Source organism: Camelus ferus, chromosome 21 (assembly GCF_009834535.1).
Source record: "Camelus ferus isolate YT-003-E chromosome 21, BCGSAC_Cfer_1.0, whole genome shotgun sequence".
NCBI classification, from domain to species: Eukaryota; Metazoa; Chordata; class Mammalia; order Artiodactyla; family Camelidae; genus Camelus; species Camelus ferus.
In genome coordinates, this window is record NC_045716.1 from 8,132,179 (window position 1) to 8,198,390 (window position 66,212).

At 46.7% G+C, this 66,212-nt stretch overlaps 1 protein-coding gene and 1 non-coding gene across 2 annotated transcripts; both read left to right on the top strand.

The window, feature by feature from the left end:
- Window positions 1–6,423: 6,423 nt before the first annotated feature.
- Window positions 6,424–6,495, top strand: TRNAG-ACC. Its single transcript has one exon. It is a non-coding gene; the product is annotated as a tRNA-Gly (tRNA).
- Window positions 6,496–27,134: 20,639 nt separating this feature from the next.
- Window positions 27,135–56,674, top strand: KIAA0040 (KIAA0040 ortholog). The gene is made up of 3 exons (XM_032463684.1): window positions 27,135–27,251; window positions 27,533–27,723; window positions 56,152–56,674. Exon 3 carries the CDS (start codon window positions 56,284–56,286, stop codon window positions 56,581–56,583), a length of 300 nt encoding a protein of 99 aa, XP_032319575.1. The 5' UTR covers window positions 27,135–27,251; window positions 27,533–27,723; window positions 56,152–56,283; the 3' UTR covers window positions 56,584–56,674.
- The last annotated feature ends 9,538 nt before the right edge of the window (window positions 56,675–66,212 follow it).

Sequence of the window (66,212 nt, forward strand, 5' to 3'; positions counted from 1 at the left end):
CACATGACCCCTTGAAATATAACCTCGCTGTGAGTTTCTCACCATCTTAGAGGGGGGACTGGGGAACTGCAAGCCACTCCCCCTGGAGCCTGAGGTCTTGCTCTCCTAGGTGTGCCAGCCCCTCGGAAATTTTGCCAGCCTCCCCCCAAACCGAGAGGCACTGTCAAGGAGAGGAGCAGGGGTTCCCAGTCTTTGAGAGGCTCTCTGGCCAACCCCCACTTCCCAGAAAGAAAAACCTCTCCATCTCTTTTCTCTCACCTCTTTCCCTTCAAAAGTCCTAGTGCTGAGTCACCAACACGGGTCCCCATTTCCCCTCTCCCACACTCCCATGCCCCCCACCCCCTGCAAGCATCCCTAATGCAGCATCAGACAGCACTGTCACCACCCAGAGGTGTGTCCTCACCCCGCCTAAGAGAAGAAATCACATGTCTCCCAAGACTATATTATTTGAAATTCTTGGAGAAAAGTCTTGGGAATATAGGTCACTGTAACCAAATGAAACAAGTCAGCCAGTCAACCTTATTTCCAGGCCCTGCATCCCTGACTCTGCCCTGCAGGCCTCAGTCACAGGCCGTCTACCCCTACCCCACCCCACCCCCAGCCCCCGCTCCCTTCTCCTCCCCCCTCTCTCCCTCCCCCGGAGCCCATTCACTGAGCCCCGCAGACTTCCTCAGGAAGGAATTCCTGTGCAGAGTCAAGACGTGTATAATACAAGGCACGCTAATGAGCTGGGGAGGTGGGTGGACTCATTTGCTTCTCTGAGACAGTGCGAGTCAGCATATCAGATTTTTCCCAGAGCCTGAAGTGTCAGCCGACAACTGAAAGAAAAATGGGATGCTCACAGCTCCGTTCGCCTCCCCGACTGCTACCCAACCACAGGACCCGAAAATCAGGGCCCCGCACGCCTGCCAGAGACCATGGGGGTCAGCTCGGGCCAGCGTGTCCTTATGGGACCTCTCTCCCAGCAAAGAACAGAGTGACACCTCTGGGTCTAGTGACGGCTGAACTGGCAGACTTGTAATGAAACTCTGCTAATGCTTTTCAAGCCATCAGGCCCCACCAACCCTGCCCTCTGACTCTCAGAGCTGCAGCAATCTCCTCCCTTCTTAGATTTACTAAAAGCCTCCTTGCAGTTCCTCTCAGTCACTCCCTCCTCCGGAGGCTGCCAATCTCCCAGTAAGGAGGCCGGCACCTGCCAGTCTGGCAGGAACACCCACACCCGTGGACCCAGGATCGGGGAGGGGGGTGGGGAATGAATGAATTTAAAGGTGCTCTAGAAAGGAAGACACTTTAGACAAATGTTATTCAGAGGTCAGTGGGGTCACTAGGCTTCTTAGACTATACATCTGGTTGGCTCAAACCCCTATTTTATAGCCTAGGGGAAAATCTTCTGCCTGCCTTGAGATTTCTGCAAATGGCAAGGGAACCTATACTCTGCTCTCACCTCTGCCTCCCATTTCCTGCCCTCACTGAATTCTTATTCTCAGCTCTCCATAATTCTGCACCTCCTTCACACAACCCCATCCTCTCACCTAAAAGCAATCATTTTTACAAGCATTGAACGTTAGCTGAATTCTTATTGATGGTTTGAAGGTCATGAGGGATGGGTTACATTTTCTCACCACACTGCAAACAACCTAACATCTGATACTAGATGTCCCATTTCTTGAACATTCTCTAGGGATTTCTCAGTGGCCATGCCTTCATATGAAGCGCCACGGCTCCTCTCTCCCTCGCTCCCCCAGGAATTCTACCCACTCCTGGCTCAGAGCACAGGCTCCCTCCCTTGCTTTGCATATCCAAAGCTAATCGAGCTGTACAATGGAACCAAAGCCATTTGTCTCCTTTAGAAAGGCCTGCTTTTGAAGACACTTGCTCAAAATGGTGATCCTTTTCTTCTGTTTTTCCAATAAAACAATAATTATAATTCATTAGGAAGCAAAGGAAATTTCTTTCATTTCACTCTGTAAGCTCACTCCGTCATTTGTAGCATTCTCTGCTTGCTGTCTTTTAGGTCCTGAGCTTCTGATTCCATTCATAGCTAAAGAAATGGACTTCCCTACCCTGGATTCCCCCCACTGCACCCCACAACAGGATCAGCTCTCTGGCTTTTATAAGACTTAACCAATTATAACTGCTCCCAATGCCTCTGCCACCAGGTGGTCTAAACTGAGGGGTTAACCTGGGCTTAGGAACCTTTCAAGAAGCTAAGCATAACCGCACAAAATCTGTGAAACCCTAAAACTGTATGCAACTATGTGCGTTTTTCTGACGAGGGGGTTCATAACTTTAATAAGATATCCCCCCACCAAAGGTTTTAGCCACTTATCAGGTAGCCAGAGAACTGGACAGAGCTCTGTATCAACAGTGCAGCCTCCGGTGCTGAGGTAGCCTTAAACCAGGTCACTATTTAATTGGCTGTTTGGGAAAGAGGAGAAATCATTATTCTTAAGAAAGTAAGTTTTCAAAAATAGCTGCTGTGAGAGTTGTAAAAAAAAAATCAACAGGAGTTAGGAACAGGGAAAATGAAAATACAAATTCTTGTTTTTTTATAGAGAGTTTTTTAAAATGTGATTCAGTAAGCGAGTGCCTAACAGCTAATGCCTTTTCACAGACATCAATAAAGTGATTCTGAAATGTAGACATTTACTCCTCTATTTCACATTCTGAAGAGTCTGGTTTTATAATCTTAAAATACTAACCATAAAAACAAAAAGATGAATCAGATACATAGATTTATTGTACTCACTGGAGAAAAACGTAGCTCAGATAAAACAATTGCAACAAATGAACCCAAAGTTAAAGATGGATGGAAGCCTAGAGCCAATTAAAACTAAATGGAAAAGAGATTTAAGTCTGAAAATTGAAGATAAGGGTTGGCAATTATCCTACCATCTAACCAAACACACCACTGCTACTGTTCTGGATGACTTGATGTATTTTTAATTATCATATCAAGCATTTGACTGTAGTTAGAAAAAATGAAATTGACCCCAAAAAAAAAAAAGCCCATCTCTTTTCTCCATAATTCAGCAAGAGAAGCATCCCCCTCTGCCCACAAAGTGTCCCTACACAGAGCCAGAGTGGTACAGTGCCACTCAAATTATACCATAAATTATAGAGAAACAACGCTCACCATGTCCTGATCTGTGTTTACCTCATATCAATTCTCGACTGAAAGTGGAAATGTTTAGTTTTGCCTCATTTACATTGTTAATAGTCTTACCCTAGATTACGAGAAAACAGATGAGAGAGAAGGCCCTTAGAATGTGGCAAATGGCTTGAAAGTCTTAGCATAACTTGCCCAGTGAAAGACAGTATTACACTTAGGTCCCAGGCAAGAGGGTCCCTGACCTGGACCTAAGTATTAGAGGGTCTCCCATACCTTACAGCACACACGTGCGTGCACACACACACACACACACTGAAGATCATGTGAACAACTCTGTCACTCGGGATCTGGTGCTCACAGCTGGCTCAGAGCCACCCACAACCCCAAAGATCCACTCTTGCTTCTAGCACCCGTCAGGCCCCAAGAGGATACTTCACATCTCTTGCCTATGTCCTCAAAACAGAAGGCAGCTGTGTCTGGATGCCAGGAAGGTTTATGGGTTTTGTCCTGCAGACTTTGAACCACAGGGAGAATTTGAGCGACAGAAGCACTTAGGTGTAAGAGGAGAGACAAATTAACTTGTCAGATCCTTCTTCTCAGCATCAATGCAATACTTCTTGCATACCAAGTGGTTGTTTCCTAGTAAGTGCCAGGTGTCTGTTTTCTTCCTTCTCTTTGTATTCTAATTTAAGGTTCCAGAAGTATTCACAAATGATCGCAGTATTTACAACAGATGCAGGTGGCAGCTGAGGAACATTATGCAATATTAAATGAACCACGTTACCCTTAAATTTGTGCAATGAGTGAAGCATGGTATCAATATTTTCATCGGTAACTGGAAGAATATTGAATGTTAAACTGCAAATGGTTTCATTTTTGTAAAAATACTTTAAAATATTTAATTAAATTTCAAGAAAAATCAAATTAAAATTCAGTTTTATTTAAAATACTTACATTCAATACTTCTTCAAGGAAGACAGAGTAGACATACTTAGATACATCTATTTCTTACATTAAAAACCTTGGCTGTTATACATAAAATAAAGATAAGAAGTCTCTGAAAGGTAGAGAGACAAAGGCAGACTGACTGGAGACTTCAAAACCCAAAGGATAACAGAGTGATGTGTTCCTTGGGCTTTCTTTTTGCCTCATGAGTCCTACCTAGGCTTAGAGCTGAACAACTCAACAACTCAGAAACACCAACAGGCAGACTACGCAAGCCCCGACAAAAAGCCTTCTCTCTCTAGTCAAAGGAATGGGACAGGGGCAGCCTCGCAGACAGAACAGCTTTTCAGACAGTAACAAATCTACTCCAGCCACACACCGCAGAAAATATCTGTGGCCCCACTCCCACGCATGCCAGCGAAGTTCAAGTGGGAACCTAGACATCCTCCTCATAAGACTATAATTAGGCACCTTAACACCCCCAGGTGGCGTCAGAACAGGTCATGTAGGCTGTTCAGACTTTCATTCTCACTGGCCAGTAATGAGCTCCCCTGAACCCATGGTATCAGTAGAGACCACTGAGAGCCCAGACTTCCACACCATCCAGTAGTAACAAGAAGCCTCTCTCCCTTGCTGCTCTCTGCGGTGCTGTCAGAGGCGGCCTTGGGGAAAGCCAGGACTTTCACCACTGCCCAGTGGTAACAAGGTCACTCTAACTGCAGAGTCAGTGGATAACATATACAAAGCTGGAATCTCACCTCCTCCTGGCAGTAACAGGGAGCAGCTCTCTCCAGAGTCATTCGTCAACAGAGGAAAAGTGGGAAACATGGATTTCTACCTCCACTTTCCAGTAATGAAGTGATGCCTCCTCTTCCCCTGCCAGAGTGGTACCAGAAAAGCCAACAAAAATAGGTTTAAGTAAAATCCAGAGCCTCAGAACACAATATGAAAATTTTCAATTGAAAAATCAGGCATTATACCAACAACCAGAAAGATCTCAAACTGATGAAAAAAGGCAATTAATAGATGCCAACATTGAAATCAAAGAGATATTAGAATGATCCGACAGTTTAAAGAAGCCATGATAAAAGTGTTTCAATAAACAATTGAGAAAATATATAAAACAAAATATATAAAACAAAGAAAGTCTAAGCAAAGAAATAAATGTGCTGACAAAAAAATACGAGACATAAAAAGGAACCAAATGGAAACTGTAGAACTGAAGAACAATAACCAAAATAAAAGGCTCAGTGGATGGATTCAACAGTGAGCTGGACGATGGAACAACAGGAATTGCTTAATTTGAACAGAGAAAACAGACTGGAAAAAAAAAAAAGTGAATGGGGTCTCAGGGACTTTGGGGACTATAACCAAAGTTCTAACATTCACATCAATAGAGCTGTAGAGGAGGAAGCAGATGGGGCTGAAGAACTACTTAGAGAAATAATGCCTGAAAACTCCCCAAATTTGGCAAGAGACATAAATGTACAGATTAAAGAATCCTAGCAAACCCCATACAGGATACACTCAAAGAAATCCACGCCCAGATACATCATAATTAAACTCCTGAAAACTAAAGACAAAGAAAAAACTCTTGAAAAAAGCCAGAGAAAAACATCTTGCCTAGAAGGGGAAAAACAATTTGAATGACAGTGGGCTTCTCATCATAAACCATGGAAGTCAGAAGAGTTTTTATCAAGTAAAAATATTTTACAATATTTTTCAAGTGCTAAAAGAAAAGAGCTGTCAGCCCCAAATCCTATATCCAGCAAAAATATCTAGGATAAAAGAGAAATCAAGATAGTCTCAAATGAAGAAAAGCTAAGAGAATTTGTCACCAGAAGAACTACCCTAAGGAAATAGCTAAAGGAAGCTCTCTAAACAGAAAAGGAACAATAAAAGAAAGGAAGAGCTATCATGCAAAAATATAGGTAAATACAACAGACTTTCCTTCTCTTGAGTTTCTATAGTATGCTTGATGGTTGAAGCAAAAATGACAACACTGGCTGGTATAGTTCTTAATGTATATAGAGGAAAAATTTAAAACAATTATTTTATAAATGTAGAAGGAATAAAAGGAAGTTAAAGCTTCTATATGTCACTCAAACTGGTAAATTGACCACACCAATAGACTGCCATACGTTATGTATATAAAATGTAATTTCTAGAACAATCATTTAAATAGCTATACAAAGAGATACACTCAAAAACACTATAGATATTTATCTAAAAAGTATTTAAATAACCCACAGGAAGACAGGAAAAAGAAAACAAAGAAATGAAAAAAAAAAAGGGTGAGAAAACAAAAAAGAAAATGGCATGTTTCAACCTCATCAATAATTACATTAAATGTAAATGATCAGGGGGAGGGTATAGCTCAATGGTAGAGTGCATGCTTACCATGCATGAGGTCCTGGGTTCAATCCCCACTACCTCCATTAAAAATAAATAAGTAAACCTAATTACCTCTCCCCAAAGAAAAAATTTTTAAAAGAAATTAAAGAATATTTTTTTTTAATTTTAAACATAAATGATCAAAATACACCAATCAAAAGACGGAGATTGGAAGAGTGGATTAAAAACATGACCCAACTGTATACTGTCTCCAAGCAAGTCACTTTAAATATGACAGTATAAACAGAGGAAAGTAAAAGGATGGAAGGAGATATATAATGCAAACATTAATCAAAGGGAAAGAGGAGTGACTATATTAACATCAGATAAAGTAGACTTCAAAGCAAAGAAAATTACCAGACCCAGAGGGGGATGTTATATAATGATAAAAGGGTCAATCTACCAGGAAGACATAGCAATCCTAAATGTGTATGCACCAAACAACTGAGCTCCAAAATATGTGAAGCAAAAACTGATAGAACTGAGAAAAGAAACAGACAAATCCACAGGTATCATTGGAGATTTCAGTACTCCTCCCTTAACAATTGTTAGCATAACTAGACATAAAATCATCAAGGATATAGAAGAATTCAATATCATTGACCAGCAATATAATCAACATTTATAAAACACTCCACTTAACAACAGCAGGATACACATCCTTTTCAACTACCCACAAAACATATACCAAGATAGACCTGGGCCATAAAATAAACCTCAACAAATGTGTAGGAAGTTAAATTATACAGTGTGTATTTTCTGAGCACAATGGAATCAAATTAGAAATCAATAACAAAAAGATAAGAACATTTCCAAACACTTGGAAATTAAACAACACATTTCCAAATAATCCATGGGTCAAAGAAGAAGTCTGAAGGAAATTTTTTAAAATATTGAAATGAAAGAAAATGAAAATACAACATATCAAAATTTGTGGGACATAAGTAAAGCAATTTTAACACTAAATGGATGTGTTAGAAATGAGAAAAAGTCTCAAATCAATAATCCAAGCCCCCGTCTCAAGAACCTAGAAATCGAAAAGCAAAATAAACCCAAAGTAAGTAGAAAGAAGGAAATAATAATGGTATAAGCAGAAATCAATGAAATTGAAAACAAAGAAAAATCAGTGAACCAAGAAGTAAATTCTCTGAAAAGACCAATAAAATTGGTAGTACCCTAGCAAGACTGACAGAGAAAGAGAGAGAGAGAGAGAGAAGACACAAATCACCAATATCAGGAATGAAATGGGACGTACTGATACGGACACAGCAGATGTCAAAAGGATAACAAATGAATACTACAAACAACTCTGCACACCTACATTTGACAAGTGAATCAGCTCCTTGAAAAACAAAAACTACCACCATTCACACAATATGAAATAGATCATTTGAATAGCCCTACAGCCCTACAACTATTAAGGAAGTTGAATTTTTCACTTAAGAACTTCCCAAAAAGAAATCTACAGGACCATACAGTTTCACTGGAGACGTCTACCAAACATTTAACGGAGAATTAACGCCAATTCTACACAATCTCTTCCAAAACACAGAAGAGGAGGGAACATTTCCCCTAAGATCTGGAACAAGGCAAGGATGTCTGCTCTCACCACTTTACTCAGCATAGTGCTGGAAGCTCCATCCAGTGCAATAATGCATAGGAAATAAAAGGCATACAGATTAGAAAATATTAAAATATGAAAAAAATGTCCCTATTTGTGGATGACATGATTATCTGCCTAGACTATCACAAGGAATCTATAAAAATAATAGTAATTTTTAAAAACTCATAGAACAAATAAGTGAATTTAGAAAGGTCACGGGAGTCAAGACAAGAATGTAAAAATCCATTGTTTCATATAGACTAGCATTGAATACACAGACATCTTAATTAAAAATACAATACCACTTATATCCACACATAAAAAGCAAATGGGTGTAAATCTATCAAAACATGTATAGGACTTGCATGCTGAAAACTACACATTGCTGATTAAGAAAATCAAAGAAGATCTAAATAAACAGACATATCATGGTTATGGATTATAAGACTCAAATTAGTAAAGATGTCAATTTTCCCCAAATTTTATATGGGCTTAACACAACTCCTGTCAAAATCCCAGCAAGATTTTTTGTAGATATGGACAAGATTATTCTAAAATTTATATAGAAAGGCAAAGGAACTTGAATAGCTAAAACCATTTTGAAATAAAGTAATAAAGTAGAAGGAATCAAGCTCTCCTATTCCAGGACTTAATGTGCAGCTACAGTTATTAAGACTGTGTGGTATTGGTGGAGAGACAGACACATAGCTCAATGGACAGAATAGAGAGCCTAGATGTGGCCCACACAAATATGCCCAACTGGTTTTTGACAAACGGGCAAAAGCATTTCAACAGAGGAAATACGGCCTTTTCAGTAAATGATGCTGGAGCAATTCGATATCCACAAACCAACAAACAAAAAAAGAACTTTGACCTGAATCTCACACCTTACATAAAACGTAACTCAAAATGGATTATGGACTGACATGTAAAACACAAAACTAAAAACTTTTAGAAAAAAATGGGAGAAAATTTTTAGGATCCAGTGCTAGGCAGAGAATTCTCAGACTTGACACCAGAAGCACCATCCAAAATAGGAAAAATGATAAATTTCCAAGGACTAAGACGTGAGTGGGAGAGAGAAAGAAGTGTGTGGCTATAAAAGGGCAACACGAGGGATTCTCGTGGTGAAGGCAATGTTCTTTATCTCAGCTATCAATTTCAATACCCTCTTGTGAAACTGCTGTAATTTTATAAGATAACATCATTGGAGGAAACTGGGTAAAGGGTACCTGGGATCTCTCTGTATTATTTCTTATAACTGCATGTGAATCTATAATTATCTGAAAATAAAAAATTTTAATTTAAAAGTTCCATTCATTAGTTATCATTTGTGTTCTTTTAATTTTAATATATCATTGTAAAATGTTTTAGGAAAAAACATTTTCAGTAACATACATGAAAAATAATGTCAAATTTTCCCTTTTTAACATTTACTTCCATGTATAACTTGGATGAACATACACTCAAATGTCATTTTGATGACATCATTCCCCTGTTTAACAAATCTTTCTGTGGATTTCCAAAGCCTAAAGCATAAAAACTCCTTAGCTTGGCATTCAAGGCCATCCCTATTCCAGACCCTTGTCCACCAATCCAGACTCATCCTTCACTCCTGCTCACTGACACATACTCTCTCTCCAATTCTTGATTACTTGAAGTTTTTTAATGTGCCTTGCTGCCTCATGCCTCTTTGCCTCTTCACCCTGCCCCCAAACACCTTCATAGCTTTCAAGACTCCACTCAACCCACCTCTTCTAGGATTTCTTGCCTGTTCCTCCCCTTAAGAGCCCATACCAGAGAGAATCCCCCATCCCTCTGCAGTGGCACCGTAACCTGTACATCTCTCTTGGTACCTGACACTCAGCTGCTGATGTGTCTTTCCCACCTTGCTCTGTGACCACCTTGAGGATGGGGATGTGTAGTGTCTACCTTTGCAGTTCCTGTGCTTCAGAGTGCCGAGCGCGCAGCAGGTGGTCAAAATGTCTGTGGAAAGGCTGACTAGCCAGCTCGCATGACTCCTGCATTCTGTTGGTTTCCTTGTTCTCCCCTTTTCTCATCCTTCTCCCTCCAAATAATTCATTCCTTACTGCCCTGAAGTCCTTTCGACTTTGTTCACAGGATAGTCAGCTGCGTGCATCCTTGCCTAAGAGTTCCTCAAGGACAGGCAGTGTGCATTTTTCAGACACAGCTTAGACACATCAAAAAGCTCAAAGTTTTTTTTTGTTTGTTTTTGGTTTTTTTGAGGAGGTACTGGGGATTGAACCCAGGACCTTGTGCATGCTAAGCACACACTCTACCACTTGAGCTAAACCCTCCCCCAAAAAGCTCAAAGTTGATTGATAAACAAGCTCTTCAACTGACTGACTGAACAAATGAATGAATGATTTTGAAATACCTTATAAATTACACAACTTAGCTTATTTTTTTACTCCACTCTAGGATCTTTTAGAAAGAGAGAGAGAAGACAGAAAAATACACAAAAACTATGTAACTCACAAGGAAGAGCCCTATGTAGCTGCAGCACAGATGGGAAGGAATGGCTACGTGGTTGGAATCATGAACATCACTGCACAGTTTTTAATTTTGGGGTTGGGTCCTTTGAATTGCTCTTTGAGACTGATGGAAGGAGGGAGGGCGGGAAATCATCACATCATTCCCACCCGTCTAGAGAAGAATCTCAGTGTGAGTCCTATTTCTTGAATATAGGGAAAAAAGAGATACAAAGACATGTCAGATCATCAAATGGCACATTTCAGTTTCATGCACAGTCCCAGCCTTAAGGAGTTTACAATCTACTTTCCACTGTAATCATACCAAACATTTGCCTTTGAAGTAGATTGATGTAATGAGGAAATAATGTACGGGAAAGAGTGTGGGCTGTAGCTTCCAACGAGCCTTGTCCAGGCCTGGCTTGACCGTTTGCTAGTTATAGGAGCCTGCCACCTAATCTGTTTCCTTGGCAGTAAAATGCGCTGTCAGACCACCTACACACGGGACAGGTGTGAGAATTAAATAAGATAATATATGTAAATTGTGGAGCATATTGCCTGGCACACAGTAGGCCAATAAATTGCAACTGACTGTCCCTTTCCCCATCAAAGGCACCAATCTCTGGATTATGAACTTCAAAATACCTTCAGGTGAAAAATTTTTCTCATTTAAACTATATTAGAAGCCAAAGTTATAATACCAGGAGAATACCTAAGAAAAGCATGAGCTGTGTTAAAAATGTTATGTGAGAAACCCTGCAGGGCTCTCAGTAAATACTTGTTGACTGACAAATGTATTGTCAGATCATAAAATCACAAAGATGGAAAGAGATAACAGCATAAAAAGGTAATTTGGAACCAGCACAGGATAATGATTATACTTCAATAAGTATTTTATTTTTATAAGCAACAGTAAAGGAAACTGGAAATCATTTGGAAAAAAAAATCAGGTTTTCTTTTACAGCCACAAGTTTATATGAACACCTGAGGCACAGTATCCAAAGTGCTGGCATCTCGCTGGCAAAATCGCTAAATTGGAAGCAGAAGTGTTCCAGGTATTGAGGGGAGTCTGTATTCGTGACATCTGTGGCCACCTCCTCCCACGTGACCCAGGGAACAGGAGACCCAGATGTCCCACACACCCGTGACTGAAGAAGCACCCATTCAAACCTGTCCTGGGGCGTCATGGTTCACGTAACAAGAGTTTATTGAGCTTTGCTGTGTTCCAGGTACCATGCTGGGCTAAGGGACACCAAGAGAGGAAGATCGTGATCCCTGTCCTCAGGAGGAGAGGTACACACGTAAATGATTGCGAGTAGAGACTGACTGGCTATACAAGTACACATGGAGGCACAAAGAAAGGAGTGGTCCATTTAACCTGAAGGATTACAGAAGTATTTCTCAGAGGTGGTAACAATCGAGCTAGACCTTAAAAGATAAGACACTCTACATGGCAACAGAGGGTAAAGGCGGTCCAGGCAGGGGAACCCCTGGGACAAAGGCCCAAAGTCTAAACAAAGAGGTGAACTCAGGAAGCTGTAAACAGTTCCATGAGAACCAGGGCATTTTTTAAGTCATACATAATGTATGTAAAACAGTATTTTACATACATTGTACATACATTTCTTCCTACTCTTGTGAAATTGGCAGCAAATAATTATTCCCATTTTGTTGATGCATGTACCATGAATTTACGCTCCGTATTCCATGAACTCATCAGTTGACCTAATTTTTTTAAATTTATTTTATTGTCTTTTTTTAAATGAAGGTACTGGGGATTGAACTCAGGACCTCGTGCATGCTAAGCATGCACTCTACCACTGAGCTATTACCATCCCCTCAACCTAATATTTTTTAATTAAACACTTGGAGTTATTGGTTATAGGTTATTAAATGGCCCTCAGTCATCTATGCCTTGCTCCTCAGAGGGTCTTGAATTTATAGGAGATAAGCTACTCACAGCAATGAAGGTCCTGGGAGGGATGGGAAGGCAGAGAGACTGAAGGATGGAGGGACACAAATTCCCAGTGTGGGCATCTCAATGGTGCAACAAAACAACCCAACATACTGGAAAAGTAAACATTTTAGAATTGTCAGAAATGTGCTAGAACTGTGAGTAGTACATGAATCAGCTGTGTACACTGTGAAACCTAATACTTGGGTTCTTTATTTCACAATATAAGAATTTCAAAAATTTCCATCAAGGAAAAAAAAAAAAAGAAAAGAAAGACAAGACATGCCAATTTGTGGAGAGACCCACAGTATCCTAGGGTTTTTTGCCACTACAGATCATCCTACTTATGCTACAGAAGTAGGCAGAATGTCCACAGCAGGCATCACTACATGATCTCAGTATTTTTTCCCACTGAACCTGAGCTAAGGAGATAAGGGGAGGTCAAAGGATAGTGCTAAAGCATCCCCGGTGCTGGTAAAAATAATGCTTTTAGGAACCATTGCAATGGCTCTATGGTTGCATTAAAATAACCACTTCAAAATATCACTACCCAATTTTATGTTCCAGGTCTGCCACGAAAGGGTTATGTAACCTTTTCAAAGGTCACATGATTTCTTTAGGCTTCTAATTCCTCTCCTGTAAAATGAAGACCTGGACCAGATAACCTTCAAAGTCCCATTCGGACAGTTCACAATTCTGACTTTCCTTTCTACCCCATCTGGTTATCCCAACCCTATCTGTACTAACAACCACTTGCCCTGGGCAGCTGCGGAAGTCTAACCCCTAGTCCCCGACAGGCATACAGGTGGAACCTTGACCCAAGTAGCACAGCTCAGCTGAAGTGCCCCGTGGGCCCCTCTGATCAGTGTCTCTGCCCCCCACCTCGGGCAAACGTGCACTAGAAGTCAGCCAGCAAGAAAACGATTGCTGCCCTTAAGGTGGTAACTTAAAAATCAATATTTGCCTTGCCCTCTGTGGTTTCATTTCCTGCCCGGAAATGGAGCTCGGCGCTGCACATGGGGCCTGAGATGACAAACACTTCAGAGATAGGTTCTGCATCTAGCATGGTTTCCTTCGCTCTTTGTGAGATATCGCTAAACACTACAGAACTTTTTTCTTTTGTGGGGTCAGGCAGAAAGCTTGCTTTGAATGAACTTTACCTTGGATTTCCTACTTCTGGATGAAGTTAGGTGGAACCCACCCCCCGCCAAACCAAAGTGCTTTCTACAAGGAACCCTTAGGGTAGGTAGGAAAAGAGGAGGCACCCAAGGGTCCCAGCAGCCAGTAGGCAACAGGTGTTAGAAATGCAGCTGCACTGGGCACCCTGCCAGGAGGACCACGGAGTTCCCCTGGGCAGAGCCCACCCCCAGCTCAGCAGCACTGGCTCACAGCCTGCTACTGGGGCAGTAAACTCCATCTGCATTATTTCTAAGGTTATATAAGGCAGGGTTTCAAAGGATGAATTATAAAGCCAAAGACCTGGGTTCAAGTTCCATCCCTGACCCTTACCACCTCTTGTGACTTAAGCTCTCTTAGCTTCAGCTTCCTCACCCATAAAATGATGCTACCAGTAGAATCTAATCATGAGGGTCATTGTGAGCATTAAATAAGACAGTGAATGAAAAGTAATGAGCTGTAATCACTAGCACTAGTGCTTTGCTGAGCTGTACTCGAACCAAGACCAAAGGAAAAATTAGTACCACTGAACCTGTCTTTGTTTAAAATCTTGATATATTGTTCACCATGAATTCTTTGCATTTTTTAATTTAAAAATGCATTAAAGCATTACTTATCGTGATTACTCACTTAAGAACTCAGTAAATGTTGGTTGCTGTTGTTTTACCATCATCAGGCAATGACTGTATGACAAAAATTAGCACTTAATTATCTAATTTCTTGTATTAGCCAATGCTGTAGGTGCTTATGCCCTGTTTTCTCACCTAATTTGTATACTTCTTAAGGGCAGAAATTATGATCTATGTCTTTTATCACTATAACGGCTGAGTAATAAGAGATTCAAGTAAGCGCATGTCCAGTGACTGCTTTTAGCCTAACATAGACAATTTCCAGTCCACTGTCCTCTAATTGTTTCATGTGTTTGAAGGTTTTGTTTCTTGATCCTTGAGGGCATGTCTGACACAAAGATGGGCGACAGAATCAAAGAACTGGCAGGGACCTTTGAGTTCATCTAATCCCATCTGCTCACTTTACAAAGAAATCATCTGATGCCCAAAGAGCCTGAATGATGTGGCCAGACCTCTCAGTGACAGTGCTGGGTTGAGAACTCAGATCTCCTGGACTCTTTCCACTCCAGTACTCTGTTAATTTTCTTTTATCTCTCCATGTCCATCAGTATCAAGCACAGAATTCTGCATGTAAGAAAAACTCAATAAACGATGTAGATGGCTGACTTCTGGAACTTGAGTAATCTTTGCTTACAGCGGGAGTAAGGAGTCACTGTCCAGAAACGTGTATGTTATTTATCAACTGTCCACATCTCGTGGCTCAGTGTGGCAAGGTGGTTATGAGAACGTTGGATTTGGAGTTAGATAGCTCTGTGTCAAGTCCTGACTTCTTTACTTCCTAGCTATGTGACCTTGGATGAAATTAAGCTTCTTAATTGAATTTTCCTCATCCAAACTGTGAACATAATACTAGTACTTATCACATGGAATTGTGAAAAATTACACAAAACAAAAACATGTCAAGAGTATGGCAGACTGCCTAACGCATAGTAAAAGCTCAACAATATTAGCTATTATCACTATTATGATATTAGGATATTATGATACTATTATGAAAGTAAGGCCCTCAGCGGTAGGTGGGCTACAAGGGCATAGAGATGGAATTATATGCATGGTTGTGTAATATGCCCACATTTTAATGTAATAGTGGATAAAGACTGGGAATGGGGAGCTAAATTATCAATCCAGCGCCTATGATTATGCTATATCTATTCCATGAAGCCTCGTGAATAACTCTGACCTCCAGTGTATTCTGGGGGATCTCAGTTCCATATAACCATGACAGGGACCCCACACGTACACACACACCAGCTGCCTAGCTCCTGAAACTTTACAGATTTCCAAAAGCAACAGGAGCCCTGGCCAGTAGACTATAAAAAGGGACCTGTCATAGAGTCAAGAATGCCTAACTATAATCCCATTTTTAGTTCCATTTCGAGACAAAACAAACTATATTAGCAAGGATGCCCAATCGATCAGCAGAAGGCCAGACACACATAATAAGACACTCCATGACTTGGAATGGTGCCAGCACAAGCCTGCCACCATGAACAACACATGGAGTAACCCAGGGAAACCAGTCCCACAACTGAGTTCACACGATACTGCACCTACTTTCATTCTCTTTTGCCCTCTGCACAAAGCAGGACTCTGAAACCAAATTTCTATGACTTCACAGGAAGACGTGAGGTGGAAGTCTGTGTGAAAAGTATCCTAGTTTTTAATACTCAGAACTTGGGTGAAAGAAACAGCCTTGGCTATCCCAAATTTCCAATCAAAGACCCTAATATTTTGCATTTTTTCAGCATCTTTATACCCAAATCCACAAACCCCCTCTGCATGTCTGATATTAGCATCTCAGAGAAGCAGCTAAGAGTTTGTTGAAGCCATAGAACTTTAAAGAGCAGTTAATATTCAAAGCACTTTTGAATTTTGAAAGATGAGGGGAAATACAAATAAAATTGTTTTTCATCCTGGGTCACATCCTCTGCTGGCAACCTGAAAGTTCTCTTAAAATTCAAGGTTTCCCAAAAGCAATGTGGTATCCTAAATTTAATCCTAAAATAGGAAAAAAAAAAAAAAAGGACATTAGTGGATGAAATGGTGAAATCTGAAAAGTCCACAGTTCAATTATTAGTATAATACCAATGCTAACTTCCGAATGCACCATGGTGACATTAGATGTCAACACCAGGGGAAACTGAGTGAAAGATACATAAGATCTCTGTATTTACCTTTTTAACTTTTCTATAAATCTAAAATAATTCCAGAGTTTATTCAAAAATTTATTTTTAAAAATCTTAAAATTATTCTGGAGCTTATTCAAAAAAAAAAAAGTAAGTCAAGACTTCTTTGCCAAAGAAACTTTGTTTGGTGGATGAGAAGGGTGGGGATTATTTTTCTCTCTCTTCAGTGAAAATTATATTAAAAGGACAAAAATCTCTAGTCTTTCACTAGACGGTGAAACCAAAAGACGGTGGCCAACTCCTTTCCTCCTCAAGATAACATGTTGGGAGGGCAAGGAGAACTGGGATGTGGGCTCTGCAGTCTGGAAAATGGAGACAATGATCTCTCTCTCAGAAGCATCTCTATGGGGAATCAAGGACACAGTGGAGCCAGCGCACTCGGCATGTGTCAAGGGCTGGGTAGATGGCATGTTCCTTTGCTCCTACTCAGGACATTCCCACCAGCAGCTCCCAGCAGCCCCTCAGGGAAACCTTACAGGTGGTCCCTCTGGGCAAAAGGATGGCTCCTCTATCTTGGCAGGCAGAGCTCCCCATTTTCTTGGCCTCAGAGGACCTGCTGGATGGCTTAGCACCTGGACAGTGAGCTGTGGCCTCTCAGCCCCACTTCCAGAAGCAGCTGGTATTCTCCAGAGCTCCTGTCAAGCTGTCTGTGCAGGGAGGAGGTGGGGGCGGGGGGGCAGCTCTGTCCTTGCATCACTTTTTTAAAGAACAGCCCAACCATCACTCTGTGGGGATCGAGAGACCACTTACTTAACTGATTTACTTTTCAGTAGGAGTGAGAAGGGGACAAATGAGTCATGAGCTGAGGCTGGGGGCCCAGCCTTTGCCCCACAGACTGGCACTGTATAACACCGCAAGGGGGGTCATTTCTAGAGCAAATTTTGCTCCCCTTGGCTTGGCCCAACTTTTAGAATGTCCACCCTGACTCACTGTCTTTTGCTTCAAGGAAACTCTCAAATTAACTAGACCTTGTCATTGTGTGACGGTGGAGAACCCATACGTTCTCCCTGGGGTTGTCTGGTCTTGCAGATAGAGGCTATTTGGTGAAAGTCCCAAGTTCTTATGTCCTCGCTCCATGGGTTTTTAATTTTCTTGAGTAATCTCTGTTCCAAATCTTCTGCCTTATTAATCTTGGAAACTACCCAAATGTCCCAGAAACTGAAAATGTTTTAGTATGTATTGTCTCCCTGACAGCCTCAACTACCTAAGGTGGCCACGCGCTCTGCCAGCCCATGGGCTTTCTTTAGAAGTGACCAGGGTACCCGTCAGGTATGTGGGTACCATCAAGGACATCTCACATTTTTTTGTTCAGTTAGCACCTGAATCCCCTTCCTATGTTCAGGGAGTCCCTCTCTCTGGGAGGCAGAGCTGGTCTCCCTCTAGGGAGCTGGAAATAGATATTTAGATTAGATAGATATTCGCTTACTAGCCTCCCTTGCAGTGGGAGGGCTGGCCATGAACTAGACTCCACCAATCAAAAACACCTAGTCCAGACTTGGATTTGGAAACTAGTCATACAAGAAAGCAGGAGTCACACAGAATTCATCCTGGCAACGGGAACAGCTCCACCCAGCTTACAGACACAGCAGTGGCGGCAGACTGACGGCAGTTTCCAGCCCTGACTGTCAGTGTGCGTGGAGGCAAGCTGCGGTGTCTGTGTTCAGCAGAAGCTGCACTGGGTCTTCATCAGACCAGCTCTCCAGCACCATTTGGATATTTGCCCTGGCTGTAGAGCCCTGGAGCCTGGTCCTTTGACCTTCCTGGAAATTCTATGAGCCTGAGCCCACTTCACAGGTCAGCCACCAGCATGCTGTTCTTTAAAAATGACAGAGATGCCTGCCCCTAGAGAGCTTGACAGGAGCTCTGGAGAATACCAGCTGCTTCTAGAAGTGGGGCTGAGAGGCCACAGCTCACTGTCCAGGTGCTAAGCCATCCAGCAGGTCCTCTGAGGCCAAGAAAACAGGGAGCCTGCCTGCCAAGATAGAGGAGCCATCCTTCTGCCCAGAGGGACCACCTGTAAGGTTTCCCTGAGGGGCTGCTGGGAGCTGCTGGTGGGAATGTCCTGAGAAGGAGAGAAGGAACATGTCATCTACCCAGCCCTTGACACATGCCGAGTGCGCTGGCTCCATGGTGTCCTTGATTCCCCATGGAGATGCTTGAGAGAGAGATCATTGTCTCCATTTTCCAGACCTCTGCAAAGTAGAAAACAATCCATTAGCAGATATCTTGAATTTTCCAAAGGTGCTTCATACCCATCATTATACTTGAGTTCTGAATATATCATTACCCCTATTTTAGAGATGAGGACACCAAGGGTCCGAAAGGCTGAGTCTTGCTCAAGGTCACAAATCAAGGAGGAAAAACCCAGGTTTCCTACCTCTTAGCCCAGTGTCTTTTCCTCTGCCTCTAACTCTCCTATAAACAGATCATAACAAAGAGGAGGCCGTCTCTGAAAGGGAAGCATATTCCCCGCAGATCATCTAAAAACCAAGATACCCACACCCTAAATTTTGGACAGTAGTTGTCGGCTAAGAGAGGAGAGGCTCAGAAAAGAAGACAGATCACCAAATCCTCTGGCCCTGAACAGGCTTCAGTTTGAGTCCCCAACACGGAGAGAATTCCCTTGGCCAGTGACCAACCCAGAGTCCTTCCCATTCCTTCCCGGGACTTAGACTCATAACAACAGCAACAGCAGGAAAAGGGCTTCATGAACATAAAAATAAACAAACTTTCTATTTTTAGCAGGGCTGCAGCTGTGAGAGCTTCATTATTTGCTTTTTAGCTGCAGCACTCTGAGGGAGGAGAGGCAAGGCTGGAGGGAGTAGGGGACGGGGACAACTAGGGACAGTCGCCCTGGGAGCCAAATTTTCCGTTGCTGAACCGAATTACACACAGGCCACAGAAACCCACGTCCAGCCTGGAAGTCTGAGGAGTCTGTAGGTCTGGAAAAACTGGAGAGAGTCAACCAGGAAGCCAGCCTGGGACCGGGCTCTTTTCTGGCCATATATAGAAGTAAATCATCTTTTGCGCACATGGTTTTTAGAGCGACCAAAGACTGTGTTGTCCACTGACTCCATCGGAGGAGTGGAAGGTAATCTTGTAGGTAGAGACCTTTTCCCTCATCACTTAGGTTCTAGTTGGAACCTGTGTGAACGTGGCAGGAACTCAGAAGCAGGCTTTTCTTGGTTTAAACCCAGCCAGGGTCCAGCATTCTCAGTGAGCCTGCAGCGTTTTCTCCCATCCCTGCCCTCGCTGACAGCAGGCAATATCAGGAACTGGAGAAAGGACAACTCTAATGCTGCAGGGAGGGAAGAACTGAAGCTGCAGTCCCTCCTTTCTGTTTGCCTGGAACGGGACTAGACGTTGTGAGAAGGGAGCTCCCAGGCCACCACTGAAGAGGAGCAGAAAGGTCCTTTCTTTTTTTTTTTTTTTTCAACATTTTTTATTGATTTATAATCATTTTATCAATGTCACAGCGCCTAATCTGATTGCACAAGTACCTCTTGAGCTGTGCTAATACCGTCAGCCGTTTAATAACCTTCTCCCATGTCATCTTTAATTAATTACGTTCTTTTCCCCTCTTGTGGCCCTTTTCATGTATAGTCCCAACTATATTTTCAGTCCTTTGTCAGGAGACAGAATTGCAGACCCCAAAGCGGTACTGAGGAAGGAAAGAAAGAAAGACAATGCTTCAGGCACTTACAAGGCAGTAAGTGCACGGCCAGGGCACCGTGCTCTGTCGCGCTGGGAGAAAGCCTCTGCAGCATCCCGGATGTGGCCTTCTGGCCGACGGTCCTCATTTACCGGCAGATGTTTAGCAAGCACCGCACTGTACCGTCCCTGTCCACACACAGCTTGCAGTCCAGTGTGGGGAACAAATACACAAGCAATGTCATTACGGCAGGGCAGGCTCTAAGACAGGTAAGCACAGAGTCCCGTGGGAACACAGAGGACTGGCTTCTACCTCAGTCTTGGAGCGTCAAGCTCTTTTCAGAGGAGACAGTGGCTGAGCTGGCACCCAGGCAGGTAGAGACTGGTAGGGGGGAGGGTTTCTCCTCAAACACTCCCCATGTAAAAGTAGCTCTCAAATAATACCATGACAAGAGGACATAGCAGGGCTGAAATATATAAGAACTTAACCTCAGCACTCAAAGATAGTCAGTTTCTACCTCCCAATAACATTTATCTGGTTATCCAACAACAACACTAAGCAAACAAACTGTTCTTGAATTATAAGACAGTATCATAATCTATCCGAGTGTGAACTTTGACAGGTAACAATGTGAGGTCTGGCAGAGATCACACAGGCTACTGAATCCTCTCACCAGGTGCAGGAATCCCTTCTACAGTGTCCCTGCCAGGTGGTCACCCAGCCTCTGCTTGGATGACTCCAGTAATGCGGAGCTCTCCACGGATCAAGGCAACTAGCTACTTAGTTTTAAAGGCCAGAACTGGTATAGTGCCCTCTACCAGGCTGGAGTTAAGTCTACCAGTCTTTTCACAGTCCTATAAACTCTACAAAAGGCCATCAGATAAACTTTCTTTGAGAGTGGTCAGTTCATTTTTCAAAATCTGCCGTGATTCCAACTACTAACATACAAATTCTAATCTCCTTCTAAAAGACTAAAATAGCCCATATCAAAATGTGAAATTAGTTATCTTTGGTCACCAGGTTTATGGATGATACTTTGTTTTTCTCCTTCATATTTTTGAGTCTTTCTCTAGTTTTTTGCTCTAGAGAACGAGCGTGAGATTAAGAAAGGATAATCAAATAAGTAATGTCCTTTACAAAAAAGTTCTACCATGTTTATCCCTCCATGCTGTACCCAACTTAGAAACCTTTCACTCTCTTTCCTCGTCTTCAAAATCTTCTGCACCTCCTACACTGTGACCAACCTACCTCTATCAGAAAAGTTTCCTCGAGTACTCTGGTCCTGACTGCCTTTAAATCCAAGTTATGAAATTGAGTGCTTCATTCATTATAAACAGTATTCTACTATCTGTTAATCATTTCATGGATCAGTTGCACATTAAATTGTAAATTCTTTAAGGGCCATATCATAGTGACTACCTGGCACGCTGCAGAGGTTACTGGAGCTTCTCCATGAATATTTGCTAGTGGTAGATGGATGGAAGAAATTCCACTGGGGTATACTGATTAGCTCAGTTGATTAGAGCACAGTTCTAATGGTTAGAGCACAACTCTAATTTAAAGTTTTGTATGTCATCTGATCCTATGTTTCTCAAACTAGGGTGCCCACAACTATAGAGGTAAATGGAAAAGTATGTTAAGTGTATATGAAGCTGTAATATATTAAATAATGTCTTCCTAAAGCAAAAATGTCCTGCTTTTTAGGAATACTCTGGTGGAAAAGTGTGAGAAGCACCAGGTGATTCCAAGTGCTGGAATCTCCTCCAAGGCTGACATCCAGATACTGCTTGAGATCACCTTTGCTTCTGGATACTTTCAGACACCAGTAGGTCTATATCCCACCACGAGACGTTCCTGGAATGTATTGTTCATCCTGCATACAATAACATAGAGACCACTGGCTTAAGAGCCAGAACACCTTAGTTCTGGTCCAATTATGCAACCACTATGGGCAACCAGCCTCTTCAAGCCCCAGCCTCTCAACTACTCTGCCCTTCTAACAAACGTTGGGTTAAATTAAATAATACACTTGAAATGTCTTTGTAAACTGAGATTTATGTGCAAGCTCCAGGTGTTATTACTGTTGTCCTTGTCACCCCCAAATCAGCTAATTTGAGTGCATCCCACAGGCACAGAGGCTGCTTCCCAAACCTGTCCAGTTGACTAAGCTCCACTGCTAGGGAGCTCTGAATTCAGAAAGTTCTAGGTGGAAACCTGACTCTAGCGTAAGCTCCACCAGACTGGAGTCTCATCCATTTTTATGTATCTCATGTTTTCATGGTACCTGGAATATATATGTGCTGAATGAATGTGTTTCTAACTATTTATTGGAATCTCTGCCTTCTACCATTTACCTGATCTTTGAAAAATTTTTTAAACTTTCCAAATCTCAGTCTCCTCATCTATTAGATAGATATAATAGTATCTCGTGGTGTTAGAAATTTAAAGGTAATATGCAAAAGCCGCCTGGCACATAGAAAGCAATCAGTCAATGGCAGTTAAAACAAAGGGAGAGGGTGAGTGTACTTGTGCAACTTAGTAAATGAAGGCTAGCTCATTATTTTATGGTTTTGTCAGCCCTTCCTTTTACCTGTCATGAAAGAGGCAGCCTAGGGAAAGGAAGTTTGCAGCAACATTGATGTTCTGAGTCACTGAACTAGTTAAGGAAGCAAATTTCAAAGGCACATTACTTTGTGGGCCCTCAGGGCAAAGGGAATAAACAATTCCAGCCTTCACAACAACTTCTTCCAGAATGAACATGCCAGGCAGGGTGGGCTGGGGTTTTCCAGATGTCTCTCTGACCAAGTGACAAGCAATGTTTTACCTCGTCTGAGGAAATGCTATATAAAACCCGCACAATGGGCTCACTCAAGAAATCAATCCATAAACCAAGAGCAGAAGACAAGGGGAACCACAAAGAGGCGAGAAGAGAATTCTGTGGGGCTCTCTTGACCCACCCCGAGACCTCCGCCAGAAAATGGAACTCCGTGTCCCTTTGTTTACATGTGCGCTAAGCCAGGACAGCGCTGGAAAAAAACTGCTTTCAAGACACAACGATGTGGGGGTGGGGAGTGGGGGGTTAGTGCTGTGTGACAGAAACAGAAAATGAAAACTGAGCCCCTTCATGCTCCAGAGGTATAAACAAAGGGCCTTCCAAGCCAGCACCAACCTCTCACCAGCCCCGCTGCTGGGAGCGGGGCTCCGTCTCTAGAACTTACTTACAGGAGCACTAGAGAGAGCACAGAGCACTTGGAGCGGACCGACACGGGTTTGGGGGGAGACATGGGGCTTACCAGAGGAGGCACTTCAGAGTTTCCTAAGCTTCCCCCAAGGCCAAGATTTGGAGCTCCAGTCATAAAAGTAACATTTTCCCTGGCATGCCTGATGTAGCACTGAAGACATGCTGGATGGGGCATGAAAAAGAGCTCCCGGGAAAAGTGTACTGTCACTGCTCTTTTTAGAGGAGCTTTTGCAATTAGAGTAATTTATGTCAGAATTAGACAGTTTAGGGAACAGAAATCTAATTGCAAGAGATAAATATAATAACTGGTATGAAACGGGCTCACAAAAATCTGTTTAGAAATCCAAAGCCAAAATGAAAAAGCAATGCATTTGAAAAAGGCAGTAAGGGGTGGGCAAGTGTGAGAAGTGGGCAGAGGTGGGGCGGGGAGGAAGCACTTTCTTAGAATGGCTGTAATTTAGCTGGAAAACTCGCTGGTTTGGGGGTAACCTGCTAAAACTGAACATGCATGAGACTAAAAATAAAAGACAGTATCAGCTGAAAATACTTGGCTAAGGTAAAAAGAACAAGGTTTTGCTACCTTCATGAGGCCAAGGCCACAGAGACAGTAGAATTAGGGAGATAGGCTTGGTGATGCCCATTGGCTCAAATCCAGGCCAGGACTCTTGTCTACAAAGACCACATGTACACACACGCCTGCTGGGCGCCCTGAACTTCCGACCACATGAAGTATATCTCAGCTTCCTGCAGTGCTCCTTTATGGCTCTGCCATCCACGTGTCTGTCCAAACCCTTCTGGAATCCATTTATGGTGCCAGCTTGCGCCACCTCCAGGAGAGAATCCATCCCATAAATTCATTACCTGCCGCACGGTGTAGTATTTCCGCTGACTTGTCCTGAATTTGCCTCCCTCGTGGTTCCAAGGCGCTGCTACGTTTCAAGATCCAGTGAACAAGCCTGTACTCATCTTATCCGCACCACTTATAGGCTGAGCATCTCCTTCTAACAGTCTGCACCCTGTCAACAGCCCTTCTGCCTTCCAGGAGGCTCCTAAAGCACCCAGGCTGCCACTGAGGGACTTTCTGTAGCCCGTGTACACTTCTAGACCCTCTCCCAAGTGTCGCAGGCAAGAATATACCACAGTTTAAGGCGACGGTAAGATAATGTTCTCAATTTAATATTTTCCATCCCTGAAGAATATGCCCACTTGGGGACAGCACTGTCCTGGGTGCCAACACATTATATTCGACACAGCTTCTAGACTTAGGGAGTTTGCAAACTGATGGAAAAGTGTCTGCAGGCAGCACAAGGTGGACAGATGCTGGCCAAGAGTGTGGGTCAACTTGTCTGAAATGGGGCATTTTCAAGAAAGAAAAGCAAGTGTGGTTAGTCCTGGCCTTCATAACAGGCTATGATTCTATATTAAATACCCCCTTGATTCTCACAGCACCCTGAGAGGGAAGTAACACATTTGCCCCCAACATATTGATGTGAAACCAAAGCTTAGCAGGTGCTAGAGTGAGCAGGGTGTAGTCACACAAATCTCCAGTCTCAGTTCACAGATCTGCTTATTTTGGCTATTTTTTTTAATTAGATGTTAATGCTCTGTTTCACTCCATTTAGAGCCCACTAACCTCCTGACCACTCCTAAGTGTCTTTACCAAAAACATGAAAAATAATGAGGATAAAGCACCGCAGGTGCCTAGGGCCATCCATGATGTCATCAGCATTGGGATTTCACTGCCAAGAGAATAAAATAGTAGATGGGAGCGCTAACCTGCTTTCTCGTAAGGGATGCATCATCCACCCAGAGTGAGAATGCCCTGGCTGGATGCCCACTCCTTTACTTCTGCCATCATTGCTTCTTCCTATTAATGCCAGTCCCTCAACAGACTCTGCAGCCTTGGTAAGCCCGGGTGAGCAGATCCGCCATCTTGCCCCCTGCTTTCTCTGCCGCTGAAGCTACTGGCCTTCCCCATTTACTAAGACATCACAGAGATACCGCCTTGTGGACAGGCCTCCAGTTTTCCTTCCGCCATTGATAGCCACGTCTGTTAAGCCCTAAGCTCAAGTCAACTACCTCAATTTCTCTTGTTTAGTTTCATCTTGTTCTCTCTTAAAAGCAACCCTAAAACTTGTCGCTGAGGCCACAGCCTATCTGTGATGCTGCTCTAGATTTCCATGAAAGCCTCTTCTGTAACCTCCCCTCAACAGGCCTCATGTCAGGCCTGAAAGTTATCCCCGCTCACGTGTGGAATTCCTTCACAGAAGGTGAATTCCTCCTCTACTTGACGATCCAGTAGATGGACTGAGGGGCCAGGCTTCACCATTAGTTATGTGACTTTGAGGAAGCTACTCTGAACCTCAGTTTCCTCATCTGTAAAACAAGGATGATACTACATCTCCTAACTGCGTTGTGAACGGCTAAATGGTAAGTTATGCGCAAAGCCCTGGCACAGTGCCGAGTGTCCTCAGCAAGGAAGGACATCTCTGTTCCCCAATCTTCATGTCAGCATTCAAGGCCTCTCTCTGCCGCTGACCCAAACCCACCCCTTCCTCAGGGCTCTGTTAGACTCTGGCTTTAAGCTCCAAGAGTGTGAGAGGAACCAACCCTACACGGGTAGACAGGTGTAGGGCCAAAGTGGGACTACAGATTGAAGACTTTGCAGCTCAGTAAGCGCATGTGCTGAGTGAAGCCCCTCAGCCTAGACACTTCCAAGCAGTCCCTCCAGCCCGATCTTCCAACCTCTGCTGGCCCTACCTGGCCACCTGTTAGCCCACCTGCTTCTGGGACCCACCTTTCCCCTCTTCTTGTTCAAATTCAGACTGATTTCCCTCCACCTGGGTTTCTGGGAAGAGGGTCTCATCTAACTTCCATTAGAGCCATTAGAGGAAAACTATTTTTTCTCTTTCCTTAATCATCCCTGGCATTTCTGACTAGAGGGCTGGGTTTTCTCTTTGGTCTTTCAACTTAGTCATTTAGTTTCTCCTGCACTAACAGAAACAGATCTCTTGTTCCTCAGTTGAAACAGCTGGCTGCACCAGTCATTTGAATGCCCACACGCAGAGGCCAAAGGACACTGGCACTCAAGCACGGTAGGTGGAGGGAGGGCAAGACACAGCTCAGCACCTGGGCACTTGGCAAAAACAGTCAAGGGGGCAGCATCTCGAGTCCGTGTCATGGAAAGACCTCCAAGGAGCCCCTAGACATCCCAGGGCCAGGTTCTGTCATCACCCCCCTCTCCCTACACACACAGTAACCTTGGAGACAGTGAGCAAGCTCCCTGCCCTGGGTCATCAGAAACATTGTGTCTGAAGTCCTCCATCCCACGTGGCGTGGCGCAGCTCTTTCATTTCCTAGCTTTCCAGGTGCTGGAAACTTGACCCACGACCTGAGTAAAAAGTGGATGTAAGGCAACTGAGGATGAGAGGGGAAGCACCTCTGAGGACTTTATGAAGGCAGTTTCCCCTCCATCTCTGCTTCCGACAACTCCTGCTGATGCACAGTGTTCCTTATCACCTCCAGTGAGCCCGGCAAAGGCTTTTCTGAGGTGTTGCGTGCACCCCTCGGTGCACACAGCGATGACCAGGGGAGCCCGTTTCCTTTGCTCAGATAAAGCACTGGAGCCTCCACTCAATATGCCCCATGGCCTCCCTCTCCAACACCTTCCACCTCCTTTCCAAGAAGGCTGCTCTATTAGGAAGGGCTGGGCTGTTTTCACATAAACCGACTTTCCTCGGTTTAGGGCTCCCGTCCCTGGGAACTTAAGTGCGCCTGTGAAAGCGACTGGGGACTGGCGCCGCAGGCAGGAGAGCGAGCGGCTGCGCCCTGCAGGAGGCGTGCTCCGGGACCACGGGGCACCCACACGTAAGGGCGGGGTCGGGGAGGGGGTAACTGGCGGGAAGACCGCGAGGGTGGGAAGGTGCGTCTGGCTGGGCAGTGTGCGCCCAAGTCCAAGGGCACCCGGCCTCTGCGGGCCCCGGGGAGGAAAGTTTGGGCCGAGCCCAGGGAGCGGGAGAGGGAGTGAGTCTGATTCAGGAAGTCGAGCCTCTGACATCAGGGGCAGGACGGAGTTGGAGTGAAACCTCAAAAATGCGAGGCGTCAGCCAGCGAGAGGGCAGGGAACACAGAGGGCGCCTTTCTCGCAGCCGGCGGCAGGTACGCGCGGCGCGGGGCGGTCCCCGCTGACCCTGCACCCAGGCCTGGACCGCGCAGGACTTCCAGGGGCTTCCGACGAGACATCGGGACCTCGCCCCTGCGCCAGATCGCTGTCTCGCCGGCAGCACCCGGCGGACCCCTGGGCAACTCGCCTGCAGGAAGCCCTCCGGTAGACTCAAAGGTGAGTCTCAAGACTTTTGTGGTTGTTGTGTGTGTGTGTTTTAAAAACTTGATTTTAATCTGCCTAAGTTTGCAAGGGGACTTCCCACTCACTTCTTTCCTTAGAAGGATGAGACCAGCCCCAGAGATAAGAGAGATTTAAGAATTGTTTCCAAATAGCCTCTTGCCCCTTCACAACTTCACTTCCAGCGTTTCCATTCTTTGTAGGGATTCTCAGCAGCCTGACATCTGCTTCTGTGCTGAGTCCACATGGGCTCCTGGCAGGTTTTGGGGTGGAGTTCCCTGCCTCTGGCTGACAACAGCTGCCATAGGAGACGCTTGAAAGGGACAGAGGGCCGTTCTGTTTGCTACTGAAAAAGCCAAGGGTTGAGACCCTCCAAAAGCATCCTGGGCTCAGACGTTTCTGAATTATTCCAGGTGAAGCCAAATTGTCTAAGGGGCTAAGAAACTGGCCACAACAAAAACATGGCCTGGAGCCAGGGGTGGGATGGGAACCTGCCTACTATTCCCGGAGCCTTGGGGGAGATCTGCTGTGACACAGACTGCTTCCTAACTTCCCTGCCTCTCTAAGCGGTCCCACTCCCAGCCCCCACCCCACCCATGAAGGCAGAATGGAGGACACAATGAGACCTGTTTCCCTAGTATTTTGAAGAGCTTCACAGGAATACATTATGCAATAATAGAGTTAAATAAACTGTAGACATCAGCTAGTGGGAACAGCGTCCTGCCTAACCGAAAGGGAAACTGAAGCAGACAAGCGCTGCCCTCACTTCACAGAGGACGCTGGCAGCCCGTACGCTGGCTACCTTGCAGAGCTGCTCCACGGATTCTGCTGAATGAGGAAGGGAGGTGCACATGAGCATCAGAGGAGCACTTTCCTTCCAAAGCTGTTGCTTTTCATTCACTCAGCTGAAGTCCATAAGAACCTGAAGCTAATTTTAAGGGAGCCTCATTCTGAAGTCCTATTGGATAATGGAAGAGCCTTGGGTTATAAGGAGCTGGACTTGTAGCATTGACACTAGGTTGTTCCTAACCTATACAAAATGGTTTGAGAGTTCCACCAGAGAATTCAGCAAGGATCTTACCATCAACCTCTTAGTCTGATGTGCCTACATTTTGCCTGGTGCTAGGCTGGGATGGCAGCTATACTAAAAAAATCTGATCAAGTCCTTCATCTGAAATTCTGGTTCCCCATCCCCACCCCAAATACAGCTTTAGGAAAGAAATGCATTGCAAAATAAGTGTTTCTCCAGCCTCCAGATTTTGTTAATATTTAGCCTGTGGAATAAAGCAACGATGATTTCTGCCCTTTTCCCTGAAGACCAACCCCAAGAGACTAAGGAACACTCAACAATCCGAGTTACTGATTTCGTCAGAGGGATGTACATCTATCCCATCCATTCATTTCAGAGTTACTGTACCCACTGTGTGCCAGGCAGCATGCCAGGACCTTGGAGTCCAAAGAAAATACAGTTGCTGCCTTTGAGGACCTACAGTCTGGTAAAAGACAGAGAAATAAAGTATAGTTCAGAATAGTAAAGCTCATCACAGCAGTAACTATGGGGCGCTGAAACATTCCAGAGGAGGGAGTGAGTAACTCCCCCAGGAATTACCTGCAGATGTGATGGATGAGCAGGTGTTGAAAATGATCAGGTGTTCCTGGGGAAAGGGTGTTTCAGGCAGAGGAAGGAGTGTCAGCAAAGTCAGTGGCGGGTTGGGGGGAGTGCACGTAACAGGGATCCCCCCCCCCCCCGCTACAAAGAAGAGTGAGCTCTTTCCTGTCGCAGTGGGAAGTTATTTTTTATTTTTAAGCAGGGAAAGGGTATGGTCAGATTTGTGTTTGGCGAGAGAACTAATGGCCAGATGGAGGCTGGCTTGGAGAGATGGAGAAGAGAGATAAGGAGGCCCTCAACTAAGATAATGGCAGAGGGAACTGAGGAAAGGGCATGGAGTTTAATGGTGTTTAGGAAGTAGACTCAAAGGCACCTGGTGACCAGGTGAACGTGGCTAGGGAGCAGTGAGCAGAGCAGAGGATTATAAGGTGCTGAGCTGTGGATGGAGGGGGATGCATTGTGATGCTTGCCATGGGAATCACATGAACTAGGGAAGGAGTGGGCTTGGGAAGCAGACTGTGGGAGAAGGTGATGAACACTTCAGACACGTTTAAGTTGGATGTACACAGGAGATGTCCAGGTGGAGATACATGGGAGGCAGTGGGTATACAAGGAGTGGGTATACTCTGGGGCCCAAGGACAAGCAGAAGCTGCTCCAGTTTAACTATCCCAGATGCTGCACATAAAAGCAGCACTGAAGGAAGCTAAAAAGGCCTGTGTTACACTACCAGTGAGACCCCGCTGACGCTGAAGAGTCTTGGATTTGTCAGTAATGGCCTACAGATATTCTCTTCATATCATACAGATGACTCTCTCCAGACTCCCAAGGCTCTCCCCGGTGCCTTGCAGGATGCTACCTAAAATGTTGCCGAGAACCCTGGGTTAATGGCACAGGTGGTACAGATGCATTTAACTGAACAAATAAATCCCCAGGAATCCCTCCTCCATGTGAGAAACGAATGCTTTAAAGATCTGTCAGGACCTCTCTAGAACTCATACTGCAAGTCTAGTCATTGCACCTGTGTGGGAGAGGCCTTCCTTCTTTAAAACAAGAAGGACAGCTTTCTCAGACTAATTCTAAACCTCTGTAGAATGGTCCTTTCGGTCTGGCTGCCAGTGTCTGGATCAGGATTTTATGTGACCGGGTGTGGAATTAAAAAAACCTTGAACTTGGAACTAGACAGACATGGGTTCAGTTTTTGCCTTAATCACTTATTAGCTGCCCTTGAACAAGTCTTTGAATCTCTCAGCTTCATTTCCCTTATATTTAAAATGGGGATAATTATAATGCACCAGGGCAATGGTTAGAATCAGAATCAAACTGAAAAAGAAAGTACATTTAATGTGCTACATAAATTGTAAGGTTCTATAAAAATGTAAGGTGTTTTATTATTATTACTACTAATCCTTCCTGCTGAATCAGATGGACTGTGTAGGTGTAGGATCTGGGCAGAATCTTATGCCTGGACTTGCAGCTTTTTAACTGCGTGAAATATTTTAAGTTACAGAAGTCCCCTTCTGTCAGAGCACTGGCGGGCATCTATCCTGGCCACTTTTCTTTTTACTCCTTACCTAGCGAGGCCATTGACCAAAGAAGGGAATGCTCCACTAAAGCTTTTGTAGGTTGGGCACTGCACGAGGGCTCCTGGGAGCTCACAGGGCTGAAAGCAGCCAGGATTCCCCTTGCTAGGCCATGCATGCACCCCATTTGCAGCCAAATCCACCTGGGGAGGGGGCCACTTTTTTCCTAATTCTCACCAATGTGCCAGTTGAGCCTTCAGTGACCCTGAATCTGAGCATCTTTTTAAATTTGTTTTATTTTTGTTTCCAGACCAGTGGGTGGGTGCGCATTGAAGTATAGTCAATTTACAATGTTGTGTCAATTTCTGGTGTACAGCATAATGTTTCAGTCATAAGTGTACATACATTCCTTTCCACATTCTTTTTCATTATAGGTTACTATGAGATATTAAATATAGTTCCCTGTGATAAACAGTAGAAATGTGTTGTTCATCTACTTTATATATGGCTGTTAGTATCTGCAGATCTCAAACTCCTAAGTGAGCATCTTTTGCTGGCTTAGATGTCTCTGGTTTTCCTCTGTCCCAACCAGAGAAGCCTGACATATTCCAACCCAGTGAAGCTCAAACTTTATGCCAACATCAAAACTTTCAAGTAAACAGACTTCTGATAGGGGCTGGTTGTTGATGAAGAAAAGGAAGTAACCACAGACGTAGAGACTTCAAATGGAAAAACACCGTAGAAATAAGCCAGCTCCTCCCCCTCACTTCACAGATGAGCAAACTAAGGTTCAGGGAGTGAAGTGTGTGCCCGGGTCAACAGCTGGCTAGTGAAGGGACCAGAATCCTAGTTCAGGAGTAGTGAACACTCTCCAGGGTTTTTGTCACCTGGACCATCTGTGCCTCACACACAGAGACATGCACAGACATTCAAATGCTGGCAGAAAGGCAAAATGAAAAGACTATACTTGAAGACTACATCTTGCCTGAGTGGCCTTCAGGGAGAACCAAGAGCAGATCTTCAAGAAATGTGGGCAGATATCCTTTAAGGCAATCTCCACGCCGCACTCATTCCTCTGTTTCCTCCACATCAATCCTTACTTTTCTCAAGAATTCCCAAAGATCCCTCAAGAAGAGAAACAGAACTGGGTGCCTTAATGAACCAAAACCCATTTAGTGTTTCATGAAACTTGTCATTAAACTGTTTCCATACCAGTGGGTGGGTGCGCATTACACATCAAATATGATACACACTTACCATTCACTGAGAAAGGCTCTAAGTGAATCACAGGAGCTCATGAGACCATCACAAGCACAGTAAGATACAACAGTGGCAGACAGACTTTCTCCCTCTTCAAGCAGCAAAAAGAAAACCTACTGCAAATTCTTGGATAGGCAATCCCCAGGGCCACAGACCAGCTCAGGTATCTGACTTTTCCCCCACATCAGCCCAAGCCAGCTGAACAGAGCACCACCTGGGGACATGAGTGGACCTTTAGTGGAGACCAGGCGAGAGTAGCTGAGTTCCAAAATGAACTCCACACAAACACAAGATTCCTTTCTTAGGGCAACTCCCAAGGGGCCAAGGCAGTGTCCAAACTGAATCTTGGCCATGGGAAGAGACTTACTCCCACGCTTCTAAGCAAACTGCTCCATGGAATTTGTTGCTAAGAAGTGAAAGAAAACCTAATCATTGCCATGTTTCTTCATCAAATTTGAAGACTGTGTTTGTAAGCCTTGCCCTTGGCTGTCTATAACTCCCTCCTTTTAGGATGTTTTGCAGTTGACTTCTATTCTCTTCAAATACAAGCCTAATTTCAAGCCTTAAGGAAAGCCCATCAGCCATTTCTTTTAGTTTTCCAGGCAAATCATAAAGGAAAATTGGCAGAAGAGAAGGGAAAAATATAATAGCAGTCAGGATAGTTGTATGTTATAGTACTCAGTCTTCAAGTTGTCCTGAGAAGGAAAAGTGGGGAGTACCCAGGTTTAGACATGGGTGAGGAGGCTGGGGATTGAGGGCAGAGGAAGAAGCAGGGGAAATTGGGAAGTTTAGTTAGCTTTAGTGTTATGGGAACAGAAGGGCACACAGTGAACACGCTGGGTCTTACCCTAAATGTGGCCGTGGCCACCTTATATGAGAGGGAGAAGTGCTGCACGCAAGTATTCCCACCTCACCCCAAATAAGTTCCTGAGTCTGGGCCCTTTTGCTTGAGGTTTCAGCTCCAACAGGACAAAATGCCAGCTTTCAAAAGCCCCCCGGCTGTAAAGGTCCCGGCCATAGCCTGGAGGCTCCTAACAGCCACTCTGGCGCACTGGCCCGAAATCACCCAAGAACTAATGCTGGGGTCAAAGTGACCTTCCCAATGATCGCAGACTAGGAGCAAACAAATGTCCATCCAACTATTCTAGGCTCCCATGAACCTGTAGTGTGCACACTAGGTTCTCAGTGGCCATTTGTTGAATTCTGGGGCTAAGAATTTGAGGCACACAAAAATGACTGCCACTGCTGCCTCCCGCCCACCAGGCTGCATCACGGTTGTTTACGCAACGTTCTGCTGGGGAGAAGCGGCAAGGCTGGAAGGGGACAGACCACTCTCAGGGCCAACCCTGCAGGCTTACCCCATCTGTCAAGCTCCTTGCTTGTAAGTGACTGATGGCTTCCACCCTCCCTCCCCTCGCTCCACCTTCCACTCCTGATCTGAAATGTTCGCTCCCGCCCAAGGCCGACAATCTGCTGAGTAGCCCGCGCAGCATGGCCATGGCCTAGATTAAAACCTCCAGACTCATCACATGGGTGCCCCCACCCCATCCCATAGCGAAACCTCCCCAGGGAGAGGGGAGCACATTGGCACAGCGCACCACTCAGATGTGACCTGCTTACTCAGGGCGCTCCAAGTTTCCAAATTAGTAAGTCAGACCCTGTGGGATGTTTGGCCCAAAGCTTTCTCTGGTTCAGAAAAAAAAAAAAGCAACAGTGCGCCGTGTGCCTTAGGACACTTGCTGATTTCCAACTACTGCGCTCTTTGTAGTTTTGCACGAAGATATCATTGACCCCTCAGAGCAAAGAGCTGGTTTTTACTGTGTTTTTAAAGGATGGCAGGCCCAGGTTTCCAAAGCTGGATGTGGAAAGAACATCTCATTTCCAGACAGACACTGCATTTCCTCCACCCTGTCTGGGACAAGGGGAGGGGACACAGTCACAGAACATGGGATACGAGGGGGAAGAAGGTTCAATGCACCTGACTGACATTTTCCAGGAATACATTTTCAGTGGTTTTAAAAAAATATTATTCCTTCATTTTAAGGAATACTTAAACCACTGAGGTACATGGTCATTCAACACTTGGTACTGGAGTGAAGGACTGACTACATGCTAACAAGTTAATCAATGACGTTATACTTTTTAAACCATTAATAATGGCAACCATATTATTCTTTTCCATTTACCTACCATGTATCAGCTTTCAAGAAATTTTGCATTATCTCCTCCCACAGGTGAAATTCACAAGATATAAAATTAACCATTTTCAAGGCATTTAGGACCCTCACGGTGCTGTAGAACCACCACCTCCATCTGGTGCTGAGACACTTCCATCACTGCAGAATGAACCCCCAGGCCCATTAAGCAGGCACCTCCCATTGCTCCCTCGTTCATGCCCTGGCAACCACCCATCTGCATTCTGTCTCCATGGATTGGTCTATTCTGAAATTTCATATAAATGGAATTATACATGGTATGCCCTTCTTTCCTTTAGCATAATGTTTTCAAGGTTCATTCATGTCTCAGCATTTACTGGTGCTTCACTCCCAGGTGAGGAGTCTGTACGGGGACCTGGGATCCTAAAACAGAAATGGAATGAACTGGTAAACCACTTTCCAGAATAATGTCTCCATTTCATCTCAAGGTTGTGTTGTTGCCTCAGGGGCTCCTAGCTTGAGGCTATCCCGCATCTGAGGCAGATCACCTCAGTCAGCAGGTGCAAGAAGCAGAGACCTCACGGGAAGGTCTAGACTCTCCCAGTTGGTAGTTCTCGCTCCTCTTTCCCACAGATTTTCAGTGAGATCTGGTACCATCACTTACCTTTGGTGTTGACGCTCAGCTCCTGTCTGCAAAAGGAGAATTGTAAAAACTCTTTGGAGCCCTGCTGGCTTGCTTTAGAAGGCAGAATTTGTCCCAGCCTGGCTCTAGCTGCCCATTTTTTTTATTGAAGTAGAGTCGGTTTATAATGTTGTGTTAATTTCTCGTGTGCAACATAGTGATTCAGTTATACATATATATGTATATATTTCTTTTCATATTCTTTTTCATTATAGGCCATTACAAGGTATTGAATGCAGTTCCCTGTGCTATACAGTAAGATTTTGTTGGTTATCTATTTTATATATGGTAGTTAATATTTTTCCATACACACTTCCTAAACATCTTTGTGCGTGCCTAACACCATACTGGAGGCTGCAGGGAATTTAAAAAAAAAACAAAACAAAAACAGGCATAGATCCCACCTGCAGGCCTCCTGTGCCGAGGAGCCTACAAGCCCTTAGCTGCAGTCCTGCCCCCTGGCCCAGAGTGTGAGAAACAGCCTCCTCCCTGGGATTAGAGCCTGTCCTGGGCTCGCTGGTGCCACCATCTCCCCACCCACTGCCCAGGCTCTGGGCGGTGCCGCCGCTCTCAGCATCCCCTGACACCTGCTCCCTCCCTGCGCAGCTGGCTTTCCAGGCTCTGACCTGCTTGCCAAAGCCATAAGCTGCTGCTAGGGGCTCCTACACCAACTGTGAAAGCTCAACCCACTGCAAGGCCTTCTTGATCTGCACACACCCCAGTCCTGGTCGCCTCCACCTGTTATCGCCCTGCCCTGATATACTGCCTGTGACCTGGCCCTGTGGAAGCCTGTGCAAAGATTGTGGAGATGTGAGGGCGCAGGTACCAGGGGTGAACGTGGGCACCCTGGCCTGGAGGCAGTACCATTTAGCCTCACACAGATGCTGTTAACTCTGGGTCTTGTCCATCCCATAATCAGTCAGTTCACCAACCAAGCGACAAGCATTTGTTGAGCATCTGCTATGTGCCAACACTGAACGAAGCCTGGGGATTCCTAGAGAAAGAAGCTCTCAAATAGTTTACAGTCGAGTGGGACAGCAGATGTGAAATGCATCTGTGCCACAGTGTCCAAGAAGAATCACACAAGTCTCCCACAATAACTTCACGCATCTCCAGGGAGCTGAGGTAGGAGAGAGGGACGGACATTTTCAACCATGATGATCTCTATGTAACCCACAATTCCAGAAAAAAAAAAAAAAACCCAGGCCACTGAATCTTCCTTTCTCTTACGCTAGCTGGTGGGGGCTGTACACAGGGCAACCTTTGCCTCAGTTTTACAGGCCTGAGCATCCCTCGCTGGAGAGTTAACCAAAGGCATCTTTCCATGCTCCACACAAGAGTCATCAAATACCATGTTCCTTCTGCATCCTTGACCTCCCCACCATCAGATCATAGGGGGGGTCAGAAGCTCAACCCCCACAGGACCTGACAGATACGCTCACATTTACAGAACACTTACTCTGTGCCAGGAGCTGCTTTAACCACACGATACAGATTTCCACACCCTGCCCCCGATTTCCACAATAATTCAGTGGCTAGAGTCTACTCTTATTCTTCCTTTATAGTTGAGGGAACTGAGGCATCAAGAGGTAAAGGGACTCTCCAAGGTCAGACAGCTAGCGAATGGGGGAGGGGCAGCCTCTGGCCTGAGCTGGTCCACCTAACAGAGTAATAAGCAGTGTGGGAATTTAGGGAGGACATGCTATGTGCGCCGGAAGCTGTGGCTCAAACAACTTCTCTTCGCTGGTCACATCTACCTTGTGGGCTTCCAGTTTGCAACCAGTGACCTAGGTTTGCCCTTCTTGCACTATATATATAATAAATATATATATACACACACACATATATACACTATATATATGTATATATATATATATACACACACAGACATACACACACATATTCATGTATATATATATATATACACGTGTGTGTGTGTATATAGTATATATATATATATATGTGTGTGTACATATATATCATTTGGTTTCCACAAACCCTGTGCTAAACGTTAACAGTATTTTTACATGTTAGGCAGAGTCTCTGTGTGTGTGTTTATATGTAAGAGAGAGACAGATCCCTTTGAACTTGTGCCAGTTGGAACCAGCTTTGGTTACCCTCATGGCCCCAGATTTGAATTCAAGATTATCACCAAATTTAGGAATATACAAAGGAATGAAGTGTGTTTGGAGTTGGGAGGGAAGGATGCAGAAAATTCACTATCCACTTAAGTTTTCTTACATAATAATCTGCTTTCACGGTCAAACGTGGAAAACATCCCCTGAAGGTCCTTGGCCCAGGGCATTGCCAGTCACCTCCTGCCCCGTCCTTGGACATTCAAGTCCTAACAGGTAAGGAGGGAGGCAAAGCTTCCCAGTAGCCGCCCTCCTCCTCAGGCCACAGCCTTGAGGAACCCTCTCCATGGGCCAGGCTGTCCCTGGAATGCCATGGATTAGAGCCACTGGCTGGGAGAGGGCCCGCCTGGAGTAAGCTATTTGAGTGTTGCCATGGTAACAAGGGGAGATGTGAAGTCCCCAGATCTGGGGCCTGGTGCCGGAGCCACCTTGATTGGATTCTTTCTCTGAGCCAGCTGTGCTTTCTTAAAGCAGCCTGGGATCCCTTCATGCTCATCCTCACCGCACTTAATCATCCCATTCCCCCACCAGGAGCCAGCTCACATCACACCCTCCTTGAAGCCCTGCCTAGATTCCTCATTGCAATGAAGAACTTCCTCCTTGCTGCTGCCATAACCACGTGCTTGCATTTCCCTTGGGACACTTAACTAGTCATGCTTTATAGTTCCCCTGTGCTGATTCACTTCCTGGCAAAAAATCAATTCCTTGACTTTACAGTCTATGTCTTTAGGTCAACTTGGAGACCCTTACTCAGGTAGTTGGCAGGTTTCTACTTGTTGCTAGGCAGCATTATCTGGGAGAAAGAGAAAAGGTCCTTGTGCGCACAGTAGGCACTCAACAGAGGTGCACTGAATTACCTGCTGCTGTGCTGTAGAGAGGGGAGATGGCAGTTCTTGGCCTCCTTTGTGTCAACAACCCAGGCTCAGGGAAGGAAGAAAAACCCCAGCATAGGGAGCTTCTCCCTCTGGGGGAAAAAAAAAAAACAGGGAGAGCTTTTGGCAGCAACAGCAGTGAGGCAGTGAGGCGCTGAGTGCCACACACACATACTCTATTCCATCGGCTTGACAACCGGAAATTACCAAATGGAATGATACCAATTCGTGAAACCAAAACGTGTCAGGAACACAGCCAGTCAGGGCTTTCCAACAACATGGCGATAGCCTCACTTTCAAGTGATATAATCACATTCAATATGGCTCCCCGCGAGGCAAAGGCCTGCATCCGTCTGAGGCCAGCAATCTTGGGAGTCAGGTCTCACTGCTGTCACCTCTGTTTCTTGGCACTGACAGCCTCACTGGAGATTCAAAAGTAGCCAGTCACCAAACGAGGCCTGCAGAGTGTGCCTGTAGTCTGGAATGCCCCAGAATATCTGGCATCTGATATGCTGAGCCCAGGCTGAAAAGAGTTCTCCAAACCCAGAATACTGAAATTCCAGTTAGTGGGTATTTTTTTTCCCCTGAGTATCTTCTATCTGGCCGTAATGCTGATGCTGTGTGTGAACCCAGAAACCAGCGTGGCAGAGCGGACTGAGCACTGGACATTTAGGGGTGGAAGAACTGCCACGTCTCCCTTGATTGTCTGAGAGACCTGGGGCAACTCCTTTAATTTCAGTGAACCTCAGGTTCCTCCTCCATACAGATGTTCATTCATTAATTCAGCAACTATTTTCCAGGAGCAAAACATGTCCCAGATACTGGGGATGCTGTGATGGGAACAGATTCTGTCCAGAAAGGAAGAAAGATGACTAAATAAAACAATGACCCTAAAGCAGGTTGTGGGCCGTGGTAACAGTAGAGGGACAGTGACAGACACAGGGCAGGGGCTCTACCCATAATGAGGTCAGGGAACGTCTCCCAAGGGGGGATGACATTTCAGCTGGGACTAAATGAATCAAGGCCAGGAGACTGGGAGGTACTGGGGTGGGACTGGGGGGAGATAAAGAAGCTTGTGTGAGGCCCCAAAGCAAGAGGGACCACAAATCTCAGGGAGCCTGAGAAATGAAAGGCCTCGTAAACTGGAAGAGTGACTGGCTGCCATTGTGTGCTCCTCTCTCGCTGCATTTTAGGAGTTAGTACAGTTTGGAGAGTATCTCTCTGGGAAATCAGAAAACCTGGACCCTGTCCTGGTTTTGGCCACTGACCAGTTTTGCAATTTTAAATAAATTTTGAACATGCATTTCTGTTCTTTAGTTTATTCACCTGTGAAACAGGGCCAGAAATCCCTCCCCTCCTCACATTACAGTGAATTGAATGAAGAAATGTTTGCAGAGGCCATTAAAAAAATTAAAATGAGTTACAAGTGCAAGGTCTTTGATAGGACTTTCCCAATCAAAAATAAACCCAAGACCACTCGGGTGTCAGTCTGAAACCCAGAGCGGTAATTGCATCAGGGTTTTTCCCCCTGCCCCCCTTCCCAGGGGATCAGGAGATAAATGGCAGTTTCTTTCTGATTGGTTTGGTGATATTTCATTTCAGTTCATAATCAGATTTTTGTCTAAGGGAGAAAGTATGCTATTAATAAAAAGGTTTTTTTTTTATTGTAATATTTGTGATTACTGAGCCTGGCTGGTTAGGGCAGACTGCCCATGAGCCCAGGGTGGGGCTTAATCCTGCATAACACTGAGCTCTGGGCCAAGGCATACTTTGAATTAGGAGGGATCAGGAGCAAGAATGTAGCCTCTGAAACACTGACGCTGCAACGTCTTCTCTGCTCACCAACGTTCAGGGCTTCCCTGGGGCCCATTACACCAAACCTATGTTTTGTGCCTTCCAAGCCCCCTGTGATCTCACCAACCTTGCCTGTACCACCTCGTTGCCCACTCTTCCTCAGAAGGTTTCTTCACTGCCTTCCCAGTCCCACGCGCTCTCTGTCTGGGGCTCTGTACCTCTGCTCTTGTACCCCTCCCACCCAGCTCAGCCCAGCTTCCCTTCTCCCACCCCCATGTCCAACCGTCCACGTGGTAGCACCCAGCATCCGGGCTCACACCACCTTCACCTCCTCCATGCCGTCTCTCCCTTAAAACCTAAGCCAGTGTTGATGGCTCTCCCTTCTAACAGTGCATGGACTTGGGCACTTTTTGATACTTACCTTAGCCTTTGTTTGCTGTTGTTATTTTCAAAAATTAAATTGTAAAGACCACTATCAGTTTATAAAGAATCTCACGTATGTATTATTTGACTTTGACAACAACATGGATAGTGAGTGGTGTCATCTGAGAGGTGGGGAAGCTGAGACCTGGCCAGTCACCTGGCAGGACTTACTGTGTTCTAAGTTTCATTAAGAAACTCTCCTAGGACAGGAGGCAGTTCACCCTCTTCTTTTTTGCCCTCAGTACCATGTTGATCACATAGCAGGTAATTAGCTAACACTTCTTGAAATGAAGTCCATATGCAACTACCTGAAAAATAATTCGAACTGCATATTTCATGGATGCTAATCACTGCTATTAGTACTGTTAGCCTCTTCATGTATAAAGAACAACATGCACTCAGCATTATTTTTATTATAGGAACCCAGGAAACAACCTAAGGGAGACTCACAGGTTCTCTACAAATCTTCCCACCCCCGCCCCTGGGGGTCAATCAGAGGGCAGCCGCCAACACAGGTACCGCTCCCTCTGTTCACGCCAAGCAGCATGGCCCCGTGCCGCCTGGCAGAGGATGGAATGTGCTTATCAGAACTCGCTCGGCAGGGTGGACATACTCTGCTAGTCCTTGGAAATCTGGGGTTATCTGGGCAGGTGGAGGATCCAGGTTATCCAGCACACTGCGCAGCCAGGAGAAAGAGCTGCCCTGGTTGGAATAGGGTGGAGGGGAGGTAGGGGTACGGTCCACCCAGCCATTCTGGGTTGGAAGCAGGAAGACCTTCCGGCATAGGAGCCAATTTCCCAAGAATTTCAGGCCACTCTGACTACCTGGCAGAACTGAAAAGTGAAGTTTTTTGCCATGTCCCTACATCTGCCTGGAATAATACCAATTATGACTCTAAATATTTGTACAGCTTTTAACAGCCTAGGAACTCATTCGCATGCACTGTCTGCTTTGACACAAGGACCCTCCCTGCCAGGCAGGTACTCACTTCCGGTTGGTTGTTGACTTTAGAAAGTGCATGCGTACAGTCAAACCTTCAGAACCGTACCCAAGGCCAGAGAGAAAAGCCAGCCTCCCACCCAGCCCTGCCCCAGGTGTCCTTCCGCAGAGGCAGCCCATGCCATCACTTTCTCCTGTCTCTTCTCAAATTTCCCCCCTTTTTGGAGGTAAAGAAACTGAAGCCCAAAATAACTGAATGACTTTCCCAATGGCACATGCTGAGTTAAGTCAGGGTGAGAATTTGAACTGGCTTCTCACACTACAGTCTATGAAATTCCCCTCACTCATGGCTCCCAGGCTATCTTTCACCCAAGAATTCAGCTCATGTGAAACCCTATAAAAATATAAATAAATAAAACCAGATAAAAGTCAAAGCTAGAACTGGAGGCCTGGAGCCCCACGGGCTGTGCACTGACCGCAGGGGTGCCCACCCCTACCAGGGCACTCCACAGGCACTCTAAGCCCCTTCTCTGGCTCTCCAAGCCAACTCCCATCTCCATAGCCATCTCCTGCCTTCCATCTAGCAGGGGCAGGGCACACATCCCAACTGTTTTGCTCTACTAAAGTGTTCCCACCCATTGTCCTATTTCTTCAAGACCTTGATAGTTTGAGGGTGGGTCAGTCTGATATTTAAAAATATATATATTCTGGACTGCTCATGGGAGATAAAGCTGAAGGCTGGTGCTGTGCAGAGCCTGCAGGCAGTCCAGGCCTGAGGCCACGTGCAGAGAGCTGGGAGATAAGGTCAGAGCTCCCTGGCCTCTCCCACCATCCTACCACCTCCCAAATGCCCATGAGCTTTCCAGAGAGACTTCCATAAAGGCCTCCAGGCAAGGATGGAGCAGAGGTGGTGGATGGGGAGGGGAGGAGTAAGGGGGTGGAGCCAAGGGGAGAGAGGGAGGGAGGGGGAGAGAGAGAGAGAGACAGAGAGAGAGAGTGTGTGTGTGTGTGTGTGTGTGTGTGTGTGTGCACGTTAGTATCTATGGGGAACTCCCCCACGCCCTGCAATCTCCAGCTTAAGCAGTTTCTTCCATCCACACTCCTAAGTCACTTATGGGCAACACCTGCCACCTCTTTTGGGAAGGTCATTTCAGGGGTGAAGAGGAAGTTAACTTATCTGAGGGCAAAGGCAGCCAAACAGAGGGCATAGGGGATGGCGTGAAGCCAGTGGCAGTTCCAGAGTTTCTCTGTAACAGGAGCTTAGGGGTAACAACCTACGTGCACAGAAGCACTTAAAGCTGCATCTCATGAGACTGAGCAGATGTCATCTGCATCAAAGAAAGAGGGTACTGAGGCAAAAATGGGGTGCTGCTTGCCTGAGTGGGTGCTCAGTACATATTGTAGTGTACTCATCCATGTCCTCCGCATTCACCAACAATTATTTATCAAAACTATAAAAACCAAAACATCTGCATGTGATGTGCAGGATGGAGATGGAAACGCATACAGACAAGAAGTGGAGGTTCATCCTCCAGCAGCATCAGCCCCTCTGCACAACCCACCCTCAGACACAGCCTGTGGCCCAAAGCCTGGCAAATCTGAAATACTGAAATACTCCACACCGTGCATTCCGCAGGGGTGAGTTATGACTGGAATGAGAATATTTCTGCTCACTCCCTCTATGACGTGGCCTTTACCTTTTAAGCCTCAATATTACAGTGAGGTAGCTTTTGGCTTTTAATTGCCCTGAACCTTTGTTAACGTTAAATGGAGGGAGGAAATGGAAAGGAAAATAAAACCATATCTCTACTGCTTTTGAGTTGCATGATTGTATATTTTTGCCACCCCATTAGTTTTCAACTATTCCAGCCTATAAACCTCTCCCCCGCCACCACCGAGGAAAATAAATCAGTCATTCGGTTATTGCTGCAAAGTTCACCAAACTCTAAGTTCTCCTCTGTAATATTAAAGAGAATGATGCAACTTTAAATTCAGTCTATTTTTTAATAACCACCTGTGGGAGACCCTGAATCACACAAGCACTTGGTTGTTTTCTTGCTCTTTCAAAAAACACACCTTCCCTCCAAGCGGATATGACGTGTGAAGACTTAAGCACCAGTTACGGGAGTCAGCCACAGAGTGTCCCCTTTATTTGTGGAACAGAGAAGGCACTGCCCCTCCCCACCCGCTTCTCACTCAGAGACGACCTCAGAGCCTCGGCTCACACGTTCCAAAAATAAAACTTCACCTCGGCGCATTACCACACCCACAAAAATTGGCTCCAAAATCTTTTACCGAATAGTTTCGAAGAGTGAAAATGAGAACAGTATAACCCGGGTATGTCACTGTAACCATGGCTACAGGTTTTATTAGTACTAATACCAGGATGTGGTCAGTTTGGATATATACAGACGGCAAACACTAGCATGAGTGGTGTCAGAGTGTGTGCCCGTAAATTCTCCAAATTAGAAACGTGGCCCTTAATGACCATGATTCGTAAGGGACCTGGTGGAGAAGGGAGGGGAAGGACGAGGGAGGCAGAGGGCAGCATCAGTAAGAGAAGCTCAGGGTCCTAATTTCAGCTGTGATTCAGCTTTTTAACACAATCCTCTAACATCCTCTAAGTGCAGGTTTCCCTCCTCAGTGGTCTCTCACGTGTCTCATCTGTTCTTCCCAGCAATCTTGAGAGAGATCTGAGATGGCTAATAGCCTCACTTCTCAGTTGAGAAAAGGTCTCAGAAAGCTTAACTGGTTTGCCCAAGGTCAGAGGCTTGGAGGACAACTGGACCAGGACTAGAACCGGGTGCCTCTTCACATTCTTTCCCCCGCAGCCTCTGCCGGCCTTTTGCCTTGTGCTCGGGACATTCTGAGATGTATTAATTCCCCTTGTAAACATCCCTCATCCTTATCCCTTATCTGGTTAGCCCAGGACCAGGATCAGTCCATCCAACTGGAGGTTACAGCTGGAAAGTAAGGCTTCCCTTTTGCCTTTTGTCCTCATTTCTTTTTCAAGTCCTCTGCATGGCTCTCCCCTGTACAGACAACAGCACAAAGAACAGGTAAAGCCGTCCCTGCTCCGGAGGGAGTGTGTGGTCCAGGGGCTGCAAGCTTAAAACGCCTCCAGGGAGCAGCAGGGGTCAGGACTGGCGAGGCAGGCAGGGTGCGGACCAGGGTACTGGTTCAGGGAACACTGGTCTTTCTCAAGCTCCAGCCGACTGTGGCTACGCGGGAGATTAGTGTGGCCAAATTTTAGGTCAAACTGAAGATTAAGAATTTTATATAAAATCAGAGGAGGAAAAAAATAAAATAAAGTAGAAGTCCCTGTGGGTTGGCTGTCGCTCCCGTGCTGCCCGTGAGCACGCTAGGGGGGTTATGCCTCTGTGTCCCGAGCACCCACCGTCAACATGATACGATATTGTACTTCTCTTCTATTTTTGGTGCTTTTAAGATGTTAGCTCCTGAGGCCCCAGAAAGGTGTCTTAATTCATCAAAAGTGTATCCACAGTGTGTGGCACACGGAAGGCTTTCCGATGTTTGATGGCTGAATGACTGGTGAGCCCCTCTTCGTCCGAGAAGAGAGAATCCAGAGACTGAGGTCCCCAGCAGCTGAAGAACAGACGCTCCAGAGCACAGGGACTCCAGCAGGATCTTCTTCGCTTGAGGAGCTCCATGGCCTTGGGCAAATTACTTAGTCTGTACAATAGGGATTAAAGACCCCGCCGCCCAAGCTGTGGAACGAGGCCACAGGCCATGTCTGTGGAGCCTTGATGACACACACAGAGCTGCGCATTTAGGAAGAACGCAGCAAACGGTGGCTTTTTGATTCAACAGATGATCCCCTGTTAACTGTGAAAGGTGATGAGACGGTGCGCCAACCCGCCGTTCCGAGGCTTTGGCCCCCTGAGGCACCTGTGTCAAAAGGGGCCGGTCAAAGCAGAACCAGTGAGCATCTAGCTGAAATGAAGAGGGGAAAGCTGACAGTGATGGCCAGCACAAGGCACCCCCAAGAGACTGGATCCTGGAGGCCAGGAGGGCTGAAAGAGGGGACGAAGCTGGGAACGAATGGAAACAGAGTTAGCGCGAGAGCAGGGGGAAGGCGAGTGGGTCCGGCCCGATTCCCAGGATTGGCTGACGCGCTCTCTAAACCAGTTCACAGGAAAACTGATCGAACTCCGCTTAGAACAAACTCGTTCAGTCATGAATGGATGTTTTCACCTTTCACACAATATGAGCAGTGTAATAATAAACACAGTGCCAAACAACAGGGACCTACTTACTGTACAGCACGGGGAACTATGTTCAGTTTCTTCCAATAACATACAATAGAAACGAATCTGAAAAGAATACACATGTATAACTGAATCACTTTACTGTACACCTGAAACTAATATTGTAAATCAACTACATGTCCAAAAAAAATTTTTAGGTCTATGTTAAATACATACATACATACATACATACATACAGTGCTATGTAGTTTTCAGGGCGATTTTAGGGCACCTACTGTGTGAAGTGTACTTAGGCTACATGCTTCACATCCATTATCTTCATACACGTTATTCATTCATTCACTCATTCATTCATTCATCCATTCAGTAAATACCACCAGTCCACTTTCTGCCGGCACAGTGCTGGGTATAAGGGATAAAAGGATGTTACACAGTGGAAAAAACTCCTCACCCTCTGAGAAATGTGCTAGCACCTCTGTTTACAGAAGAGAAAACTAAACTCAAAGTGCTTAAGCGAATGCTGCCCAGACTCCACACCAGTGTTAGCGAAGGAGGCAGAATTCCTGACTGTGTGTTTTCTGGTTTAGGAGAAGAAAAATCTTCAGTTTCCTTGATGATCTAGGGGCGTAAGTATGAGGAAGTTGTTGACTTGCTAAGTGGCTGGGGATATTGCATTTGGTCACATTTAGCACAGTTGGAATTTTCAGAGTATTGGAGAGACATGATTTTTTGTGTTTAATCCTAAGAGTGACTGAAAAACACTAATTATTGTCAGAGTCTAGGACATGGACCCTTTGGAGACAATGTAACTAGGGATAAAGAGAGAGAAAAGGAAGGGAAGAGAGAGGGACAAAGAGTAAAGGGGAATTCAATGGCCAGAGGTTTTAGGCCACCTGCAACAGAAAGTCAGGGAAGGCCCAGATGAAAACCTTTTTAAACCCTTTTCATTGTTCTTAAATTATTCTCTAATCATTTCCCCCGTATCATCTTTGAGTAGAGAGAAGGTGTCTTTTTCCTCCCCCACCTTTCTTAGCATAGCTTAATTAATACTCCATTGATTGAAAGATCGACTCATTTGAACCTAGAGTGAAACGGCGCTTTTTAATTTTCTTTTTTGCTAAACCTGAAATAGAGCATACAGTAATTAGGAAAGGATCCGTTGTTATCAGAAAGTCCCAGCCACAATGAGCTCTTTGTAACCGAGCAAAAGGAAGGTAGGTGATTATTTAGGAGCTGATAAGGCACACTCCCCACTCTCTACTGCTTTCTGTGATATGGGATTTTCTTGATCATTATTTCCTCTTTAAATGCATTACTTGGCTGGAGGGTCTGTCTGGGTGGACGGTGGGCTAAAGGGTGGGTAACCGTCATCAACGTCTGGCCACAGATGTGACTGACTGCCTCTTCCCTGCGCCTTTCATTGCCCCTGCTCTCTCCCCAAAGACCTGGGTTGGCCAATTTACGTGGTTTCAGGACCTCTTTTCTTTCAGGACCCTTGGGTTAACCAGCATGACTTCATTCATTCATTCAAGTACATGCCCGATGCTGGGCACCCAGACAGAGTAAGGCAGGCAAGGCAGCGTTCTCACTGAGCTCATTTTCCAGAGCAGGAAGACAGTCCATAAATGCACACACTTAAGTGACAAGAGCATCACGAGTGAGTGAACAATTTCGGAGTGGGAAGAACTACAAAGGCAGGGAGACAGGATGGTGTGGTAGATGTGGACTGGGGGCTGGGCTTCTTAGATGACTTGGTCGAGAAAGGTGTCATGTGGAGGTGACACTTGAGGTTACATCTGAGTGCAAATGCCTTTGAGCTGAGCTCTGCATGTTATGAAGCAGTGGTCACGCCAAGATCTGAGAGGAAATGTACCAGAGGGACCAACAAGGCCAGAGGGGAGGACAGTTCTGAAGGAGGTGTGTCCTGGGCACGGTGAGTGAGAAGCAGGCACAGGATGACGTCAGAGGGGGAGGCAGGGCCAGCTGATGGAGGCGCTTGTGGGTTATGGCAAAGAGTGTAGCTTTTACTCCACACGTGTTGGGAAGCCATGGAGGGGAGTGTTAGTGAGTGGAGGTGCAGCGGTGGGGGCGATATGATCTGGCTTGTGCGGGGAAAAGAGACTATGATGAGGGAAGGGCAGAACCAGAGAGCCTGGCTAGGAAGCTGTCACGGTAGTCCAGGTGAGGGGCGATGGTGACCTGGCCATGAGATGGAGAGATGTGGATAGATTTGGGGTATGTTTTGGAGATAGGGAGATAGAGCTGATGGGACAAGCTGGGGGGATGGGGGTGTTGTGAAGCAAGAGGGCTGTAGGAGTCTCCGGGGGCTACCGTGACAGGTACCACTGGCTGGATGGAAGGTCCGGAAGCTAGGAATCTGGAATCAAGGTGTTGGTAGGGCTGGTTCCTTCTGAAAGCCATGAAGGAAGGACCTGTTCCAGGCCTCTCTCCGTGGCTTGTCAATGGCCATCTTCCCTAAATGTCAATCTCCATGTCCAAATGTCCCCTCTTCCTGAGGACACCAGTCATATTAGCTCACAGACCCGCTTTACTCCAGTGTGACCTCATCTTAACTAATCACAACTGCAAAAGCATTGTGTCCAACTATGGTTATATTCTTCTCAACATATAAATATATCATATTTATGTCATATATATATGAATCTTTGTGCTTTCTGTATTCTTTTAATTTTTCAAAGAAAACAAATCATTTCAAAATAGTCAGATAAGGGCTGTGGTAGGTTACTGGCTCTATGAGAACTCAGAAGAGAAAGAAATCGATCTGGGGAAGTTTGGGGGCAGAAGGCTAATAGTCACAGAAGACCTCCCAGAGGAATCTGGAAGGACAAGGAGTCCTCCTGTGGGTGGCCCGAGGGAGGAGGTGAGAGGACACTGCAGGCGGGGGAACAGCACACACCAGAGTGTGGCAGTGCGAGACAGCACGATGTCCGGAGAACTTAAGGAAATGTGGCAATAAGGGTGGTGGTGGGAGACGAGGCCAGGATGGCAGCAGGGACCACCACCTCACGAGTGATCTGTCCCCCTCGCTGAGGGATTGTGACCATCATACAAGTGATGAAAAGCCAAAGAGGGGCTGAGCAGGGGGTGCAGGATCCCACTCGGATTTTAGGAAGATGAATTGGAAGAAGGAAAAACTAGAGGCCAGTGTGAGGGCTCGGCCAAGTGCGGTGACAACAGGATGAAGAGGATGGCACCTGTGCCTCTCAGGACCCTTCCTCTGCTTCTCCTCCCTCCACCCTCTACACTCAGGCCACCAGAGCTGCCTGCTTGAACCCGCTTCACTTCAGTGCTCTGGGGCCCCAGGTGCACGGGTCTCCCTGTCTCCTGAGCCATGCCGAGCTCTCTCCCACTTCCAGGCCTTCTCCCTGCTGCCCCTGCCACCTGCGCACAACTGGATCCTTGTCACCCCTCAACCCTCAAAGTGACTTCCTCAGAGGCCACGCCAACTGTTTCCTTTACAGCACCAACAGCAGAGCTTGGTTTCTTTGTTTGTGCACCTGCTTATTATCTGCCTTCTCCCTGTGGAAAGTGAGTGGCTTGACCATATCTGCATCATTCATGACTGTGTCTGCAGGGCCTCGGGCAGGAACTGGCACATCCTAGGGGCTCATTAAATGCATTGGCAGAAGGAAAAGAGGGGAGTGAGCCTGGTGCGGGCAGAGGACAGAGGCTTGTGCCCCACCTGCCCAATGATGCGAGATCCTCAGAGAGAGGGTGAAGGGGCTGTACCCAAATCCTCATAGTACGTGCTTTAATTCTGAAATGGTTGCTTTGAAAAAGAATCATGACTGGAATGGAGTAGAAGTGTCCTTACTACAGGAAAACTAGAGGAAGGAGGGAAAATGCCTTTTAAAGAAGACCTAAAAAATCAAAGTCATGACTCCAGGACCATCCTGAATTCTAAAAAGCAAACAAATCATCACTAGCTGAGGAGTCGAGGGTGTTTCTGTGGCCGACCTGTGCAGTTGGGGTTAAACAATAAGGGTGCACACATTTATCGCCAGGCTTGCCTCTGAGATGCTCTCCATCTGGTGACCCATTTAGTTTTCACAACAGCCTATTGTTATTATCAGCTCCATTTTACAAACAAGAAAAGTGAGCTCCAGAGAGCGAGGTTAAGTAGCCGGTCCAGTGTGATAAGAGTTACTGAAGAACAGAGTCAGGATTCGAACCCAGGGTATCTGGTCCCAGAACCAGCACCCTGAAGCACTTAGGTAAACCCCTCTTGGGTCAAAGCTGTACTACAGGAGAGATGTTAAATGTATCGCATATTTGTGATCATCATTACCAACATTAGCCTTTCGTCACCTGTATGAGTCAGGATAGGCTACCTGCTATAGCAAACCATCCTCAAATCTCAGTGGCTTCCTCCAGCAAAGCCTTCTTTCTCATACGTTCCACTGTTCACTCTGCCAACAGTCATTTGGGAACATCGTCCATCTCTGCTGTCCTGGGGGCCTTGGAGTCCATCCTCCTGGGCCCGGTGCATCTGGCCAGCCAGTGAGCGAGCAGAGAGCAAGCAAGGAGGACCTTGGGGGAGATTTCAGGAGCCAGGCCCACGTACCCTTGGCCAGAGCTCAGTCACACAGCCCCAGAGACGTAAGGGGACTAAGAGGTGAAGACTAGCCTGTGCCCAGGATGAGGGCGTGGTGGGCATCTTGCCAAGTGCTGCCTCAATGCTTAGTTTTAAGGACTTTTGTAGGGGGGACAGACCTGGCAGGAGTGGGTGCTGGTTGTCGGAAGAGTCAGTTGGTTCTGGCCTCAACTCCACCAGCTGTCAACTCTGTGACCTCCAGCAAGTTACAGCCTCACCTGGTCCCAGATTCCTTATCAATAAAGTGAAAGAACCCAACCAGATGACCTGTCTCCAGATTCTTCCAATTCAGGATGTCTACGTATTAAAGCATCACTTTATTATTTTCAATAACCATGATGCCTTATTGATGACCTATTTGTGCTGTTGTTCAAAACTGCAGTCATAATTACAGCATTGATTCTGAGGGAAAGTACTACCTATTTCCCTCCAGCACTGAGTATCTTGTTCCGCGCCACACATGCATGCTTCGGGGCCGGGGAGAGGATCCAACCTGGCATTTAGACCAGTTACCTGAGGCAACAAATTAAATCGGGGGAAACCCAGATATCTATTCCATCATGCCTTCAGCCAGGTTTAAGTTATAAACAAAATACTCCACTAGCAGGTTATTTTCTGTGATCTGACAACTTTTGTACCAAACAGTACTTACATCTATTAGAGAGCACATGAGCCTGCCAGGTTAGCAAGGTGAGAACCATCACTCCAGGGCAGCAGAGTTAGTAACTGCTGACCAAGGTCCCACCCCACGCCCTGGCTGCCCGAGAGCATGGTCTCTGAAGTGTGTGCTATGACTGTATCCTCAGGGATTTTGCAAGGACTGCGTGGTGGTTCTGGGAGCTGGGGCAAGGTTTGGGCAGGCAGGGTGGAGAGACCTGGGGCTGAAGAGGATGTTTTAAACCCCCATGAGGGATGGTGGCAGTCAGCTAGAGCCTATGGGATGGGACTCCTGTTTTATGTCCGAGTCAGAGACCCGAGAGGAGACCAGGGCTAGAAGAGAGAGTAAACACGGCCCGGGAACCTCGCTGGTGACTTAGACAGCCATCCTGGCCAGAAGTCCGTCCTGTCATCACCCGAGATCTTTGGGTGCAGAGATGGAGCAGCACAGTGGTCACCACCACACAGGGTAGCAGCTCAATGGGACCTTGGGGGAAAGGCCCAAGGGAGGACTCTGCTGCCTACTTACAATTATGAGATGCCACACACACACACACACACACACACACACACGAGTCTGCAGCTGCAGCAGAGGAATCCTTTAAGGTTCTGAGAGAGACCTGACCCCCCCTGGCCTCACCGCACCCCCAACAAGATTTGGGGTGGTGCAGATTTGGGCCAGTTGGAGATCATTCTGGAGAGGGTCTCAGGGATTTTAATTAGGTGCCATCATGAGCCTTATCATTAACGTTTCTAGAAGGCATTTACTCTCCGACAGACACTATTCTCCGGCTTTACCCGTATTATTTCATGTAATGAACAGAAGTAACAGGAGGCTGGTGCAAAGAAGGATGCCCTGCCCCCTTCCTGGGGAGCTCCAGAAGGAACGCCAGTCCGAGGGCCAGGCCTGGACAGAACTCTGGAGCGGCTCTCGGCTCTCAGGGACGGAGCAGATGTCCCTGTGGCAGGAGCCCTCCCTGTACACTCCCGGGGGCTCCAAAGCCCGCAGGGAGGCTGGCGCCTGCGTGGGGCTAGGCACTCTCCGCGGGCCTCACTTTATGAGCTCAACAGCCCTCCAGGCACTGTCAGATGTTCTTCAAGGGACCCTTCTCCATCCCGATTGCTAGAATTACAGCCACAGGCCCGCACACCAGCCATAAGCAGGGAGGCCACCTGTGAAGCCCTTTGCATTTGAATGGGGTGGGAGTCCAGGGCTCTTTGGCCATGAGGATTGGCCTTAGAGGAAAGGGATGGGGAAGAAAAGCTCAAGGATAGAATTAGTCCACTGTTATCTGGGGATAACTCACTATTGCACAGACTATGTTTTGTAGTGTTTTACAGTTTACAAAATACATTAAGTGTATTGAACTCTTAATCTTCACAACATCATTACAAGGGAAGCTTAACTGCTTCATTTTGTAGCTGAAGTTTGGTAACTGGCCAAGGTCACGAGAGTTGACCCAGGGCTCAGACCCAGGTCTCCTGGCTCCAGGTTGTCTGTTCTCCATCAGTGCCTCGCCTGAGAGCAGATGGAAGCTTGTGGGAAGAAAGAATGAATGAATGCCTCCTCCTCAGTGAGACACCATGGAGGATATAGACGTGAATGCTGCTTGGTTTCAGGAAAACTGGAAGGAACTTCTCCTCTCTTCTCTCTCCTCTCACCCACCCCCACAGCCAAATCAAGGTTGGCTAGCACCTACTGTTGGTTTTACAAGAATAGGTGAATTATTTTTCAAACAGTGTCAGTGATTCCTGAGAGCCAACAAAAGGATGGGGTCCCCCAGGGTGCATTTCTGAGGCTCAAAGTGCGGCTCCTTCTGCAAAAACGTTCCATAGAAGCTCTTTCAATTCATACCACCATGGAGATATTTGATTGTTTCCTGGAAATGCTAATAATGCAAAGCTCGTAAATACTAATGAAGCACTATAGATTAGCGGAGCTCAGCAAGTAACCTGGGGGAGCCTAGAAGAGAATTCTTAGATTAAAAAATAGAAAGAATACCTTTTAATCAAATTTTCCCCAGACTGGGTTCCCAAATGTTAATGAATACTTTCTTTGGCTGTATGGAGAGCAGACTCCAGTAAGTACCTTTAGGAACCCAGAAGTGAATTATTGACTTAGCTTTCTTTAGCTTGAAAAGAAATCTGTTTATTCAAAGGCTATTTTAGGTGCCACAGGATGGATGAGTTTGAGACAAAGGTTGGAGGTGCAGGAGGACCAGTGACATTGAAATAAAGACACAATTCAAATGCACGCTTCTGTTTCATCCAGCTAAGCAACCCAAGTTGGAATCTGCTTCTCATATTTGTCTGTTGACATGATCCCTCAATGATATTAAGTCTCCTGGAATGTACGAGGCTCCGTGACATCCGAAACCTTTATTCCTGAATCCTAAGTACCTAACACAGCATGTGGCACATAGTAGGTGCTCAATAAATGTTTGCTAAATGGATGAAAGGCTCACTTAAGACATTTTCCAGAGCTTTTCAGACCGTGTTATCTTTCCCTTGAAGGCGGCAACTCTGATCTCAACATTCTCCTTTTGCAAAGTCCTCCAAAGAAACACACACCCTACGAAGGCCACTCTCCCCTAGCCACACCCTACCGTCCTCCCCTCTCCCCACCCCCGAGCTCCAGGCTCATCAGAAGGGCCCCTGCTCTCCTGCCCATGTTCTAGAAGCTTCTCTGCCTGGAATCTGTGAATGTCCTTCCCACACACCTTTCTCTGTCACAATCCCACGCATCTCCCAAGGTGCTCTACGTCCATGAAGGCTGCCCTAAGAGCCTCCGAGGGCCTGACGCCCTTCCTCTCTTGTGGCTGAACCCAAGTGTGGGCCCCTGACTCACATCCGCTCCCCGCAGATCAGCGCGAGCCCTGCACAGGACAGGTGTCAGGCAGTGTGGTTTCTTGCTGTCTAACGTCAAGCACAGAAAAGCAGTGCCAGGAGCACGTGGTCCCCTGAGAGTTTACGAGGAGGGTCCGGTTAGAGGAAAGCACCCAAAGCCTTCCGACAACACAGCAGGGTAAGCCCCCCCTGGATGGGCCAAAAATACAGGGCCGTACGAGGCTGAGGTCAAGGAAAGGTTGTGGCGGAGGGAGGAGGAGAACCCGGAGGAGAGCCAGCTGTGTGAGCAGGAGCAGGCAGGGCCGCGGCCCCGGGGGGGCCGGGGGGGCCGAGGGGGGGTCTCCTCTGTGAAGAGCCCGTGGGCTTGATGGCGTGTGGACAGACCCTTGCCGCGCGGTGCTCCCAGACCCTCGGGGCTCAGGCAAAGCCTCCAACGAGGAGACAAAACTCAGGATACTCTTCTTGGCTGCATGCTGAGCTTAAGTTCAGGCACCATATGCTTCCTGTAAAGCCCCACTGGGGCAGGACTGGGTTCTGACTGTATGTATCTTCCTGCGTTTGTGAGGAATCTAACAATGGGAAATAAACCTCTTTGTAGTCTTTTTCTACCACAGACTGGGACCAACATTTAAGTCAATTAGGGAAATAGCGAAGGATCATCAGGTTCTATAGATCCTGGGCTACTTGCCAAAAAGGGGTTAATTCCACAGGAAGGAACAGGACCAAGCCCTGTGAACGGCTCACCCCTTGGGGATCTGGAGCCAAACCTCCCAGAATCCTCGAGGCCAGCTCCGCCCCTCACTCACCGTGTGACCTGTGCCTCCGTCTCTTCAGCTGTAGGGCGGGGGAATAACTGTACCTACTTCATAAGGCTATAACGAGGACTGGGTCAGTCGTGCAAAGTGCCTAGAACAGTGCCTGGCCCACCTTACAGCAAGGTATCAGGCTCCACAGGCCAAATGGCACAGTAGCTGGTGCCAATTTGTACAACTGCACAAACTGTATAAATAATGTCATGAGGAGACGGGTCCATATGCCTGGGGACCAGGACGGAGATGAGGTGGGGCTTGGATGGGCACATGGGCACTGGGTACGTGAGACACTTATCAAGTATGTTATCCAAGGAATTAGACCTCCAAGACAACCGCTAGGACACCACGTGTCACACACTACCCAGGTGTAACACACCACCCACATGTAACACACCACCCAGGTGTAACACACCACCAAGGTGTAACACACACATCTGCACTCCTGTGCAGGACAACAGAATGAAGCCTGGAATTCAGAATGATTCTGGACCCAAGTCCCCCAGTGCTTCCCTCCATTAACCATGCACCATCCTGTTCCTCACTTAGAAGATCTAATTCGCATGAAGGTGATTTAGAAAAGTATTGAGTAAAATACAAACATGAAGTGATGCCATCATCCTTCATTCTTCTGCTTGCCTGGCAGCACTGTTCAGAGGTCTGGGTGTTCATCACAGCTCTGCACGTCCTCAGACACGTCACCTCGCCACTCTGGGCCTCTGAGTCTGCCTATTTAAATGAAAGAGTTGGTCTGGATGATTTCTAAGGTCTCCAGCCTAAAAAATCAATGACTCTTTGATCTTTGCATCCTCGGCAATGTCTTATGCCAAGAGGTCTCTTATTTCTTTGAATCATGCTTGTCCTCCAAGTCTTGTTGAGACATGAGAACCTGTGGCTTCAAGAACTGAAGGCGCCTCTATGACCTTATCCTTGAGAGCTGAGGCCTGAGATACACGTGGAGAGTGCAGAAGATGCCAAAGGAAGAGGGGCCTCTCTGGACAAGCAACCAGAACAGCCCCAGGACAGGAGTAGGGAGGCATCCAGGGGTCCCATCCCAGTTTCCAAACACCATCACTGGTCAGCCTGCAAAATTCCTTCCATTGCAAAGAAGGCAGCAGGCAGGGAAGGAGACTTGGGAATATTTGGCTGGGGCACAGAAAGCAGGGACAAGGGTAATGAGGGAGAGGAAGGCAGAAACAGAGAGAACTGGTTTCCCACCCAAAGCTCGATGAGTCCTTGCCAGGCACAGGAGTGGGATGGAAGGAGGGAGGAGACATGGAGCAGGGAAGAGGACATGAACGGACAGGAAGGAAGGCAGGAGTGAGGCAGGATGAGGACAGATGACCTCTTAGCTGGGGAGGTCTGACTCCCCTGTGACAGCCAGCAAGACTTGGAGATTCTATCCTGTGCTTAAGCTTTAATTAGTGTTGCAGGTGGCAAGTTGTGTTCACAGCAGGTCAGATACAGAGCTGACCTATGGGGAGTATGTATTCAACACCTATCAGGTGAGCTGCAGTGGAGAAAAGCTGAGAACTACTCCTGTAGAGGATCCAGGGAGCCAATCCCCAGGCAGAACACTGAATACACGCATTAATTTATTTATCCAGCAACTGCTGAGCACTCACTATGTGCCAAGTCCGACATACTATTAATTTTTATATCCTGAGCCCCGCATAGTGTGTACATAGAATTAGTTAATACTTAATTGACTAAATGCATGCATTTATCTTGTTCATTGAGTCCCAATCCAATTTCAGTGAACTCTGGAAATCCTTGATTTCCTCCCCTTTCCTAAGCCTAAAAATCTACGATGTTATTAAAAATTACAGACCATTCCCACTGCATCTCTCTTAAATTATCCGTTTTTCTCTCCTTAGGTGCTATCCGTGGCATGCTCAAGCCCAAAGCTGGAAGAGGAAGAAGTTGCACGTGGGCAAGTCTATGTCCTCTTGCGCCCAGGACTTGCTGCTGAGCTGAGAGGTCTCTCCAGCCCAGCCCAGCCAAGCACCATGGAGAAAATCAGCGCCTTCTTCAGCGCCATCTGGGACACCATCTCAACCAAACACCAGGAGCACCTCTTCAACAGCATCTGTCTGGGCATCCTGCTGGGGCTGCCCCTGCTGGTGATCATCGCATTCCTCTTCATCTGTTGCCACTGCTGCTGGAGCCGTTCAGGCAAAAGCGGCCAACAGCCAGAGCAGAACAAGGGGAAGAAGAAGAAGAAAAAGAAGAAGGCTGAAGAAGACCTCTGGATCTCCGCCCAGCCCAAGCTTCTCCAGATGGAAAAGAGGCCCTCACTGCCTGTCTAGTTAGGCAGGAGGCAGAGGTGTCCTCCCTTGGGGGCTCAGCTGCCTTCCAACCACACACAGGGTAGGGGGCAGAAATCCCTGAAGTGATGCCCTCACATCCACAGAGGAACTGTTCAACCAGGGAGCAAACCTCGGATTGAGCATCCTCGTGGAGGGCACTCCCGGGGAGCTTGGGGACAAGTCTTGGGTGGTGTCTCAGCCCCTCCGTGTCCAATCGCAATGCTCTTGACTACAGACTCAGGCATGCCTTCCACCTATCTCTGGCATGTTCCATATGCAAAGCACAAGGAACATCTATCCATATATCTTGACATATCTCCCAAATGCACACATGCACACCATGCACACACCACAAATAAACACACACACACACACACACACACACACACACACACACACACACACACACATATATTCAGGCAACATGTCCCTGGGCAAGTATATTCTGTTTATCAAACATCACTGAATGTCTACTTTATGGAAGGCTCTAAACGAGGCAGAACATTATCTGCTCTTGCAAAAACATCTCATAGGGAGGCCTGGCCGATCCAGGCATACATACACAATTACAGGACCAGGCAAGAAGCCTACTTGCTGTCAGTTCCATTCAGCACTCAGGTTAGAGATGGATGCTTTCCTGTTCCTTTCCCTACATAATCTTTTACTGGAAATCGTATTTGGACATTCCAGCCACCTGGTACAGTCCCCATTCCTGTATACACACACACCAAGTTCCTGTGCTTCTGACCTCTCCCCTGGGAGGAAAAGTTTAAAGTGTGATGGATCAAAAGTCATCAAAAGCTATGGTCCTGAAACTCATGACAGGGTCCTGATTACCAGTGATGGGTGTTTAATGTAGTCCAAGACCTCTCTTTGCAATGCTAACCCCAGAACCACTCAGCAAAGCTCCCTTCTCCAAGCAAGAACAAACAGCTCCTGGCAGTGACTGCTAGAAGGCTACAGAAACCAGGGGTACTCCATCCACTTCCGTGGACTTCACTGTGCACCTGTGCAATGTACGTTTCACAGATAGAAAGGAGGTGCTACCCCTGAGCCGGGGATCTCCTGTGAGACCACAGGGAAAGAATTAAGACAATCCCTCCCTGGTACAGTCTCACAGAAAGCACACTGGAAACAGTTTCAGAAGGTTGTCGTGGATGCACCGTATGTTGCGGATGGGATGCAGAAGTTACAGAGTTTAAATAAAAGTAGGATGAAGCTATACAGAGATTTATTAATATTTATCTTGAAGCTCAGGCAAGTGCCTTGCACACAGTCGGTACTCTCAGCTGTCTGTGGACGCTGGTGGATACACGATGATGTTAAGGGTAAACCTGTAATACCTCACCAGTTCCCCCAGGTGACCTTCTCTCCTACGTGAGCCCACTAACTGCTGCAACGGATGGAAGCTGGGTATTGAGTTCCGCAGGAGGGGGGCACCTGCGGACTGAGGTCGGGCTGACAAGTGTGCTCTGAGGTCCAGGACATGCAAACTAGGTCCACGGTGAGTTAAGGAGAATGTCTCCCCACTGGACTGCGGTTGGGAGGTCAAATTAATCCACTCATAGGATGAACTGGTTGGTATTTTGATTGTCTCGTGGCCATATCACAAAGATGGACAATTCCCAACGTGGGAGCCAGTTGCGCTGTAAAAGTTTATTTGCAAATCTGCTGGGTAGCTCTCTTGAAATATTTTCCCATGGAAGCTCTTCTAAATGGTGGTGAAATTGCAATTTAATTAATAATGTAGCAAAACTATGATATTTATAGAAGCAAAAACTAAATTCTGTAAGACGGTGTTTATGGAAAAACGTACTCTGCTCACTTGGGCTGGCTGGTGCTCACCTGCCCTCCAGGTAGGGTCCAGGTGTGGTCCTGTGGAGGGGGGTGTCCGGGGGCAACTCCTGCACCAAGGTCTTCTGACTGGTGACCCTGTGAATCGTAATTCAGTCCTGCTTATATTTTAAAACCAGTCTCGTTCATCCTCTCACCCTAAGTGGCCCTAAGTACCCTGGACACTCAGACCCCTCACTCATAAACCTCTGACAGAGAGAGAAGCACCCTGCGGTGCTCTGTCCCCTTGCCACGAGGAGAGCTGTCATGGAGCATCGGGCTTTCCCCTGCACATACCAGGATGACTCATCTCCCCTCACAACACACACATGCCTCCCCACGTCTCCCACCGCCCACCAGGGTGAGCTGCCCTTTCTGTCTCCAAGTCTCAGCCCCCCTGAAACGGATGACTTGAGGGAGATGTGGGGGCTGACGGCCGAGACTGGTGTCAGATGTGATCTCCAAGAGCGGATCTCCAGGATCGGGGACCGCACAAGTACCATGGTTGCCATGGCAACTGGCTGCTGGTTTGAATTAAGACAGCAGTCAGTCATCATTGCCCTGACAAGGCCTCCGTCTCCAGGTGCAGTGCTGCCTCCTCACTGAACGGACTTGCTGTACCTCTGGGCATGAAACACCCAGAAACATACTTCTCGGTTGCTTCCACAGCCATGTTTGGAGACCCAAACCCTGGAGGAGGCTTATCTTTTCCCCACCCAACCTCCCCTGACAACCTTCACTGGAGTACCCAGAACAGTGCCCGAAGCATGACAGGCCCTCAAATTGCTGTTGAATAAGTGGGTGCATGAAAGGAGCTCAAAGTGATTACTGGGGTCCACTCCAATAAAAGCATCCCCGCTTCGTTCTCATCTGTCCCTCCTCTGTTCCTTTCTCTTATCCCTCCTCTCTGGGCACCACCTGGCTCCATCCCTTTACTCCTCTACACGTTACTCCTCCTTCCCAGCCTCTGTCCCAGAACTGCCTCAGGACTGCAGCCTGCTTGGCCCACAGAGGGCCAAAAAGACGGTAAGGAAGAGGCTTCCCAAACCATCATAGGCTTGAGGAGGAGCCCCCAGGCCCAGCACTGCTGAATGGCTTCAGCGAGACTCAGACACCACCAAGAGGCCTCTCTCCTGATGCTCAAAGGATTTGCTGCGGGTTTCTGGGAGGGGAAGATGTAGAGGAAGGGCAGTCACCTTATCACGGAGAACATAAATGGTCCAAGGTGTACAGTATTTGTCAGTATTTTTGTCTTATAAAAAATTTAAACTCACCAAAAGAAAAACTTATTTAAATAAAATACTTGGAAAATAAAAAGCCATGTCTGGCCTCTTTACTTCTAGAATCAGACAGTTATTTTCTCGACGTTAGATATTACCCTCTCCCAGACATCACTCAGAATTGATGGTTGCAGCGACTTCCTCAGGGGACACCAGAGGTCCAGCCACCCCCGGGCACTGCCCTCCCCCAGCAGAGTCAGAGGTCAGAGGACCAGGAATGAACGCACGTCGCTGCCTGCAGAGCAGGCACCTCGGAGACTAGGCACCTCAGAGATGCCAGTTGCGGCAAAACACACTGATGTTCCCTGGCAGCACTTAGAGAACATCCCCTTCAGTGAGGTCAATCAATCTCTTCTTAAAGGAAAAAAGGGGAAAACAGCTCCCCCCTCCCTAAAATTATAAACATAGCTTCTTCTTAAAGCTGGTACTGGGAAGGGTAGAGATCAAAAACCTCTAAAGTAGCTGTAAGGGAGACAGGTAGGTAGGTCGGTAGGTAGGCAGAGAAACAGACAGATGATGGGAGACAGACTATATAAAAAGACAGAGAGGCAGACAGACACACACTTGTATGGACGTATAAGCGTACATCTCTCCTTCAAGTCGGCGTGGCTTTGCATCAGTAAGAAATGTAATGATTCGGATGCTCCTGATTCCTCCCTTGATGACGCTAAGCTGTCATTAAAAAGGAAACCAACCTAGAGCAGCACTGTCCAACAGAACTAGAGTGCTGGAAATGTTCACGGCCTGTCCAATACGGTACCACTAGACATGCAGAGCTATCTGAACTAATTAGGATGAAGTAAAGCGGAAGGTCCAGTAGCTGAGTTCCACCAGCCATATTTCAACTGCTCAGCAGCCTCACGCGGCTGGTGGCTACCATCGTGGAGAGCAAGGGTCTAGAAGCTTGTGGGGGGAGCCATCAAACGCGCCGGCCAAACACCATGTTTGCTGCACTTCAAGGGCGTGGGCAGGCCTGGGCCTCATCGCCCCAAAGGCAGGCTGGTACTTTGTAGTTGCAGCCCATTCCTGGGCTCCCTTCCCCATCATCACACGTTCCATGACAAACTGAGAATGGAGACCCTTCACTCAGCTCTCTGCTCTTCCCTCTTGGGCTTCCAAAACTCTCCACAGCAGGGGAGGGAATGCTGCCCAGGCACCACCTGGGGAAGGAGCAGCTGCCACACACCTGAGGGGATGCCGGAGCTCAGCGCCATCAGCCCCGCCTGCCCAGGCTCAGCCCCGACCTTGGGGATGTGAACGTAAATGTGGACACTGCTCTGAGCGTTCTCAGCTCACCAGAACACGCTGCACCGTGCCCTAGCCCTTTGACGTTAGTAGTATTCCCAAATTCAAAGTCACAGGATTGCAAGACTGCAGAGAAGAGTCCCTTTAACACAGCTTGCAGCCTCTGTCATAGGTTCACAGGGTTGCTCTCAAATACCTGTGATACTTCGCTCAGGGATGGCCGTGTGTGTGTGTTTAACTCCTTCTTGAGGCTGTTTATTCCATGAACTTTTTGACCCCACTACGTGCCAAGCACAGCATGTGGTAGCCATACAAAGCTGTCTGGAGGGGCTCACAGCCTGGTTTCGGGGACAGACCAGCAAGGAGACCATTAGAGTACGGTGCGGTCACTGCTTCCTAAGAGGGATGCTCCACAGCTGGCATCAGCAAAGGCTGTGGGGGGATCACGCGAAGAGATGCGGAGGAGGAAACTGGAAAAGGACGACACCACAGCACTGCCCACCACCCGCAAGTGCAGCCTGGGTGGCGATGAGGGGGACAGCCTGGTGAGGACCGCCGTGCGGGCGGTGGGCTAGGACTAGGGTGTCCCGGTGCTAAGGCTAACTCCCACTGCCACTGGTCGTGTAAACCAGGCCCCTGACTTAATCTCTGTGGAGAATGAATGACAGTATCTGACAGGGACGAGAGGATTTAACGAGATAATGCATACAAAGCATTGAGCACAGGGCCTGGTTTATTGTAAGTGCTCAGTAAAATGTTCATTATTACTAAGGGCAGGAGGAAGATCATGAGAGAGTCGTGTCCTGGAAGTCAAAGGAAAAGAAACTCAAGAAGAAAGTCAGAGTCCACGGAGTCAAATGATGCAGACAGGTCAAATGAGATGGGGACTGAAAAAAGGATACATCTTCTATTCTTGTTTTTGTGCTGTGTTCCCTAATCTCACCATACGCTGCACTGTTTACAGTATTATTAATACTCCCTGAATTAAGGGCTCCCAGTTTGCAGTATGTGACAGGAGAACTTCTTAAGTACCTAACCTGTCTGGCCTCAAACCCCTCTGCCCACAACCAAGCCGCCTGGGATGACAGCGCCCCCTGGTGGTCAGATTAAGAAACAGCGTTTGAGTCAACGTCTTTTGCACTTACAACAGCGTTTCCCTTAGAACATCAATTCAGCTAAGTCACTGGTCCTCAGACTAAACAGGCTAAAGACTCACTGGGTTTTATGTGACAGTCACAAATCTGTCAGGGTCAATGATGCCATGCTCATTTGCTGGAGAAGGCATTTTTATAATCTTAAGTCTTAATTGTTGTTACAAACATATTTCTGGAGACATATTCCAGACTTCACATCACTGCCTACAAGAAAGTGTCCCTAATCTCGCAAGTCTTTCCCATCACAAGATCAGACCATGTGATAGCTGTGTTCCTGTATTCCCAGCACTCCACCCTCATTCTCACCTGCACTGGAATTAGCCTTTATGAAGCCAGAATTGTAACTCTCTTATTCACCACTGTATCTCCAATACCTAGCACGGAGCCTGGAGCATCCTATATGCTTAATAAATGCACTGATGATGGGGAAAAAAAGAGAAAAAGAATCACTGGGTGTTTCTTACATGTGTAGATCCCTAGTCTCTCTCTGCCCTTCTGCCAGACTGTATATATTCTGGATGGCGCCAGACAACCTGCTCCTCTTACAAGCACTCTAGGCAAATGACACTGGTTTCTGAACTAGAGACTCAGAAACCAAGAGCACTGTATGAGCAAATAAGTTTGCAAAGCACTGCATACTGTGACTCCCATTCCTCCATGGGATCCACAAGGCAGGCATCACATTAAAGGTTCTAACAGGTGCTAGAATAAAGAAACTAGGTGTGACTCCACTTCACTCAGAGTTTTCCCAAGCTTAATGGACCATGAAACCTCTTCTTTTAGCACATCTGGAGGGGCAAGGGTTCCAAGGAACACCACTTGGGAAACGCTGCTGTGACGGGTTCCTATAACCACGCCCTGCTTCCTCTGTTCTTGCCTTTCACTGCTTACACTCCAATCCACATCATCCCCAAGGAAACTCTTTCTGAAACGTGGACAGGTACTTCTTTGACTTTATCAACCTTTCTTTCTCACTCTGCCCTTTCTCTTCCTTCCATTTGTGAGCCATCATAATCCTACCAGTGGCTATTCATATCAGATACACCTCTGAGCTGGCTAGACATACTCCTCTCTCAAGGGGAAAAAAAAATCCAAAAGTTCTGAGGAAAGTGATGGAAACTCGAGATGCAAGGCCTCTATCTCACCATTCTAGGGTGTTTCTAACACAGAAGGGCACCTTCATTATCTCATTTGATTCTTGCAGCCACTGATGCAGTGAGTACAGCAGGGATTGAGGTCATGCCCATCTCATAAAGGAAGGAAATGAGACCCAGAGAAGGTAAGCAACTCACCCAAACCTGGAATGGAAACCAAAGTCTTCACACTCCTGTCTACTGCCCCTTCTGTACACCAGGCATCACCGTCCAGGACAGTCTGCTGACCTGTGCTCCTTAAAGACTGTCAACTTGCAGGAGCACCTCCTTTGGGTCAGAAACTTACTGAAACAATAAAGGGTTCTGCCCACAAGCCTTTAGATACCCAAATGTCTCCTTCAGATGTCCCACCGTGTAGTGTGAGCCCTAACAGTTTCATTGTTCCCTTTTTTATAATCCAAATGCCTGACTTAAGCTTTGATTGCAGAGGCATACATTCCAAAGAGGAATCTACTTCAAAGACCGCCTTCCGGGATAAACACATCGCCAGCCACACAACTAGACAGAGTCAGGCCACCTCCCCCCACTGCAGCTCCTTTGTTTTAGAGATCTTGGTTGATTTCAATAACTGACCATTTGGGCCACTTGGTTGTTTTGGGGGTTTTTTTGTTTTTATTTTTTCTTTTCTTCCTGTGCTTTAAATTCCCACTCCCATGTTTTTAATTCACCAATAAAGAGTGAGTCCTCGAAGCCCTAGGCCCCCACCCTCGACCCCAATAAAAGCAGAACCCCAGGCTCCGGCGCTCTCTCTCTCTCTCTCTCCCCGTGGCCCCAGGTGCACGGTGTAATTTCCAGGTCTTGTAAGTAATAAACCTTTATTTTTTCAAAGTTCCCTGATGGTTATTGCTGAAGGGTGTCTCATAATAAGAACCACCAGGGCCAGTCCAACCACAACATTGGTTATGGATAGGCCGAGACCGGCACAGAACACACAGCCAGCCTCATCTGCCTCCTTAATTAAACCTAATCTTCCTCACTGGCCAAAATGAAGAACTGTTTTCATTCCATTGTGTTTCCTTCTTTTATTTAAACTGAAATACTGCAATAACTTTGTTTTCTATTTTTGTCATCATAAGTGCACTGCAACTTACCTGTAGGATAGAATGAACAGGCTTTTATGGGCTAATCTGAGGACCTAACTTCTTCATACACCACTGGAATCGGAACTCGACCCACTTCCCGTTTGCCCTGCTAGAAAGCACCAGCTAACGGAAGGGCTGTGGGAAGTGGATTCATTTGCACTTTAGGAACTGCCTAAAACCCCTCGGTGGGGTTGGGGGGAGCCCCTCACCTTTCATCAAGCAGACGTCCCCGGTCCCCTGGCCTGACCAACAGCCCAGTAGGCCAGGTGGGGGAAACAGAGTCGCCGTCGCACTAGGCAATCTCTTCAAGGTGCTTGCTTCCCAGGTACCTGCTTTGAGCAGCAACACTGCCTGCGCAACCACCAAGCCCTGGCTGGACGCTGACTCGTGCCCCACGGCCTGACCCTCCAGCTCACTTTAACCAGGAAGGAGGAAAAGTGAGGACCCCCCAGCACGTCCCTTTGCGGAGGGAAGGAGAGCGGCGTTGGGGCTAGAGGTTCCCGGTGGGACCACACTGCCACCTGCTGGCCTGGCTGGGCACAGCGCGCTCCTGGCGCCGGGCCGCGGGTCCCAAACACACCGGCCCTCGCTCTTAACTGCCAGGAAGGCCTCTCAGACCCTCCCCACCTCCCTGGTGAAGGGCGTAAGGGACCGACTTGGAAATTCTTCCAGAAGAAGACTTCCTCCAGTAAGTGACTACGTTTCGCCGAGAGAATTTCATGATTTATACTTGTTTTTCCCCTGCCATGCTGTGCCCCCATTTGCCCTCCACCCGGTCCACCGCCACTCCCTTCACCCTGGACCACACCTGGTCCTTTCCCGTCACCGCATCCCTTTGACCACAATTCCTTGAGTCATTCTTAATCTTTCTCCCTGACTCCTTCAGCACCTTCTGGCTTTAATGATCCTTGAATCCCTGAGAATTCTAAGTGAAAAAGCGGAACCCTTGAAGTCACGTGACAGATGTCAACTCGGGACCCCACTCCCAGAGGAAGCGACTGTCAGGAACAGCAGCTCTAAACTCTGCCACCTCGCCTCCCAACCCTGTTGACTCTTCCTTCTAAATAATGTATAATCTATGCTTTTGTCCCCTTTCTAACCGTTTCTGCCGCAGGCCCAGGAAGTCATTACCTATTTCCCATTGCCATAGCCCTTAACTGGTCTGTGAATCTCCACCCTGCCCCCCAGAACGTCCCTCCACACCTCCGCCCATTCCCCGTCCTGCCACCAGACTGCTGTTTCCAAAATACAAGCCCTGCTCCAAGTGTCTCTCCAAGGTTTAAACAGCTGAGTGTTCTCCACCGCCCACTTTTTTCGTTTTAGGTGTGCTTCTCCGCCCTGGTTGCCTGTTAGAATCCCCTGGAGCTTTCAAAAGCTCAGCTGCACAGAACTCCGCTGACACCCGTTGAAGCAGAATCTCTGGAGGTGAAGCGGGACCTGGCTACGTCACAGCTCAGACTGATTCTGATGAGTAGTAAGAGGGCCATCGGAGACGAGTCCATCTCTCTAGCGTGGCTTCCCAGCCCAAGAAACCATCTTCCTTCCTCTCTCAAACACACCCCACTCCATCCTTTCCCATCTTTGCCCTCAGGTGTCCTGGTCGCCAGCTGTCCTGCCTCCCCACCCCCACCCTGGCCTCTCATTTCTCCCCTAGCAAATTCAGGTTCATCTGTCCAGACTTAAAGCTATCTCTCCCACTCGCTCACAGCTCTCCCCATCGCAGGGCCTACCATCCTGGTCTGTCCTGGCCGCGGTCCCCACCCCACTGCGGGCAGGGCTGTGTTCTGCCTTCACGGCTTTGCCAGTGCCTTGCATGGAACAGGCGATGGTTCAGACTCTGTCAATTGCTTGATACACCTGTGCTCGCTCTTACGCTAGTGC

What these genes read in the sequence shown, in the direction of transcription:
- KIAA0040 (XM_032463684.1), top strand. Translation starts at nt 56,284, where the DNA reads ATGGAGAAAATCAGCGCCTTCTTCAGCGCCATCTGGGACACCATCTCA.